Source organism: Phascolarctos cinereus, unplaced genomic scaffold (assembly GCF_003287225.1).
Source record: "Phascolarctos cinereus isolate Bilbo 61053 unplaced genomic scaffold, phaCin_HiC Scaffold_10;HRSCAF=463, whole genome shotgun sequence".
NCBI lineage: Eukaryota > Metazoa > Chordata > Mammalia > Diprotodontia > Phascolarctidae > Phascolarctos > Phascolarctos cinereus.
This window is the reverse complement of record NW_027555267.1, coordinates 152,521-218,040: the sequence shown is the minus strand read 5'-3', so window position 1 is coordinate 218,040 and position 65,520 is coordinate 152,521. Positions and strand designations below refer to the sequence as shown.

General features: G+C 39.5%; 1 long non-coding RNA gene across 1 annotated transcript; it reads right to left on the bottom strand.

The window, feature by feature from the left end:
- Window positions 1–22,449: 22,449 nt before the first annotated feature.
- On the bottom strand, window positions 22,450–38,007 carry LOC110203735 (uncharacterized). The gene is made up of 3 exons (XR_002323070.2): window positions 37,820–38,007; window positions 34,657–34,748; window positions 22,450–23,770 (listed from the first exon to the last, which is right to left on the bottom strand). It is a non-coding gene; the product is annotated as an uncharacterized LOC110203735 (long non-coding RNA).
- Between the last annotated feature and the right edge of the window lie 27,513 nt (window positions 38,008–65,520).

Genomic DNA, 65,520 nt, shown 5'->3' with positions numbered 1-65,520 from the left:
AAAATAAGTGAGTAGAACTAAGAGAACCTGGTATATAGTAACAGCAATATTATAGGATGATCAGCTGTGAATGACGTAGTTATTTTAAGCAATATAAAGATTCAACACAACTCTGAAGGACTTGTGATGAAAAATGCTATCCATCCCCAGAGAAAGAAGTGATGTTGTCTGAATACAGATGAAAGCAAAATTTTAACTTCATTTTTCGTGAGGGTTTTTCTTTTGGTTTATGTTTTCTTTTACAAATGACTAATAAAGAACTATGGTTTGCATGACTAAATATTTATACACTATATCAAATAGCTTGCCTGCTCAGTGGGTGGGGAGTTGAGAGGGAGGAAGGGAGAGGATTTGGAACTCAAAATTTTTAAAATGCACATTAAAAATTGTTTTTACATATAATTGGGGAAAAATAAAATACTAAATAAACAGTAAATAATAATAACAGCAATGACATAAGCAGACCAGTCCACAGACTCTTTATGTAATAAGAACTTATTACCCCATGGATGTGGAAAAGGGCAGAAGGGAGTTAGGAAGAGGACTGCACCTCCATGGAGGAGGGGTCAGGACATGGTTCAAGGACACATGGGGGCTGGAAACAGGGGCCAGCCACATAAGGGCCTGGCTGGAACTGAAAGGAAGAACATGCTGGCAAGACAGATACATGAGGGCCGCACATGGAAACATTCAGGAGAGGACAGGTCATATGTGGTGTGCACCAGGGACAGACACGCACTACCCTAACGTGGATGGACAAAATACCAAAACACAGAAATCAAACTCTTAAGAGGGTGGGCAGACTAAAATGAAGGTCTGCTTTCTCAGCACTGGAGGTTTAAAGCCAAGCCCTGATCAGGCAGTGGTGGTGGGCATCTCTCTGCAGGTCTGTTCTTCTCCTTTGACTTGGAGGATATTTTTTGGCTTTTCCTTTTTGGGGGATGGTGGTGGTAGGAGGCCACAGAGCACCAACTTGAGGGGCAGGAGCAGAAAGAGATCCCAGTACAGTACGATAAAGTTGACATAGGTGCTTTCTTGGAATTCAGCTTTCTTATAGAATTCCTTCCATAAAGTCCAATTTGCATAATGCAAATTTACATAAAGCACCATCTGTCTGTACTCCTTTCTATTCCCATTCAGTTTTCTCCAGAGGTCTTTCATATCTAGGTTTTCTAAAATTCTATTACTCTTCTTAACTTCTTTCTTATTCATTTTATGATTCGGTTTATCTAGCTCTCAGAGGAAAAAATTGAGGTGCCCCACTACTACAGTTTTCCTGTCTATTTCTTCCTGTAATTTGTTTAATTTTTCTGTTAAGAATTTGAATCCTATGCCATTTCCCAAATACATGTACTTTTGACATTACTTCATTTTCTGTCGTTCCTTTGAACAAGAGGTAGTTTCCCTGCTAATTCCTTTTAATAGGGATATTTTTGCTTTTGCTTTGTCTGAGATCATGATTGCTACCCCTCCATTTTTTTACTTCATCTGAAGTAAACAGTTTCTGCTCCAACCCCCTTTTTCACTCTGTAGTTCTCTTTGTTTCAATTATGTTTCTTGTAAAAACAAAAAACAAAAACAAAGGAACAAACATACATATACTTGGATACTGGTTTCTAATCCATTTTGTTACCTGATTCCATTTTATGAGTGAGTTCATCTAATTCACACAGTTAGGATTACTAACTATGCATTTCCCTCCTTCCTATCTTCTTCTGTTTCTCCTTCTCTCTCTCTTTTTATTCTGTCTCTCCTCTAATTTCTGTTTTGCATATGACAACTGTATTATTTTATCACTTGACCCTTTTATCACCACTTTTTCTTTCTCTTTTCCCACTCTCTTACTTACCTCTCAGGTAACATAGATATTTATGACCAATTGAGTAAGTATATATAGGGACAGACAAAAATATAGATATAGATATTTTCACCTATTAAACCAATTTAGATGTGACTGAAGTTTGAGCATTGGTTACTTCCCTTCTACCATTTTCCACTGCAGGGTAAAAGCTCTTTTTTGCACACCTATTTTATGTGAGATTATGTCCCTCATTCTTTCTCTCTTTTCTGCCTTCTCCCAGGGCATCCATATTTTTTGCCTATCCATTTATTTTCCATCATCCCAACCTAAGTGGCTCACTCTCAAACCTTCTATGTAGAATCCTTCTACCTGCTCTAATAATGGTAACATTCTTAGAAGATATGTGTATCCTCTTCCCTTATAGGAAAGTACACAATTTAACCTTAATGAGTTGCTTATGATTTAGCTGTCATATTTACCTTTTAATGCTTCTTTAAAGTCCTGTATTTCAAAGTCATATTTTCTTTTCATTTATGGTCTTTTCCTCTGAGTATTTTGATGGTAGATGTGTTTCCCCAGAAAGCAAGCCTGTAGTAAGTAGAATGTTCTCAGAGAGTGTGTCTTCAGCCCCAAATGTCTTCTCTGCTGAGTGTTCAGAGTCTAGATGTGCTTCCACAGAGAGCAAGCTGTAGTAACTGGAATGTTCTCAGAAAGACTGTGTCTTGCCACAAGTATCTTTTCCTCTGAGTCTTCTCAGAGCGTGTGTGTCTCCACATATAAGTATTTCATCCACTGAGTGTTCTGACACTAGATATGCTTCCCCAGAAAGTAAGCCTGTAGTAACTGGAATGTTCTCAGAAAGACTGTCTCCTGCCGCAAGTATCTTTTCCTCTGAGTCTTCTCAGAGCGTGTGTGTCTCCACATATAAGTATTTCATCCACTGAGTTCTGACTAGATGTGCTTCCCCAGAGAGTAAGCCTGTAGTAACTGGAATGTTCTCAGAAAGACTGTCTCCTGCCGCAAGTATCTTTTCCTCTGAGTCTTCTCAGAGCGTGTGTATCTCCACATAAGTATTTCATCCACTGAGTATTCTGAGGCTAGATGTGCTTCCCCAGAGAGTAAGCCTGTAGTAACTGGAATGTTCTCAGAGAGACTGTCTCCTGCTGAAGTATGTTTTCCTCTGTATAGTATTTTAGTTGTGTTGACTGCTTTTGCTCCCTAAAACAAAAAATACCACTTGTCACATGGCATGGCTCTCAGGGAGAAGGAGAGGAAGAGGGAGGGATACATGGGATACCATCATGTAAGATACTGAAAACATCAACAAAATATTTTTAAAATGAGGTCAAGTATCTAAAGCATATTCATGGAGAAGTGGGCAGGGGAAAGAAAGGGGTTTTGGACATGCAGAGAGATTCCTTCCATCTCTGCAGCCTCAGGATCAGGGCTTGGCTTGAGACCTCCAGCACTGAGAGAGGAGAAATTTGGCTGCTCCATTAATCCGCAGGTCTGGCATCCCCCTGTCAGTCTTCTGTCCACTTCCGCTCGGGGTACTGCGTGTCTTTCTTCAGTCCATGTGTCACCTCTCCTTTTCTGTGTGCGGCCATGTCCAGCGATTACATATCTGTCCTCCACTTGCTCTTCCTTTCAGTTCTGGACAGACCATCATATGGCTATCCCCAATACCCGCCTGATACTCTTCCTGCTCTTGCTTCTCTGTCCCCAGCCCCCATGAGTCCTTGAACTGTCTCCTGGTCCCCTCCCTTCACAGGCATGTGACCCCCTTCCTGCCTCCCTCCCTCCCTCATAATCACGTCTGTGGGCAAATTCACATTACTTCAAAATCCTTCTACTTACAAGCCTACCGAATGGTCCACTTACACACAACAAGAATGGCCTGTACTTGATGGAAAACACAAACAAACAAACAAACCAGATGTCATAAGAGGAAAGCAATTTGGGAGAAACTGGATAGGAGATCAGCACCTCATGCCAAGTATCAAATTAAATTATAAGGGAATACATGAGTTAGATATGATAGTTAAAATAAAACAGTAATAAGGGATGAAAATTATAAATAAGAGATGTAAATATGATCATTAATAATACTCTAGCTTAGACCTACAACTCACTAATTTATGCATTCTGTAGCTATACATTAAGCTCCTCCTTCGTGCTGGGCACAGAGAAAAACAGGTGGCCTAATTAAACAATCAAGCATCATTTCTGAAGTACCTCCTGCTTAAGAGGTACACTGCTAGGCTGTGGAGATGCAAACACTAGTGATGACACAGTCCAGACCAAGAATGTCTTTGACAACTACTTGTATCCACATAATGACCTTGACAACATCTTGTATCCAGAGCCCCTGAACTGACCACACACACTCCAGCCCCTAACTAATAATGGACTACAAAACCATGCAGTATCTACCACTGCTTACCCTGAAGTAACCTTAGAACAAATTAACATGCCACCTTTTCCATCAGCCAATTCTACACACCCTTACACTATAAAAGAAACACTGTCATCCCAGCTGGGGCTGCTCCTGACTTCCTTAAGAAGAAAAGCCCACTGTGGGCAGCAATCCCCAATACATGTCCTTGCTCACTTTGGAGACAGTCGGAGCAAAAACTTTTGAGACAACACTGTGACACAAGCCTTGCCTCCCAATAGTCCCTAACCACAGAAGCTTATCATCTAATGAGACGGAAAATAAATAAAAATATATGGAGAAGAAATGCAAATAAAGGCAAAGTATAGGGCAGTCTGGGAGCCAGGCCACTAGGAGCTGGAAACAAGAAAGGCTTCATGGAATATGCAATGTTTGAACTGTGTCTGGATGCAAAAGAGGGATTTTCTGAACCCTAAGGATAGAAGGCCAGCTTCAGGGTCAGAAGGGCTCAGAGTTCAAGTCCTGAATTGGTGCCATGCTAGCAGCATGACCACAGTCAAGTCACCTAACCTCTTAGTGACCCAGACAATACTGTAAGGTCAAAGACACATTCACATGGGCTCTCAGTCTTACTGAGTAGTTAAAAAGATAAAAGAGTGCTTGACTAGGCACACTCTGACTTGCCCTTGCCCAAGGTCACATAACTAGGAAATGCTTGAGGCTGGATTTGAACTGAGATCTTCCTAACTCCAGGCCTTGTGCTCTTACCAATGAACCACCTAGATGGAGGGATTCAGAGATCCTAGAAGACTGGGGCCAAGCCACTGTCCAGGAGGCTGCCTTGGAGGCCAGGGAAGGAAGGATAAGAAGAGTTCTCTTTCTCAGTGAACAGAAGTTCTACAAGTTCTCAGTCCCTTCTAAATTCACCACCCACCCTCGGGAAAAGCTCTAGTTGTGCTACCTGAATTAGGAACTCCCCTATTTGCTTTATGTACAGTGGGTTTAAGGGTCTGGGAGTGGGACCTATAACCACAAAGAGAATGTAAAATACCTTTAATGTTGGCAGCAAGGGAAGCTTCAACTATCCCATGGGAAAAGTTGCAAGCTGTCTGGACACCCCATTGCCTATACAGGCTTCTAGGTCACAATTCAAGGGCAGAGAGGAGAACTTTCTGGCAAGAGGGAACAGGTACCCTGAGGAGCAAGATTCATTACATTCCCAAAGGATAAGTGGTTTTTCTTAGGCAATGCCAAGAGCACAGACCAGGAAAGCAGTGGCCAAACCTCTCCCCAAATCACATCACTTTGGAACCATCAAAAACTGTCAAACTCCCAGAAGTAGCTCTAAAACAGATAAACCATTGGGTAACTTGATTAATGAAAAGAAAGAAGAAAACTGAATTACCGGTCTCAAAAATGATAGAGTAAATCCATAACCAGTGGTGATGAAATTAAAGCAATGTTATGAGTTATCTTGCCCAATCATATGCCAACAAAACTGACAATCTATGTGACATGAATGAATAATTACAAAAACATAAGCTGACCAGGGTAAAAGAAGAGGAAACACAATACATAAAAAACTATCTTAAAGGAGAAAAATTGAACAAGGCATACATGAGTTTCCTAGGGAAAAATTCCCAGGACCAGATCAATTGTGAAAGTGAATTCTACTAAGCATTTAAAAAAACATTTCCTCCGAATACTATATAAACTACTTGAAACAAGAGGTAAAGCATGAATCCTATCAAATGCCTTTTATGGCACAAACATGTTTGTGATACCTAAATAAGGGTGTAGGGATATATACAAACTAAAACCTTATTGGAGGAGCTGTGAAATGACACATCCATTTTCAAAAGTAATTTGGAATTCTGCAAAGAAAAATGTCCAAAGCCTGTAAAACAAAGACTCCATTACACCCCAATGAAGCCATTAATAAGAAAAATGTCCCCATACATTATAAAATACTTCTAATAACATTTTTTCTGATAGCTATGATTTGGAAACAAAGTAGATGCTAATCAACTGGGGAATGTCTAAACAAGATGTGGAACAAGACAAGAACATGAAAGGCATGGAATACTATTCCCATGCAAGAAGAAATGATGTGTGTGATGAGTACAGAGAAGTATGGAAAAACCTTTGTGAACTGATGCAAAGTGAATTAAGCAGAGTCAAAAAAAACCCCGGTATATATACTGGGTAACTACAACTGAAGTGGAAAGAATGACACAGCAAAAATTTAAAAGTACCTCTAACAAAATATCAAAGATGAAGTGGGAGTGAAAAGGAAACGTGAGAAGACACCATCACCCTACCCCATCCAATAAGTGAAAGGTCCACAGGTGTTACCCATTGCCCATCTTTTCTAAAAGGCATCAATCAGTTGCACTCACTTTTCTTTTCCTCCGTACAACAAGAAATATGATTTGTTACGTGGTATGGCTCTTGAGGATAGGGAGAGGGAGGAATACATGGGATATCCTGGTGACGTAAGAAACAGAAAACATAAAAAAAATTCAGAACGAGGTCAAATATCTTAAGGGAAATAATAAAGGAGGTGGAAGGAGGAAAGAAAGGGGTTTAGGTTAGTGATTATCGGGAGCAGATCCAAACAATATTACAAATCTGTCATTATGAAAACAACTATTGTTGTTGTTTCATCCTGTCTGACTTTTTCTAATCTCATTTAGACTTTCTTGGCAAAGATACTGAAGTGGTTTGCCATTTCTTCTGTGGCTCACTTGACTGATGAGAACCTGAGGGAAACAGGGTGAAGTAACATGTCCAGGGTCACATAGCTAGTAAGTGTCTGATACCATATTTCAACTCAAAGAGATGATTCCTCTGGACTCCAAGCCCAGCAGAATACCTAGCTGCCAAGAAAAAAATTTCAACTTTTTAAAAATTGAAAAGTTGATCGGTGGAAAAGATCAGGTATGCCATGCACAAAAGCCAACAAATAAAATAAAATGGTGTTTAATGTATTCAAAGGCAGTAACTGGGGGAGAGGGAAGACACTATTAAGTTAAAAAAAAAGATGTCATAAGGGAAAAGCAGTTTGTCAGAAATCTGATAGGTCATCAACACCTCTCACCACCTATCAAATTAAACTACAAAGGAATACACGAACTAGGTATAAAAAGGGAATCAATAGCAAATTAGAGGAGTGAGGAGGAAATTACTTTTCTCACTGATGGATAGGGCAAGAGTCTATGACAGAACAAAGAATACAGAGAATCATGGAAAATAAAGTGGATGATTCTGCTTCTATAAAGTTGAAATGCTTCTGCACACACAGATCAAATGTAGTTAAAAAGAGAAAGGTAACAGTTAAGTGAGGAAAAACATCCTTGCAGTAAAGATCTCTAAGGTCTGTTGCATATGCAAGATACAGAAGGAACTGATTTCAATTTCTAAGATTAAGAACCATTCTCTAACAGGTCCAAGGACAGGGATGTTTTCAAAGGAAGAAATCCAAGCTATCAATAGCCCTGGGACAAAATGCTCCAAATCCCTTATGATGAGAGAAGTGTACACTAAAACAACTCTCATCTTTCAGGCTGCAAATTGTAGAGATCTACAGGTTCGGGAACAGTCCCCTCTTTCTGTTCCACAACAAGGTAAATGGATGAAATGCCCCATTCACCAGGCCCTGATGGAAACCAGAACAAAAAACCAATATACCATTAAAGTAAACCACACCAAACAAAAGAGGTGACAAGGAGAAGGGGAGGGGAAGAGTTCCTAGACTGTATCCTCTCTCCCCAGCGTCAAGGCCAAGCCAAGGATAGGAAGAAGGGAGGAAGGGAAGAAGAAAGGATGGAAATATCCACCTGAGGAGGAGAGAGGGAATGTCCCCAAAAGCTTCTCCCTGCTGACCTCCACCCTACTTCATCTCACCACCCGCCAAGCCCCAGACTTCCAGACAAAGGCCTAGGCAGGCAGGAAGCCCCAGGCAGAAGCAGCCCTGGGGGAGCGGGCACAGGAGCACCCACTCACACAGGCACCCTCCTCCTGCAGTCCACACAGGCACACTCCTCATGCAGTCACACAAAGGCACACACAGATTATCCTACCTACATACACAACACAGGCATAAACAAAAATACTGATACACCCAGGTTCTTCCACTTACCTTTACACACATCCTCCCGAGCACTAATTGGGGAGGGTCGAAGGTCCGATTTATGAAAAGGAGGGAAGTGGGGAAGAGAAGGGAAGAGAAGGAGAAGAAAGGGAGAAGCTGAGGCAGGAGCAGGGGAGGGGGCACTTACCTGACTCACAGACACCGTAGGCATTAGTAGGACCCTCAGGATCCGTCAGTATGGAAGATGGGGCTAATGGAGGGGACAGGCGTGGAGGGGAAAGGGAAGGGAAGTGGATGAGGGGCAAGGAGACTTCTAGCTGCCCATCCTACTCACATCCTCCTCCAGAGACAAAGAAACTCACACTTAATAGAAGGCAGCAGCCTCCCCGCCCCATCTCGACCCAGTGATGTCACTGCAGGGCGGGGCTAGCCTCCTCCAGAGCAAAGAGGGAAGGGAGAAGGGAGGGGAGAGGTTTCTGATATCTGACCCAGAGCAGTGAAGGGCCCCTCCCAGACACTTCTCTCTGCCCCCATCATCCAAACTGGCTACGGGAGGGGGCCGCAGGCGCATCTTCCATCTGGAAGTGGCCCCGGAGCTGACCAGGGTCCCAGGCTCCAGAGGTCAGGCTGCTGGGGCTGTGATGGGGAGCAGCAGCTGAGATCAGCATGGAGTTCTTGAGAGTCGGCCCCTTTACAGAAACTGGGAAGGGGAGGACAAAGAGGGGATGGGAAGGTGGGGAGAGGGTTGCCCTGTGCTCCACAAAAGGGAAGAGCACAGTAGATGCAGCAGCATCTGCAAACCAGTAGTGAATGAGATTTGGATCCCTCACCACCCCCAGAGCAGAGAAAGAAAGGGCCGGTCTGGGGAAGGGGTGGGGCTCAGCCTCCTTTCTTTCGCCAAGAGGAGACAAAGATCTGGGCGGGGAGGGGTGGAAGGAGAGGGGAGAACCAAGGGAAGCATTGTGTTCATGGTGGGTACCCTGGTCTAAATCCTACATAATATAAGCCTTCCAGAGCCTGGACAAGAGGGAGCCACATCCTCCTTTCTGGCTCAGTGTCCTATACAAAGGTGAAACCAAAATGCTCCACATCCCTTATAATGAGAGAACTGCACATTAAAACAACTCTCTTCTTTCAGGCTGTAAATCATAGAGATCTGCAGGTTCAGGAACAGTCCCCTCTTTCTGTTCCACAACAAGGTACGTGGATGAAATGCCCTATTCACCAGGCCCTGGTGGAAGCAGAAAAAAAATCAATATACTATTAAAGTAAAGGACACCAGACATAAGAGGTGACCAGGAGAAGGGGAGGGGAAGAGTGTGCCCTCTCTCCCCAGCCTCAAGGTCAAGCCAAGGATAGAAAGAAAGGATGGAAACATCCACCGGAGGAGGGAAGGGAGGGAGTGTCCCCAAAGGCTTCTCCCTGCTGGCCTCCACCACGCCCCATTTCACCACCCCCCAAGCACCAGACCTCCAGACAAAGGCCTGGGCAGGCAGGAAGCCTCAGGTAGAAGCAGCCCAGGAGGAGCAGGTACACGTGAGTACACACACCCATACATACACACGTATACACACTCACACAGACATTCACCCACCCACACACACACACACACACACACACACACACACACACACCACACACACACAGATGATCCTACCTACAGACACAACACAGGCATAAACAAAGGTATTCATACTCCCAGGACCTTCCACCCACCCTTACAAACAACTTCCTGATCATTAAGCGAAGCAAAATGGGGAGGGGAAGGCCTTGGCTTCATGAAAAGTTTGTGGGGGAGGGAAGAAAAGAAAAGGAGAAGAAAGGGGGAGACTGAGGCAGGAACAGGGAGGGGGCACTCACCTCACTCACAGACATTTAGGTACTAGCAGGACCCTCCGGATCGATCAGTCTGGAAGATGGAGGTAACGGAGGGGAGGGGTGTGGAGGGGAAGGAAAGTGGGTGGGGGGCACTCGGACCTCCAGCTGCTCACCCCGCTCACATCCTCCTCCAGAGACAAAGACTTACCAGTAATAGAAGGTGAGAGGGGTGGGCACAGTGACGTCACTGTAGAGCGGGGCTAGTCTCCTCCCAGAGCAGAGGAGGAATGGCGGAGGGAGAGGAGAAGGCTCTGTGACATCAGGCTCAGAACAGTGGGGAGGACCCCCCAGTCATTCCTCTCTGCCCCCATCACCCAAACAAGATACGGAAAGGGGCCGCAGGTGCATCTTCCATGTGGAGGTGGCCCAAGGGCTGACCAGGGTCCCAGGTTCCTGAGGGCAGGCTGCTGGTGCTGGGTGGGGGCACAGCTGAGCTCAGCTTGGGGTTGTCTGCCCCTTTATGCAAACTGGGAGCGGGAGGACAAAGAGAGGATGGGGAGGCAGAGGGAGGGGTGTCCTGGGCTCCACAAAAGGGAGGAGCAGAGTAGCTGCAGCAGCATCTGCAAACCAGTAGTGAATGGAATTAGGATTCCTCCCAACCTCCCAAGCAGAGAAAGGAAGTGTGTGTGTGTGTGTGTGTGTGTGTGTGTGTGTGTGTATGGGGGGAGGTCTAAGGAAAGGGCGGGGCTCAGCCTCCTTTCTCCCTGGAAGAGGAGACAAAGATCTGGGCAGGGGAGGGTGAGGGAGAGTGGGGCACCAAGGGAGGCAGCGTGTCTGCCCCCGCTGTTCATGTGTGGGTGCCCTGGTCTAAATCCTATATAACATAAACCTTCCAGAGCCTGGACAAGAGGGAGCCACACCCTCCTTTCTGGCCCAGTCTCCTCCACCAAGGGACCTCATACATTTCTTTCTTTTTTTTTTTTTTTTCCAGGCAATTGGGGGTTAAGTGACTTGCCTAGGGTCACACAGCTAGTAAGTGTCAAGTGTTTGGTCTGAGGCCGGATTTGAACTCAGGTCCTCCTGACTTCAGGGCAGGTGCTCTATCCACTGTGCCACCTAGCTGCCCCTCATACATTTCTTTCTAAAACTCTTTCAGATTTGAGGTTTTATTCTCTCCAACACCAGCTGCCCTCCTGTTAGTGAATTGGCACAGTGGAGAGACACCTGGAATTAGAGGGACAAGACCTAGACTGAAGGTCTGCCTTACTCATTGTGTGGCCATGGACAAGCCACTTAAACTCTCTAAGCTTCACTTTTCATATCTGTAAAATGAGGGTGATAATAATATCTAGGCTAAGTAAGTTACAGGGTGGTCATAAGGTTTAAAGGAGATGTTTTGCAAATGGCTTTCCAAACCACGAAGCACCATAGAAGTGTTTCTTCTTCTTCTTCTTCTTTCTTCTTCTTCTTCTTCTTCTTCTTCTTCTTCTTCTTCTTCTTCTTCTTCTTCTTCTTCTTCTTCTTCTTCTCATTATTATTCATCTCTGTTAGTTTTTTGATGCAGTTTACATATCATGCCATTGATCCTTTTTTGTTCAGTATTCTTCAGATCAGTGCACAGAATTACTGTCTTTTGTAACTCAATAAAAGTATTGGGATGTTAATTCATCTACTCAAGGCTCCAGGAATACATCTTTAGGACAATTCTAGGAGGAGGCAGGATTGTGGGGGTCACATGTTCTTCGTGCTGTTCCCACATGGTTTTCAGTTCTTCACCTAGGTCTCTATATGTTGCAAGCTTTTCATCCATGCAGCTTAGACATTAGGAACACTTGCTATGCTATTAAAAACATCGTTCTTGATTTTTAGCACTAAATAAAGTGTTACATATTTGTGTTCCACAAGAAACCTGTTTGGTATGGACTTTGAGAACATCCTTCAATCCTCTCCTTCCTTTTAAATGAGGACGTGTTGATCTCTGTGCTTCTTCATTATGTAGATTTTTCTTAGCATCCTTGGAAAGTGTCTGTTTTTGTCCATTGTTGCAGAACCAAGAGAAGGCCTTTCTACACTAGGCCCTATCTAAGAGGGTGGCTGCTTTAAGAAGGCTTATCTTCTGGGAGTGGGACTGGGAAGCAGGAAATACTCTCCCTAATTTGGCAGCAGAGGGTTCTAAGGGATGGGTGGATGAGTCTGAGAGTTCCAGGCAAGGCTGTAGCCTGTAGAGGTGGTATTGGGATTACTGTGGTTATGTCCATATGAAACAAGTGCTGTATGGAGCTCTAGCCAAGGTAGGCTTCCCCATGGAAAAGCTCTCTAAGCACACTCAGGAGTCACCCAAGACTTTCGTTTCACCCAGATACACTTCCTTCAGGAACAGAGAGAAGGGATTCTCTCTAAAATACCAAGATTTGCTGAAGGTCTTTAGCTAGGAGCTCCCTCCTGTTTTTGTCGCACCATAAGCTAGCTACTGGGGACTTCCCCTCCATTAAGAAGGGGTTCAGTTGGTTTCCTTAAAGGGCATCAATGACACATTTTTTCATTTAGGGGTTAAGTTACTGCTATCACTGTGGATACCCAAAGGCCACAGTATACACCTAGTAAATATGCATAGTATAAGAGAGGTTGGAATAAGGTATTCTGGAAGGTAAAAGAGCTTGGATTTCAACCAAGAACCAACTACCTAGTAAAACTGAATTTAATCTTTCAGGGGGGCAAATAGACATTCAATGAACTAGGGGCATTGAAACATTTCTCTTGAAAAAAACAGAGCGGAAGAGAAAATTCAATTTCCAAATATAAAACTCAAGAGAGGCATAAAAAGGTAAAAAGGAAAGCAAGAATGTAAGTTATTCACCATGTTCTTTACATCCCTGTGGGGGGGATGATACTTGTAACTCTTAATAATTATATCTCTATTAGGGCAGTTAGAAGGAGCTTACAGTAATGGAGGGTGTGAGTATAAGTTGACTTTGATGGGTTGATAAGATGAGATGAGTACAGAGAACTATGGAAAGATCTTTGTGAAGTGATGCAAAGTGAATTGAACAGAGCCAAGAAAACAGAATGTATAGTAATTTGAGTTAGAAGGGTCAATGGATGGATCTTTTAGTTTTGGGAAAACCAGAGCTTTTTACAGACGCTTGAGAAGAGGCCAAAAAAGAGGGAGAGTGAAGAAGAATAGGGCTACCTCTTCTTATGTGATAGAGGGAAGGAGGAAGAGAGTGGTAATGATGCTAAGAAATTTGAAAAACGGAGGGGATGGAGTGAGTTCATATCATCTGGCTTCAATTTTCTCACTGAAAAAGACAGCTAGGTAATCTGTAAGTGAAGCATAAGAATGAGATTAGGGGAAAGAGGAGAGAAGAGGTTGACACAAATATAGAACTTTACATTATACCTCTTAAACTTCATCTTATATGATGTGGTAAATCACTGTAGCCTGTCAAGACCTTTTTGGTACCTGATTCTACTACCCAACATGTCCACTACCCTTTTATATTATCTTCAAATTTGAGAAGCATTTCATCTATCTCTTCTTCTGACTCACTAATAAAAATGTTAAACAATAAAAAAACCTTTTCAATTCAATGTAATCAGAATTATTCATTTTGCACTTCATAATGTTCTCTGTCTCTTGCTGAGTCATAAATTCTTCCCTTCTCCATAGATCTGATAGGTAAACTATTCCTTGCTCTCCAAGTTTTCTTATAGCATCAGTCTTTGTATCTAAATCATGTACCTATTTTGACTTTATTTGGTTTATAATGGTGTATGGTGTAAGATGTTGGTCTATGCCTTGTTTCTGTCATGCTATTTTCCAGTGTTCCAGCAGTTTTTGTTAAATAGTGAGTTCTTATCCTAGAAGCTGGGGTCTTAGGGTTTATCAAAGAGTAGATCACTACAGTCATTGACTACTGTGTCTTGTGTACTAAACTACTCCACTGATCCACCACTCCATTTGTTAGCCATTACTGAGGAGTTCTGTTGATTGTTGCTTTATAATATAGTGTAAGATCTGGTATGGCTAGGCCACCTTCTCTAGCATTTGTTTTCATTAGTTCCCTCCACATTTGGGACCTTTTATTCTTCTAGATAAATCTTGTTATTATTTTTTCTAGCTCTATAAAATAACTTTTTGGCAGTTTGATTGGTATGTCACTGAATAAATAAATTAATTTAGGTAGAATTGTCATTTTTATATATTAGCTTTACCTGCCCATGAGCAACTGATGTTTTTCCAATTTATTTAGATCTGCCTTTATTTATTTGAAAAGTGTTTTGTAATTGTGTTCATATAGTTCCTGAGTTTGTTTTGGCAGGTAGGCTCCCAGATATTTTGTAATGTCTACAGTAACATTAAGTAAGAAATTCTCTTTCTGTATCTTGCTGTTGGGCTTTGTTAGTAATATATAGAAATGCTGATGATGTATGTGGTTTAGTTTTATAGCCTGCAACTTTGCTAAATTTGTTATTTCAAATAGTTTTTTACGTGATTCTCTAGGATTCTCTAAGTATATCATCATATCATCTGCAAAGTGTGATAGCTTTGTTTCTTCTTTGCCCCTTCTAATTCCTTCAATTTCTTTCTCTTCTCTTATTGCTAATGCTAACATTTCTAGTACAATATTGAATAACAGTGGTGATAATGGACATCGTAGGTTCACCCCAGATCTTATTGGAAATGCTTCTAGCTTATCCCCATTACATAGAATGCTTGCTGATGGTTTTAGATAGGTGCTACCTTTCATTTTAAGGAAGACTCCACTTATTCCTATGCTCTCTGGTGTTTTTTAGTAAGAATGTGTGTTGTATTTTCTGAAATGCCTTTTCTGCATCTATTGAAATAATCATATGATTTCTGTTAGTTTTGTTGTTGATATGGTCAATTATGCTGATAGTTTTCCTAATATTGAACCAGCCCTGCATTCCTGGTATAAATCCTATGTGGTTATGGTGTATTATCTTTGAGATAAGTTGCTGTAATCTCCTTGCTAATATTTTATTTAAAATTTTTGCATCTATGTTTATTAGGGAAATTGGTCTATAATGTTCTTTCTCTGTTTTGGCTCTTCCCGGTTTAGGTATCAGCACCACATTTGTGTCACAAAAAGAATGTGGTAGGACTCTTTTCTTCACTGATTTTCCCAAATATTTTGTATAGGATTGAGATTGCTTTTTCTTTAAAACGTTTGACAGAATTCACTTGTAAATCCCTCTGGCCCTGGAGATTTTTTCTTAGGGAATTCATTGAGGGCTTGTTCAATTTCTTTTTCTGAGATGGGGTATTTAAGTATTTTATTTCCTCTTCCATTAGTCTGGGCAATGTCTATTTTTGTAAATATTCATCCATTTCACTAAGATTGTCAAATTTGTTGGCATACAGTTGGGCAAAATAGCTCCTAATTGTATTTTGATTTCCTCTTCATTGGTAGTGAATTCACCCTTTTCATTTTTGATGCTGGTAATCTGGTTTTCTTCATTCTTTTTTTTAAATCAAATTAACCAAAATTTTATCTAATTTATTGGTTGTTTTTCATAAAACCAGCTCTTAGTTTTATTTATTAGTTCAATAATTTTATTAATTTCTGTTTTTATTAATCTCTCCTTTGATTTTCAGAATTTCTAATTTAGTATTTAATTGAGTAATTTTAATTTGTCCTTCTAGTTTTTTTTTAGTTGCATGCCCAATTCATTGATCTCTTCTTTATTTTATTCATATAACCATTCAGAGCAATAAAACATCCCCTAAGAACCACTTTCACTGCATCTTATGATTTTTGGTATGTTGTTTCATTATTGTCATCCTCTTGGATAATAGTTGTTGATTGTTTCTACTGCCTGTTGTTTGACCCACTCATTCTTTAGGATTCGATTGTTTAGTTTCCAATTCATTTTTAGTCTATCTTTCCATGTCCTTTACTACATGTAATTTTTATTGCATCATGATCTGAAAAGGATGCATCTAATATTTGTGCCTTTCTGCTTTGGATTGTGAGGTTTTTATGCCCTAGAATATGGTCAGTTTTTGTGTAGGTGCCATATTAATTGAGAAAAAGGTATATTCTTTTCGATCCACATTCAATTTTCCATATCTAACTTTTCTAAAATTCTATTCATCTCCTTAACTTCTTTCTTGTATATTTTGTGGTTAGATTTATCCAGTTCTCAGAGGAGGAAGTTGAGGTCCCTCACTAGTATAGTTTTGTTATCTATTTCTTCCTGTAACTCCCTTAACTTCTCTTCTAAGACTTTGGATGCTATATCGCTTGGTGCATAGTTGTTTTGTAATGCTATTACTTCATTGGCTATAGTAACTTTTAGCAGGATGTATTTTCCTTCCTTATGTCTTTTAATTAGATCTATTTTTGGTTTTGCTTTTTTGAGATCAGGATTGCTACCCCTGCTTTTTACTTTAGCTGAAGCATAATATAATTCTGCTTCAGCCTTTTACCTTTACTCTGTGTGTATCTCTCTGCTTCAAAAGTGTTTCTTATAAGCAATATATTGTAGGAATGTGTTTTTAATCCACTCTACTATCCACTTCTGTTTTATGGGAGAGTTCTCCCATTCACATTCATAGTTATGATTACTATTTGTGTCTTTCTGTCCATCCTATTCCTGTCTCCCCATCCCATTTATGTTTTTCTCTCTCCCTTCTCCTTTTCCTTCCTCACTAGGGTTTTGCTTCTGACCACTGCCTCCCTCAGTCTGCCCTCCCTTCTAGTAGCCCCTTCCCTTTTCTTTCCCCTTTCTCCTCCTACTTCCTATAGGGCAAGTGAAATTTCTGTACCTAACTGATTAGGTTATTCCCTCTTTGAACCGAATCTGATAAGAGTAAGGTTCAAACAATACATCTCCCTACCTTTTTTCCTTCTATTGTAATAGGTTTTTGTGCCTTTTCATGTGTTGTAATTTACACTTGTCTGCCTCCCTTTCCTCTTCTCCCAGTACAATCATTTTTCACCACTTAATTAATTTTTTTATCATCACATCAAAATCAAGTTATACCCATGCCCTCTGTCCCTTTCAAGTGTCATAATAACAATACAGATCTCAAGAGCTACAAGTGTCATCTTCCCTTGTAGGGATATAAACTGTTTGCCCTTATTAATAGCATGTTGTTATTTTTTCTGTCCTGTTTACCTTTTCATAGCCTCTCTTGAGCCTTGTATTTGAAGATCAAATTTTCTGTTGAGCTCTGGTCTTTGCATCAGGAAAGTTTAGAAGTCCCCTATTTCATTGAATGTCCTCTCCTCCCCTGAAAGATTATGCTCAATTTCCCTGGGTAGTTGATCCTTGGATGTAATCCAAGGTCCTTTGCCTTATGGAATATCATATTCCATGCCCTCTGATCTTTTAACATAGAAGCTGCAAGGTCCTGCGTCCTGCATAATCCTGACTGTGCTTGCAGTATTTTCTTTGACCTGGTAATTTTGGATTATGGCTACAATATTTCTTGGCATTTTCATTTGGCATCTCTCTCTCTTTTTTTTTAATGTAATTTAATTTTAGCTTTCAGAAAGTATTTACTAAATTTATATATTAAGAACAGCATTCTCCTCCCAAACATCTGTGATACATTCTCATGAGTACACACAGAGTCCAGGAAAAAGTGGGCTCAAGCTTTTAAAGCACATAAGCAAAGGAGTAACATAGTTCTAGGTTGCTCAAAGTCCTCCTTTTCTCCAATTCATGTGGTGATCAATAAGCTACCCTTAGGCATAATGTAGTTTATTTTCTGGGTTCCTTGTAGAGCCATGAGTCCAGTATATCTTCCTGATTGTGCAGTTGGGGAGATGTGCTGATGCTAAGATGCTAATGAGAAGTACAAAACCTTCCAGATCCTTAGATGCTCACAAGGTCCTGTTTTGGCTAAAGTGAAGAGGGGAAGAAATCTTGAAAAATTTCTCTGAATCTGTCAGTCATGATTTCTTATGATACAATTTGTTTAGCCATTCCCCAGTTAGTGGTCAGTTTGTTTTAAATTCTCTGCTACAATAAAAAAGAGCCACTATATGTATATATATATATATATATATATATATATATATATATATATATATATATATATATATATATATATACATATATATACATATATATGTATATATATATACATACATATATATATATACATATATATATATATGTGTGTGTGTGTGTGTGTGTATATGTATACACACACACACACACACACACATACACACACATATATATTTCAAGAGAAATCAGTATGCTTTGATCTGCATTTGGACTCCATAGTTCTTTCTCTGGATATGGATAACATTTCCCATCATGAGTCTTTTGAAATTATCTTAGATCATTACATTGCTGAGAAGAGATAAGTCTACCAAAGCTGTTCATGACACAATATTGCTATTACTGTGTACAAAGTTCCCCTAGTTCTTCTCATTTCACTCAGCATCAGTTTACTGTAAGTCTTTCCAGGTTTTTCTGAAATCTACCTGCTCCTCATTTCTTATGGAACAATAGTATTCAATTAAAATTACATACCATAATTTATTCAGTCATTCCCCAATTGATGGGCATCCCCTCAATTTCGATATTCTTTGCCACGACAAAAAGAACTGCTATAAATATTTTTGTACATGTGGGTCCTTTTTCCTTTTTTATGATCTCTTTGGAATACAGTATTGCTAGATCAAAGAGTATACACAATTTTATAGCCCTTTGGGCATAGTTACAAATTGCTCTCCAGAATGGTTGGATTCATTCACAACTTCACCAACAATGCATTAGTGTTCCAATTTTCCCACAACTTCTCCAACATTTATCATTTTCCTGTTTTGTCATGTTAGCCAATCTGTTAGGTGTGATGTGGTACCACAGAGTCCTTTAGATTTACACCTCTTAATCAATAGTGATTTAGAGCATTTTTTCATATGATTACAGATAGCTTTAATTTCTTTTTTTATTCCCCCCATTTGTGCTTTTCTTTCTGCTTTCTCCTTTCCCCTTCTCACTAGTGTTTTACTTTTGACCACCGCCTCTTTCAGTCCCTCTTCCCTTTTATTAGCCCTTTCCCTTTTCTTTCCCTTTACACTTACTACTTCTACTCTTCCTTCTATCCTTCCTCCCTTTTCTTTCCCCTTTTCCCTCCTACTGTCTATAGGGCAAGTTAGATTTCTATATTTAACTGATCATGTTATTCCCTTCTTGAGCCAAATCTGATGAGAATAAGGTTCAAACAATGCTCATCTCCCTCTCTTCTTTTCCTCTAGTGTAATAGGCTTTTGTGCCTTTTCCTGTAATGTAATTTACCCTTGTCTGCCTCCTTCTTTCTTTTTCTCTAAGTACATTTTTCTTAGATCAGACTAATCCACTTACTTGGATCCATTTAACCCACTTGATTAGATTTTTTTTTATCATTACATCAAAGTCAACTTATACCCACCCACATTATGTATACCCATTTAATTTGGTTTAATAACAATACAGTTCTCAAGAGTTACAGGTGTCATATTCCTTTGTAGGGATATAAACAGTTTGCCCTTGTTTATTAATAATTAATAACATGTTGTGGTGGCGAAGCCAAGATGGCAGAGTAAAAGCAGTGATTTGCTTGAGCTGTCCCTCAAACCCCTGCAAATACCTGTAAAAATGACTCTAAACAAATTCTAAAACAGAAGAACCCACAAAAAGACAGAGTGAAACAAATTTCCAGCCCAAGACAACTTGGATGGTTGATCAGAAAGGTATATTGCACCAGGCAGGGAGAAGAATATAGTTCAGCATGGGCATGCAGGTAAAATAGGCCTCAGTGAACCTGGAGCAGCCCTCAGAAGATTGAATCACAGGAAGCTGTGGCAGTTACCAGATTTCTCAATTCATGAATGCCAAAGACAACTTAGAAGGTCATTAGTTGGGGGCAGGTAGGTCATGCAGTCGATAGAGCACTAGCCCTGAAGTCAGGAGGACCTGAGTTCAAATCTGGCCTTCAACCAAACATGTGGCACTTACTGTGTGACCCTACACAAGTCACTTAATCCCAATGCCTAAAACAATAAATAAATAAAAGAAGGTCAGAAAGAAAAGTCTATGACTGTGATGAGAGAAAAGCTCAGTCCCAGCCCTAGTCCAGGCATGCCCAGGGGTGTCAGCTGCTTCCAGAGCTTTCAGCTCACAGACTGAGGGAGAATTGAGTGGCTGATCAGAGAGGGATTGCGGGGATCTCTTTGCTGACTCACAGACACATAGACATTAGTAGGACCCTCAGGATCCGTCAGTCTAGAAGATGGGGGTAACTGAGGGGAGGGGCATGGAGGAGAAAAGGAAGGGAAGTGAGTGAGGGGCAAGCAGACCTCTAGCTGCCCATCCTACTTACAGCCTCCTCCATAGACAAAGAAACTCACCCTTAGTAGAAGATAGCAGGGGGGCCCCCCACCCACCCAGTGATGTCACTGCAGGGTGGGGCTAGCCTCTTCCAGAGCAAAGAGAGAAGGAAGGAGGGAGAGGAGGGGGTTTCTGATATTGGGTTCAGAGCATTGGGGGGTCCCCTCTGAAAGTCATTTCTCTCCACCCCCATCACCCAAACTGGCTATGGGAAGGGGCCACAGGTGCATCTTCCCTCTGAAAGTGGCCCTGGGGTTGACCAGGGTCCCAGGTTCCTGAGGGCAGTCTGCTGGGGCTGTGGTGGGGGCAGCAGCTGAGCTCAGCTTGGGGTTGTCCACCCCTTTACACAAACTGTGGGGAGGACAAAGAGAGGATGGGGGAGGTGGAGGGAAGGATGTCCTGGGCTCCACAAAAGGGAGGAGCACAGTAGCTACAGCAGCATCTGCAAGCAGTAAATGGGACTAGGATTCCTCACAACCCCCAGAGCAGGGAAAGAAAGTGGGCCCCTTTCCATTCCTCCTACCCCTCCACATTCCCCTCTATATTCTTTTCTGTCCCCTTAAGTCTTCTCCTGAACCTCCCCCTGACGAGTTCAGGATGCACCCCAAGAAGGTTGAGGTGCCACCTGAAATGATAAAGAATACACAGGTGGTCCTAGTGTCCTGAAAGACATTCACTCGAACAGTTCTTCAAATTAAACAATGGCATTTATTGAGGTGATGCACTCAAGCTGGTCTGCTCCCACGTGGGAGAGACAGAGCATAAGACCTACTTCCCATTGCAGGCAAAGGAAGTTGGCCGCATTACAGTTATGCTTTAAATACAATTTTATGGAATGAGTGGGAGTGGAACACTACTCCAGGATGTCACATAGTCCATACAGAGAAGCAAAGAGAAGCAGAAAGGGGAGGGGAAGAGTTGTCAGGTTAATTGATGGTGCTTTGTGAAAGCACACTGGTAAGTCCATGGTGGGGGTCTTCAATGCATAGTCTTCTTTGATCAGTTTTCTGGCCGGTCACATCCTGCATCTTATCTCATATCCTGAATCCTGTTTGCTTCATCTGCCTCACACATGCCTGTCTGCCTCACCTCATCACTGCTATCCCAAATTGGCTTGTTTTAGTGCCCATGGGGATTTGTGTGGGCATGGTTGGGTGGTTCGTGGGAGTATTAATAACTTTGTTTATGCATGTTTTGTGTGTGTAGGTAGGATCATGTGTATCTGAGAGTGTGTATGTGTGTATTTATGTGTATGTGTGTGTATTCATGTGCACCTGCTCCTCCAGGGCTTCTGCTGCCTGGGGTCATCTTACAGCCCAAGCTTCTGTCTGGAGATCTGGGGCTTGGGGGACAGGTGTTGTGGGGTGAGTGGGGTTCAGTGGAGGCCATTAGGGAGAAGTCTTTAGGGACACTCCCTCCTTCCCCCCCTCATGTGGACTTTGCCATCTTTCCTCTCTCCCTTCTTCCCATCGTCATCTTGGCCTCAGGGCTTGGGAGAGAGGAGACAGTCTAGGAAATTTTCCCCTCCCCTTCTCCATATCATCTCCTTCATTTGGAGTCTTTTAATTTAATGGTATATTTGTTTTTCATTCTGGTTTTAATCAGCACCTGGTGAAAGGGGCGTTTCCATGTACCTTGTTGGAAAACAGAAAGAGGGCACTGTCCCTAAACCTGCATATGTCTGTGATTTACAGACTGAAAGAAGAGAATTCTTTTTAACATTACTCCAATGAGGATGGACAAAATGCCAAAAAGCAGAGACCAAACTCTCTGGTAGGTAGGCAGACTGAAACCAAGGTCTCATTTTTCAGCACTGGAGGTGTCAAGCCAAGTCCTGATCCAGCAGTGTTGGTAGATGTCTGTCTAGCTCCCATCTTCTGGTTCAACCTGGAGGATTTTTTTTTTGGAGAGGGGAGGTTGGGGATAGGAACTGACAGAGTTCTACGCCAAGGGTCAGGAAGAGAAAGAGATCCCAGTACTGAGTAGTAAAGTTCACATGGGTGTTTTCTTGGGAATGCAGATTTCTTATAGAATTCCTTACATAAAGTCTAAGTTGCATAATATGAATTTACATCAAGGAACATTAGTCTGTACTCCTTTCTATACCCATTCAGTTTTCTCCAGAGGTCTTTCATATCTAACTTTTAAGATTCTATTCTGATTTCTAATCCATTTTACTACTTTCATTTTATGAGTTAATTCATTCCATTCACACAGTTATGATGACTAACTATTCATTTCCCTCCATCCTATCTCTGTCTGTTTCTCATTCTCTCTCTTTTTATCCTGTCCCTCCTCTAATGCCTAATTTGCATATGACCACTGCTTTCTTTTGTCTGCCTACCTTTTATGACTATTTTTTCTTTCACTTGTCCCTTTACCTTACTTACCTGTAGGGTAAGATAGATTTTTATGACTAATTGAGTAAATACATATTTTCCTTTTTGAACCAATTTAGATGGGAGGGAGGTTCAAACATTGGTTGACCATTCCCACATCCCCAATTTTCTACTCCAATGAAAAAACTTCCTTGCACACCTATTTTATGTGATAATATTTCCCCCATTCTTTAACTCCTTTCTACCTTCTCCTAGGACATCTGTATTTTTCCACTATCCATTTGTTTTACATCATCTCCACCTAATTGGCTCACTCCCCAAACCCACTTTCTAGGTAGAATCCTTCTACCTACTCGAATAATGATAAAATTATTAGAAGATATGCATATCATTTTCTCTTATGGAAAAGTACACAGCTGAATCTTATTGAATAGCTTATGATTTCTCTTTTATATTTGCCTTTTAATGCTTCTTTTGAGTCTTGTATTTGAAAGCCATATTTTCTCATTATTTCTGTTCTTTTCATCAGGAAGTCTTCAAAGGCATATATTTCATTAAATATCCATTTTTCTCTCAATGTGTTTCTGTAGAGAGCAAGCCTGTAGTAACTGGAATGTTCCAGAATGGGTGTCTCCTGCCACAAGTATCTTTTCCTCTGAGTCTTCAGAGAGTAGATGTGTTTCCCCAGAAAGCAAGATCAGAACATGTGTCTTCAGCCCCAAATGTCTCGTCTGCTGAGTGTTCAGAGAGTGAATATGCTTCCCCAGAGAGTAAGCCTGTAGTAACTGGAATGTTCCCAGAAAGACTATCTCCTTCCACAAGTATTTTTCCTCTAAGTGTTCTGAGATTAGATGCATTTCCACAGAGAGCGAGCCTTTGGTAAATGGAGTGTTCCCAGAGTCAGTGTCTCCCACCACAAATATCTTTTCCTCTGTGTACTGTATAGTTGTGTTGACTGCTTTTCCTTCCTAAAACAAAAAATACCATTTTTAGATTATATAAATCTCAGGGGGGAGGACAGGGAGAGGGAGGGATACATGGGATACCGTGATGTAAGAAACAGAAAACGTCACTGAAAAATTTTTAAATGAGGTCAAGAATGTAAAGAGTATTAATGGAGAGGTGTGAAGGGGTTTTGGGTGTGCAGAGTGATTCTTTCCAGCTCTGCAGCCTTATGATCCAGGCTTGGCTTGAGATCTCCAGTGTGGAGAGAGGAGACTTTTGGCTGCTCTGCTCATTTATCCTCTTGTCTGGCATTCACCTCTCTATCTTCTGTCCATCCATGTTCAGGTAACATGTGTTTTCCTCAGTCCATTTGTTACAATCTGTACTCTTCTGTCTGTGACCGTGTCTTGCCTCCACATGTCTGTCCCCCACATGTTCTTCTCAGTTCTGGCAAGGCCATAATGTGGCTGGCCCCAGAAACTGCCTGGTCCTCCTCCTCCTCTGTCTCTGCCCCTGGCCCCCGGGTGTCCCTGAACATCTCCTGGCCCCTACTCTTCACAGGCACGTGATATCCTTCCTGCCTCCCTCAGTCCTGTATAGTCAAGTCTTTGGGCAAATTTATGTTACTTTGAAATTGCTCTACTTAGAGCTTTGCCGAATAGTCCACTTACACAAAGCGAATACTGTGTGTAGTTGATAAAAAAAAAAAAAGATGGCATAAGTGGAGAGCAGTTCAACAGAAATTTGGTAGGAGATGAACACTTCACACCAGGTATCAAATTAAAATATAAGAGAATACATGAATTAGATGTGATAATGAAAATATTAAAGTGATTAATGATGAAAAGTATAAGTGAGAGACATGTATTTTATAATCATTAAAAATTACTCTAGCTTATACCTACAACTCATTAATTTGGTCATTCAATAGCTATAGAGTAAGCTCCTCCTATGTGCTGGGCACACAGAAACACAGATGGGCTAATTAAGCAATTAAAAAGCTTTTTTTTTGGTGAGACAATAGGGATTGAGTGACTTACTCAGGGTCACACAGCTAGAAAAGGTCAAGTGTCTGAGGCCAGATATGAATTCAGGTCCTTCTGACTCCAAGGCCAGAGCTTTATACACTGCACCACCTAACTGCCCTCAACAAGCATTTCTTTGTTGTTGTTGTTGGTGGTGGTGGTTTTTTTTTTTTTCAGTAAGCACTTTTTAAGGAACTCCTGTGTAACAGGCAGTGTGCTAGGTTCCGGTGATGAAAACACTATTAAGGGTAATGTCCCCTAACCACCAGAAACTCATGACATTCTAATGAATCAGAAAATACAGAAGAGTATATACAGAATAAACACAAATAAAGGCAAATTACAAAGCAGTCTGGGAGCGAGGCAACTAGCAGCTGGAATCAAGAAAGGATTCATGGAACAGGTAATGCTTGAAATGAGTCTTGAAGGAAGAGAGGGATTCTCTGAGGCCTAAGGATAGAGGTTCAGCTTCAGAGTCAGGAAGGCTCAGAGTTCAAGTACTACTTAAGATCCATGCTAGCAGCATGACCACAGTCAACCTGACCTCTTAGTGCCCCAGACAACTCTGTAAGATCATAGACACATTCAGATGTATTGTCAGTCTTACTGAGGAGGCAGAAAGATGCAACAGTGTTTAACTTGCAACACTCTGACTTGCTTTTGCCCAAACTCACATAGATACTAAGAGCCTGAGGTTGGATTTGAACTCAGATCTTCCTAACTTCAGGGCAGGAGCTCCAAACACTAAACCACTGGATGGAGGGATTTAGAGATCTCAGGAGACTGTTTCCAAGCCACTGCCCAGGAGGTTGCCTTGAGACCAGGGAAGGATAACAAAAGAGCCCATGCTCAGTACACTGAGGTTCTGCAAGTGCTCAGCCCCTTCTAAATTCACCATCCATGCTGAGGAAAAAACTCTACTGGTCTTATCTGAGTTAGGAACTCACCAAGTAATTTTAGGTATGGTGGGCACAAGGGTCTGGGAGCAGAATCTATCACCCCACAGATAATGTAAATGACCTTTAATGTAAACAGAAAGAGAAACTTCAACTATCCCATGGGGAAACTTGATCACTGATCATCCCTAGCTTTTGGTCTTCTTTGTTCTCTTTCTATATAATACCTCTTCTGGCCCAGTGGTGGTGTGTGGATCCAGCACTCTGCCCTGTTGCCGCCATAGGACTAGTCTTATGAGTAAATTCTCTTATACGATGAAAATAGCCCCAGTAACCTTAATAATTCAAAATATAAAATCCTCACTGGCAGGATCTGCTTCTTTCTTTCGAATCATATACATTCCCATTATGGTATACCATGATGAATGGCATCCCTTGGATGATCTGTATCCTTATCAGTTTGTTCCCTCTAAAATGGAGACAGGAGAGACTCAGAGAAACCCCCTCAACATCAGGTTTAATTAGACCAGCCTGGCACAGAAATGATGGGGAGAAGTTAAGGGACTTGCCCAAGGTCATGCAACTTGTAAATATCAGAGGCAGGATCTGAATGCAATTCTTCCTGACTCTAAGCACTGGAGACAGAGCTACAGTTCATCCTATGATATGGTAAGACCCCTTTTCAGGGCCCTGAGCAAATGAGGCTTTAGCTCCTACTTTCCCTGACCCCACCACATGTACACACACACACACACACACATTCCTGGATTAGCTTCAATGTTGCTTTCAACCAGATGTTACCTCTAATCACAAGCATAAAATTCATTCATTCAATAAGTGTTGAGCAAAAACCCTTCTGTTGTGGGTTTTTATGGGGTGGCGTAGGTGTGGAACGCCTTCCTGAAATACCTCATATTTGAAGTGGGGATTAATGAATCAGCAGGCTAGTGGCCAGGTCTGGGAGGCCTGGAGGTCCAGGCTCAATAGGCTAGTGGCCAGCCCCCTAGGTACCAGAACAACAAGCCAGGGGCCATGCACCTGAACTTAAGGGCAAGTAATTTGGGACAGTTCCCTTTATACCCCAAAAGCAGAGATCAACTTTAAAAGTAGAAATTAAGCTGGAAAGTCAGGGAAAAAAAGCCCTGACCCCCTGACCATAGAAAGCTGCTATGGCAACAAAGAAGATCAAAACACAGACTCTGAAGGGGAAAACAATGGCAAAGCATGTGAATGTGAAGCCTTAAAGAGAAATTTGTAATGGTTTCAGGCCTAAAAACACCTAGAAGATCTTAAAAAAGTACTTTTAAAATCATATTAGAGAGGCAGAAGAAAAATTGGGAGAAGTAATGGGAAGTATGCAAGACAATCATGAAAAGAAGGTCAAAAGCTTGGTAAAAAAAAGCACAAAAATGGACAAAGGTATATAAGAATCCACTGAAGAAAACAACTCCTTAAAAAAGGAGAATGGCCAAATGAAAAAGGAAATACAGGTGACAACCGGAATGTAAAACCATAGCTAAATAAGAGGTAGGTCATTTTCATTAAAAAAAAAAAAGATAACTAAAGAAAATAATTCCTTAAAAAAAGAGAATTGAGCAAGAGAAAGCTAATTTGATGATTCTGCAAAAACAAGACTAAATCAAATAAAATTTTAAAAATGAAAAAAATAATCACATAAAATGAAAATAAAATACCTCATTGGAAAAACCACCGGAAAAATAGATCCAGGAGAGATAATTTTAGGATTATTGGACGACCTGAAAGCCATGATAAAAAAAGTGACAAGCAGCATCTTTCAAGAAAGTTTGAAGGAAAACTGCCCTTATATCCTAGAATCGGAGGGTAAAACAGACATTGAAAGTACCCACTGACCATCTCTGGAAGGATCCCAAGATGAAAACTCCCAACAATATTAGAACCAAGTTCCTGAACTCTTATGTCAAGGAGAAAATACTGCAAGCAACCCAAAAGAAACAGTTTAGATATTGAAGAGCCACAGTCAGAAATACACAAGATTTTGCAGCTTCTACATTAAAGGATAAGAGGGCATGGAATATGAGCTTCTGAAAGGTGAAGGAGGATGAATGACAACCAAGAATCATCTACCCAGTAAAAGTGAACATAATGTTAAGGGGAGGAAATGGATGTTCAATGAAATAGGGGACATCCAAACATTCCTGTTGAAAAGACCAGAGCTTAACAGGAAATTCGATTTTCAAATATGAGGCTCAAGAAAGGCATAGAAAGGGAAACAGGAAAGCAAAGCTGTAAATTATTCAATATGATTAAAGTGTTTACATCCCCACAGGGGAAGATGACACTTGTAACTATTAAGAACTGTATCTCTATTAGGGCAGTTAGAAGGAGTATACATAGACAGAGTATGTGGGTATAAATTGACTTAGATGGATGATATGAAAAAAGGGTGAGAAAGAAGGTTGTACTGGAAGAAGAGGGAAGGGAGAGGAAGAATGGAGTAAATTATATCACATTTAAAGGTGCAAAAGATCTATTACAATGGAGGGAAAGAAGGGAGTGAGGTGAGGATTGCTTGAACTTTTCTCTCTACAGATTCAGCTCAAAGAGGAAATAACATACACATTCAGTTGGGTATAGAGGTCTATCTTACTCTATAGGGAAGTAGGAGAAGAAGGGTACAAGAAAATGTGAGGGGCTGATAGAAGGGAGGTCAGATTAAGGGAGGGAGTAGTCAGAAGAAAAACACTGTGAAGAGGGACAGGGGAAAGGAGAGAGAAAGAAAAGTATAAACGGGGAAAACAGGATGAAGGGAAATACAGTTAGGAATCATAACTGTAAATGTGAACGGGATGAACTCACCCATAAAATGGAAACAGACAGCAGAGTAGATTAAAAGTCATAATCCTGCAATGTGTTTTTTACAAGAAACACATTTGAAGCAGACATTCACACAGAGTAAAGGTAAAAAGCTGGAGCAGAATATATTATGCTTCAGCTGAAGTAAAAAAAAAGCAGGAGTAGCAATCAGGATCTCAGACAAAGCAAAAGTGAAAGTAGATCTAATTGAAAGAGACAAAGAAGTAAAATATATGTTGTTAAAAGATACCATACACAATTAAGTAATGTCAATAAACATATATGTACCAAATGGTAGAGCATCCATATTTCTAAAGGAGAAGTTAAATGTTTTACAGGAGAAAATAGACAGTAAAATTATGCTAGTGGGGGACCTCAACTTTCCCCTCTCAGAACTAGATGAATCTAACCACAAAATAAAGAAGAGAGAACTGAAGGAGGTCATTACAACTTTTGAAAAGTTAGATATGACAGACCTCTGGAGAAAACTGAATGTGGATAGAAAGTAATGTATCTTTTTCTTAGCAGTAAATGGTACCTATGCAAAAACATACTATGTATTAAGGCATAACAACCTCACAATCCAATGCAGAAAAGCAGAAATATTATATGCTTCATTTTCAGAGCATAATGTAATAAAAATTGCATCTATGAAAGGACAATGGAAAGAGAGATTGAAAAATAATTGGAAATGAAATAATCTCATTCTAAAGAATAAGTGTGTCTAAGAACAAGTCATAGAAACTATCAACAATTTCAGCAAAGGAAATGACAACAATGAGACAATGGACCAAAATCTGTGGCATGCAGGCAAAGCAGTACTTAGGGGAAATTTTATATCTCTAAAGGCTTACAGCAGTAAAATAGAAAAAGAATTGATCAATAAATTGTGCATGCAACTAAAAGAGAAAATGAACAAATTGAAAATCCTCAACAAATAGAAAATCCTGAAAAATTGACAGAGATATATAAAACTGAAAGTTAAGTAAACCATTGAACTAAAAAATCAAACCAACGGCTGGCTTTATGAAAAAGAAATAATAAAAGGGAAACCATTGGTTCGTTGGGTTTAAAAAATGAAAGACAAAAACCAAAGGACCAGTATAGAAAATGAAAATGGTGAATTCACCACAATGAAGAGGAAATTAAAACAATAATTAGGAAGTATTTTGCCCAATTGTGTGTCAATAGATTTGACAATCTACATGAAGTGGATGAATATTTACCAAAAATATATAAATTTTCTAGAATAACAGAAGAGGTAACAGAAGCTGTACCTCCACTTTAGAGGAAAGAAATTGAATAAGCCACCAGTGAACTCCCTAAGAAAACATCCCCAGGGTGAGATGGATTCACATGTGAATACTACCCATTATTTAATGAAAAATTAATTCCAATACTGTATAAACTATTTGGGGAAATAGGCAAAGGAAGAGTGCTGCCACATTCCTTTTATGGCACAAGTATGGTGTTGATAATCTGCACCAAGAACAGCCAAGACAGAGAAAGAAAACTATAGACCAATTTCCCAAGTGAGTATTCATACAAAAATTTTAAATAAAATACTGGCAAGGAGATTACAATAATATATCACTAGAAACATACACTTTGACCACATAGCATTTATCCTAGAAATGCAGGGCTGGTTCAATATTTGGAAAACTTTCAGCATAAGTGACCATATAAATAATAAAACCCACAGAAATTACGTGGTTGTCTGAAGAGATGCAGAAAAATTTTTTACAAAATACAGCACACATTCCTAGGAAAAATACTGGAGACCATAGAAATAAAAGCAGCTTTCCTTAAAATAATATCTGTAGCATCTCTCTAAAACCATCAGCAAGTGTTATCTGTAATGGGGATAAGTTAGAAGCTTTCCCAATAAGATCAGGGGTGAAACAAGGATGCCCATTATCACCACTATTATTCAATATTATACTGGAAGTATTAACTCTACTAATCAGAGAGGAAAAAGAAATTGAAGGAAATAGAATACTCAGGAAACAAATCAATCGCTGTTTCTAGATGATGCGATGATATACTTACAGAATTTTAAAGAATCAACTAAAAACTAGTTGAAATCATTAACAATTTTAACATAGTTGCAGGATACAAACTAAATCAACATAAAGCATCAGTATTTCTTTTTTGATTTTCATTAATTTTTTTCTTATTCATTTATTCATTTTTAGTTTTCAACATTCACTTCCACGAGATTTTGAGTTCCAAATTTTCTCCTCATCTCATCCCTCCCCAAACCCAAGATGGTGTGCATTCTGAATGCCCCTTCCCCTAATCTGCCCTTCTCTTATTCCCTCTTCCCCTTCTATTTTCCTGTACAGCAGGATAGACTTCTACACTCCATTGCCTGTACATCTTATAAGCATCAGCATTTCTATATATTACCAACAAAGCATAGCAGCAAGAGATAGAAAGAGAAAATTTATTTCAAATTACTTTAGATATTTAAAATACTTTGGCATCAACCTGCTAAGATAAGCCCAGGAACTTTATGAACACAATTACAAAACACTTTTCCCACAAATAATGTCAGACCTAAACAACTGCAAAATTATTGGTTACTCATGAGTGGGCTGAGCCAATAAAATAAGGAAGACAATTCTACCTAAATTAATTTACTTGTTCAGGGCATATCAATCTAACTACCAAAAACTATTCTGTAGAGCTAGAAAAAAATAATAACAAAATTCATCTGGAACTACAAAAGGCCAAGAAATCAAGGGAATTAATGAAAACAAATGTGTAGGAAAGTGGCCTAGCCCTGCCAGATCTCAGACTGTATTCAAAGCAGTAATCATCACAACTATCTGGTACTGGCTAAGAAATAATGTGGTGTGTCAATGGAATGGATTAGGTACACAGGAAACAGTAGTAAATGACCATAATAATGCAGTAGTTGATAAACCCAAAGATTCCTGCTTTTTACACAAGAACTCACTAGTTACTGAAACTGCTGGGAAAAATTGGAAAACAGTATGCCAGAAACTACATATAGATCGAGACTTTACACTGTATACCAATGTGCTGTGCCCAGAGTAATATAAATTTTGATCCCATAAGCCTCCCAAGATATCTTGGAGTTTGGGAGCTAGATTTTTTGGCCTCTTCCCTACTTATTTATTTTATCATTTAAAAAAACCTGGGACAATTAACACTTCTGTCCCATCTATTCTCATTTACAATTTTTTGAAATAGAGCTCTGGAAAACCAGGCTTTGATAAAACCCATTTGGATTAAAATAGACCTACTTTAGTATTCCTTGAACCCAAATCACTCTGGTTCTCACTGAGTGGCCCATAATAGGTCCTGGCCTAAGCCTCACTTGGTCATTGTTTGGGTTTTGATGGCTCAGAGTGAGTGTAAGTAGCAATTTTTTCTATTCTGGCCAAAAACCAGAAAAGTCTTCCCCTTCCAGACTGAATTTTTTTGAATAGGCAAACTAAAGCATCCCTTGCTTCATTTCTTGTCTAGTCTTAAATCACTGAATGGTGTTTCCTCAGAGAAACTGAGACCTGTGAAAGACCTTAGCTTAAAAAGTCTAAGTTCTCCCACTGCATCTGGGGGCCATGTCCAGTCATCCAAATCTATGTCTTATCACTGGACTCAGATGATCCTGGAGGAAAGAGTGAGACTTTGCATGGCCCTGCCTTATTTAAATCCAATTCACTTGCAAGTCAAGACATCACCCTTCTGACATCATTGGTCCTCTTCCAGAACAAAGGATGGACAACACAACAACAACAAGGTGAGATCAAAATGGGTAGATGATTTAGACATAAAGGGTGATACCATAAGCAGATTAGGAGAGGAAGAAATAGTTTTTACCTGCCAGAGCTATGGAGAAGGGAAGATTTTATTACCAGACAAGAGATAGAGAGCATTTTGAGATATAAAATGGACTATTTTAATTATATTAAATTTACAAAGTTTTGCACAAAGAAAACCAATGCAAAAAAGAAAAGATTAGAAGGAAAGCAGAAAGCTGGGAACAATTTTTACAACTGTCTTTGATAAAAGACCTCATTTCTCAAATATGTAGAGAATTACATTACACTTTTAAGGATACAAGTTATTTCCCAATTGATAAATGGTCAAAGGATATGAACAGGTCATTTTCAGGTGAAGAAACCAAAGCTATCTATAGTGATAGGGAAAAATGCTCTAAATCATATTGATTAGTGAAATACAAATTAAAACAACTCTGAGGCACCACCTCACACCTATCAGATTGACAAATATGAGAAAAAAGGAAAATAATAAATGTTAGAGGGGATGTTGGAAAATTGGGACACTAATGCACTGTTGGTGGATTCTGGAGAGGAATTTGAAGCTATGCTGAAAGGGGTATAAAACTGTCAATACCCTTTTATCCTTACTTATAGATCTAGTGAATAGACAGATTGATAAGAATTTATCATTTATTAAGAGATAATTTAGAGTAAGACATATATCACTGTAGGAATAAAATAATCATGAGATTAGAAGACTTTTTAAAGGCTAAGTTTCCCATCCTGGCAGCTGGAGAAAGGGGAGTTGACAACAGGTAAAATTCTTTAGACTTAGTGGATAAGCTCCCTTACTTTTCTTCAGCTAGAGCTCAAATGCGAGTTCAGTAGTATAATCTTGTAAGGTTTGGTTTCCCTTTCTGGCAAGTACAGGATTGGTGGGGTGGTGGTGGGATGACTGCTGCCTGCAAACCACAAGTTCCTCTTTCCCATTCTTAGTTCAAACTACAGGCCCCTTGAAAGGAAGCTTTCTGGTTACAAAATGCTTCAGCTGTGGGGCAAGGCCTTCTGGGGTAATCTTACTTGGACATGCTGCCAACAGTATGATTGTAGGTTAAGAAAGCTTGGGAGAAGCAAACCAGTCAGATGACCTGCCTTGTCCAACTGAAGTATGTTCAAAACAAGTTTTCTAAACTTGCTCTATTTTTTATTCCTCTTTTCTGTAATAAAAAAAAATAAGTTCTGAAATCATTCCTTTGTCACAAATTACTGAGGAATTCATTGATCTGACTTAAGGGGAAACTGCCAACCATTACTATGAAATCATTATTTATTTGCTTGGAAACTTTGTAGGTCAGAATTATTTTCTATTTCAGAAAATTAATTTTAATAGTCAGAAGCAACAAAAGCTTTAGGAGTTCTCAAGGAAGAGACAATTAGGGGACCTAGCAAATGGTTAGAAAGAGATGATGGAGACCACTGTGGTAGCACTAGACACAAGATTGGAAGCAGTTTGGACACTCCATTGACTATACAGACTTCTAGGTCATAGTTCAAAGGCAGAGAGGAACACTTTCTGGCAAGAGGGAGCAGGGACCCTGAGGAGCAGTATCTTTTTTTGGTCACAGTACAACAGGGAATACTGAATACTGAAATAGCTCTATCTTAAAGGGAAAAACAAAAAACAAAAAACAAAACCAAAAAAAAACCCAAGGCATTAATGAGTTCCCTAGGACAAAATTCCCAGGACCAGATTGATTTGAAAGTGAATTCTACTAAACATTTAAAAACATTTCATTCCAATACTATATAAACTATTTGAAACAACAAGTAAAGAAAGAGCCCTATCAAATTCCTTTTATGGCACAAATATGTTTTTCATACATAAAGAAGGGTGTGGGAACATACACACACCAATACATTCGTGGTGGACCTGTGAAATGACACATCCATTTTGGAAAGTCATTTGGAAATATGCAAAGAAAGTAAAAATAATGTCCAAAGCTGTGAAATGCTCCATTACACCTCGACAAAGCCATCAATATGAAAAAAGTCCCCGCACACTCAAAAATAGTTATAAAAGCACTTTTTTGTAACAGCTATGCATTGGCAACAAAGTAAATGCTCACCAACTGGGAAATGGCTAAACAAGGCTTGGAATATAAATGTCATGGAATACTGCTACCATGCTACAAGAAACAATGTGTGCAATGAGTGCAGAGAAGTATGTGAACTGATGCAAAGTGAATTAAGCTGAGCCAAGAAAACAGTACGTATACATAGAAACTATGACAATTTAAATAGAAAGAATAACACACACAAAAAAAATTAAAAGTGCCTGTAATAAAATGTGAAAGATCAAGTGGAACTGAAAAGGAAATATGAGAAGACACCAACATCCTACCCTGTTCATATGGTGGGAGGTCCACAGCTGTTACACATGGCACACCTTGTCCTGAATTCATTGATCAGTTGTGTTTGCTTTTCTTTTACTTCCTAAAACAAAAAATAAATTTGGTTGCATGACATGGCTGTTGAGGATGGGAAAAGGGAGGGATACATGAGATACCCTGGTGATATAAGAAACAGAAAACTGTTGCCAGCAATCAAGCAGGGCACCAGATGGGAGAGCACGAAATAAAAGAAAACGTGGCCCAGGCGGTACAGTGAAGACTGAGTGTTTATTCATCTGAGGGTCACAGCATATATAGAAAAAACCTAACATAACTTCAAAGAGTCATCCCCGTGAGACACTCCCCAAACATCTTCTGTGTACATGCCATTACAACATACGTTTCCTTGTTATCAGGGTTCACAGATCGGACAGAATACTCCAAGGCCTTCCCTGGCTCTCTGGTGCCACCTGCACAGAGGAGTGGTGTATAAATCTAAGAGTTCAAAGAGCAGGATTGTTCAAGAGAACCTCCCTTGCTCGGGAGATTGGGGAGCCAACTTCTTAATAATGTGAGCCCTAGGGGTCAAGACCAGGAGAGAGTCAAACTCTGTCCTGGATCTTAAAACCAGATCAGACTCCTTTAGGGCTGGTCCTCACAGAAAACATCAATAAAAAGTTTTAAGAAGAGGTTAAGTATGTCAAGGGAAATGATGGGGGAAGGGAAGAAAGAAAGAAAGGGGTTTGGCATCAGTAGCAGATTTCAAACAATACTACAGATCAGTGATTATGGAAATAATTGTTGCTGTTATTTAGTCCTGTCTGACTTTTCCTGACCCCATTTGTTGTTTTCCTGGCAAAGACATTCGAGTGATTTGCCATTTCCTTCTGCAGTTGATTTGATGGATGAAGAACTGAGGCAAACAGGGTTGAGTGACCTGCCCAGGGTCATACAGCTAGAAAGTATCTGAGGCCAGATTTGAAATCAAGGAGGTGAGTCGTCCTGACTTCAGGCCCCACAGAATATATAACTGTCCAGAAAACAATTTGAACTTGTTAAAAATTCAAAAATTGTTCAATGGTATAGATTAGGTATGCAATGTACAGAAAGAAATAAGAATAAAATACTGTTTAATAAATTCAAAGACAGAAATGGGAGGAGAGCTGCATGGAAGGACACAATTTTTTTTTTAGGCAATTGGGTTTAAGTGACTTTCCCCGGGTCACACAGCTAGTAAGTGTGAAGCATTTGGTCTGAGGCCAGATCTGAACTCAGGTCCTCCTGACTTCAGGGCCAGTACTCTAGCCACTGCGCCACCTAGCTGCCCCCACAATTTTTGATTAAAAAACCAAACAGATGGGATAAAGGAAAAGCAGTTTGGCAAAAATTTGACAGGACATCAAAATCTCACATCACCTATCAAATTAAACTACAAATGGATACATGTATTAGGTATAAAAGGGGAATCAATACCAAATTAAAGGAGCAAGGAGGAAATTACTTGTCACATCTATGGATATGGGGAAGAGGTTATAACAGAACAAGCCACAGACAAGAACACAGAAAAAGAAATGGATCATTCTGCTTTTATAAAGTTGAAATGTTTTTGCACAAATAGATTGAATGCAGTTTAAATGAGAAGGGTAACAGTTAAGTGAGGAAAAATATCTTTGCAGTAAAGTTCTCTAAGGACTGTTGCATATGCAAGATATAAAAGGAACTGATTGCAAATTCTAACATTAAGAGGCATTCTCCAGTAGGTCAAAGGACATGAACAGGAAGTTTTCAAAAGAACAAATCCAAGCTCTCAATAGCCCTTTTTGTCATAAATGTTCCAAATCCTTCATAATGAGAGAAGTTCACATTAAAAGAACTCTTTTTGAATAAATATTCATAAAGTGGAAAGATCTAGTTTGGGAGTCTGCCTACACAGTAGAAATAGAGACCTGGGTTTGAGTCTCATTTGGTAATCTAATCCCTTTCTATTTCCAAATAAGGTATCGTGCACAGTAAAGTACAAGATATTCAAATATAAGATATTATTTAAGAAAATTTTGGAGTCTTGAAGCTAGGTTTCCTTAAAACAGACTTCAGAAAATATTGGTAACTTCACAGTTAGCTAAATGACCTGATACCTTTTATTTGTTTTATTTCTCCACATTTTTGCTATTTCATTTTAAAATGACTCTCCCCTAAAACAATGTTCTGCATATGTTTGAATAATTTTAGTCCCTAAATGAATATGCTACTGATTTTCTGCAGCCCACTAGATGGCACCAAAGGAAATAAAATTACCTCGAGTTGAATTTAATGACCATTTTCTTTTAAATTTTGATTACGAAGCTACTGAATTTTGTACTATTATTTCTTTGAGTGTCTTTTTGATTTGGCAGTGTATGTTTCTTACAATATATGATGAACAAAACATTTCAGCAGTTATTGCTAATTATATGTCAAGATTGTGTGTGGATGTTACTAATAGTTTCAGAACAAAAAATAAATAGAAGAACTCTTTTCTTTCAGTCTGTAAATCATAGAGATATGCAGTTTCAGAAACAGTCCCTTCTTTCTGTTCCACAACAAGGTACATGGAAACACCACTTTCACCAGGTTCTGGTTGTGTCCAGAACTATAAAACAAATACACCTTGTAACTAAAGAACACCAAACAAAAGGGATGATATGGAGAAGGGGAGAGGAAGAGTTCTTAGACTCTCCTCTCTCCCCAGCCCCCAGGGTAAGATAAGAATGAGAGGAAGTGAGGAAGAAAGGACTGAAAGATCCACCAGAGGAGGGAGTGTACACAAAGGCTTCTTCTCCCTCCTGGCCTTCACTCCACCCCATTCCACCTCATGATCCCGCCTCCAGTCCTCCAGACAGAGGCAGGAGCAGCCCTGGAGGAGAAGGCACACACAGGTTCACCCCTGAACACATAAACCCATACATACACACAGACACACACCCAGATGATCTTACATACATACACAACACACAAACAAATTAAGGTATTGATACTCCCAGGACTTTCCACCCACCCTTACACACATCCTCTCTGGCACTAAGCGAAGCCAATTGATGAGAGGAGGGTGGGCTTCATGAAAAGGTTGGGGGAGAAAGGAAGAGAAGAAAAGGAGAAGGGAAGGGCTGAGGCAGGAATAGTGGAGGAGGCTCTTACCTTACTCACAGCCACTTAAGCACTGGCAGGACCCTCAGGATCCGTCAGTATGGAAGATGGAGGTAATGGAGGGAACGGGTGAGGAGGGAGAAAGAAAGAAGTAGGTGAGGGATATGGAGACTTGGACCTGCTCATCCCACTCCCATACTCCTCCAGAGACAAAAACATACACTCAATAGAGGGTGGGAGGGGCTGGTCACTGTGACGTCACTTCAGGGCGGAGCTAGTCTCCTCCCAGAGAATAGAGGGAAGGGAGGAGGGAGCGAAGGAGGCTCTGAGACATCAGGCCCGGATCAGTTGGGAGATTTCCCCGAATCGTTTCTCTCAGCCCTCATCGCCCAAACTGGCTAGGGGAGGGTGCTACAGTGCATCCTCCACCTGGAGGTGGGCTCGGAGCTGATTAGGGTGCCAGGTTCCTGAGGGCAGGCTGCTGGGGCTGGGGGTGGGGAGCAGCAGCTGAGCTCAGCTTGGGGCTTCGAAGGGTCGGCCCGTTTATGGAAACTGGGAGCGGGAGGACAAAGAGGGAAAGGGGGAGGTAGCGGGAGGGGTGTCCTGGGCTCCACAAAAGGGAAGAGAACAATAGCTGCAGCAGCATCTGCAAGCCACCAGCCCTTGAATGGGACTTGGATTCCTCACCACCCCGAGAGAAGAGGAAGAAAGAGGGGAAGGGGCAGATCTCAGCCTCCTTCCTCTAGGCAGGAGGAGGTCAGGCGGGTCAGGAAGGGTCAGGAGGTCACCAGGGAGGCACGTCTTCCCGCTGTTTTATGTGTGAGTATCCTCCTCTACAATCCTATGTAATATGAAACTTCCAGAGGGTGGACAAGAGGGAGCCACACACCCCTTTCTGGCTCAGTATCCTTTACCAAGAGACTTCATAAATTTCTTTCTAAAACTATTTCACATTTGGGGTTTTATTCTCTCCAACACCGGTTTCCCTGCCACTAGTGAATTGGAGGAGTGGATAGACAGCTAGAATCTCAGTCACAAGACCTAGCCTGAAATTCTGCCTTACTCATTGTGTGACCATAGGCAAGCCACTTAAATACTCTAAAAACCTCAATTTCCACACCTGTAAAATGGGGGTAATAATAATAACTAAACTAAGTAATTTACAGGGTGGTTGTAAGGTCCAATGGGATGTTTGCAAAGTGCTTTTCAAACCATGAAGCACTATAGAAGTGTTTATTATTCTCATTATTATTATTATTCATGTCTCTTACTCTTTCTGATGGATTTTACATATCATGCTATTGACTCTTTAGTTTAATGTTATTCAGATTATTGCACAGAGTAACTGTGGTTTTTTTTTTGTAATTCTATAAAATGATTGAGATGTTAACTCATCTACTGCAGGCTCCATGAATATATCTTTAGGACAATTCTAAGAGGAGACAGGACTGTGGGGATGACATATTCCTCATGCTGTTCCCACACATTTTTCAGTTCTTTCCCTGGGTCTCTATATACTGAAAGCTTTCCATCCATGCAGCTTAGAGATTAGTAGCACAGTCCAGGAGAGCAATGATCTTATCTCTCCCCAAATCACATTACCTGGCAACCACTGAAAACTTCCAAACTTCCAGAACTAGCGTTGAAAATAGCAGTGTGAAAAAGAGTGAAGTGTCAGACATTTCATTTCCCCACTGCTCCCACTTCGGAAATAAAGACCAACTTTAATATAAATATAAAGTCAAGGAATAAGCTGGGAAAATGAATAAAAAATAGTCTGACCATGAAAAGCTGCAGTAGAGACAAGGAAGGTCAAGATACAAACAGGGGTAGCAATCATGATCTCAGACAAAGTAAAAGCAAAAAAAAGACCCAATTCAAAAAGTAGGGAAACTCCATCTTGCTAAAGAGTATCACAATAAAATAATGTAATAGCAGCATTAAACAAATATACACCAAATAGCAGAGCATCCAACTTCTTAAAGGAAAAATTAAATGACTTAGAGAAGGAAAGTCAAACTATACTAATGGGTGATCCTAACTTTCCACTTTCAGAGTTAGGCAAATCTATGCATAAAATAAATAATGAAGAAGTTAAGAAGATGAAAAATGTCTTAGAAAAGGCAGATATAATAGACTTTTTGGAGAAAACTCAATGGGAATAGAAATGAATATAACTTTTCCTCATCTGTACATGGGACCTTCACAAAAACTCAACATGTATTAGGACATAAAAACCTCAAAACCAAATGGAGAAAAACAGAAGTCTTAAATGCACCCTTGTAGACCACAGTAATGAAAAGGATTCAATAAAGCATTTGGAAACAGATTCAAAAATTAATTGAAAACTAAATAATCTAATCCTAAAGAATGAATGGGTCAAAAGACAAATCATACAAAACAATCCAGAATTTCATTAAAGGGAATGCCAATAATGAGCGAAGATATGAAAAATGGTGGGATGCAACCAAAACAGTACTTGGGGAAATTGTCTTTCTCTAAATGCTTACATCAATAAAACAGAGAAAGAGCAGATCAAGGAACCAAGCATGAAATTTAAAAAAAAACAAACAGGAAGAATTTTAAAATTTCCAATTAAATATCAAAATGTAAGTGCTGAAAATCAAAAGTGAGATGAATATCAATGAAAGAAAAAAATCAATGAATAGAACCAAGAATCAGTTGTATAACAAAAAAAAAAACTTTAACCACTGGTTATCTGATTTAAAAAAAGAAAACCAAATTACCAGTCTCAAAATTGAAAACAGTGAATGCATAATTAATGAAGATGAAATGGAAGTAGTTATTAGGTTGTATTTTGCAAAATCATATGCCAAGTAAACTGAAAATCTAAGTGAAATGAGTGAATATTTCCAAAAATACAAATCACACATGTTAATTGAAAAGGAAATAAAATACTTAAATAGCCCCATCTTAAAAAAAAAAATTGGACAAGGCATGAATGAGTTCCGTTAAACAAAATCCCAAGGACTAGATGGATTTATAATTAAATTCCACCAAACACTTAAGGAATAATTCATCCCCATACTATATAATCTATTTGAAAAAAAAAAGATAAAGAGAAGGCCTACCAAAGGCCTTTTATAACAAAAATATGGTTTTGATACCTAAACAAGCCAATGCAAAAGGAGAGAAAGGAAAGTGTAAGCCAATTTCCTTAATGAATAGCAATGAAACATTTGAAATCAAATCCTATGAAGGAGATTACAGCAGTATATCACAAAGGTCATATACTATGACCAGTGGGATTTATACTAAGAATTCAGAGCTGTTTCAAAGCTAGGAAAACTATCAGTAGAATTGACCATATTAATAACAAAACCAACAAAAATTATACAATTATATAAAAAGATGCAGAATTTTTTTTTATAGAATACATCTATTTATAATAAAAACACTAGAATGCATAGGAATCAACAGAACCCTTCTTAAAATGCCAAGTACTATCTTTTCAAAACCAAGAGCAAGTGTTATCTGTAATGAGAATAAAATTGAAGCCTTTTGAATAAGATAAGGAGTGAAGTAAGGCTGTCCATTGTCACCACAATTATTCAACATCATACTAGAAATCTTAGCTGTAGGCAGGGGGCAAGAAAAAGAAAGTCAAAGAATAAAAACAGATGATGAGGACAAAAAAAATTACTCCTCTTTGCAGGTGATATATAGTATATTTTGAGCACTCCAGAAAATCAAATAAAAAAAAACTAATGGAAATAATAACCATAGCAAATTTGTGGGATACAAAATAAACCTTCATAAGTCATCATCATTTCTATGTACTACCAACAAGATGTAGCAGGAAGAGATAGAAAGAGAAATTCCATTTAAAATAAAGGTAAACAATATAAAATACTTGGGTGGCTCCCTGCCAAGACCTAACCATGGACTTCATGAAAACAATGACAAAACACTCTTCATAAAATAAAGAGAGAACTGAACAACAGGAGAAATACGATTTGCTCCTTAGTGGGCTGAGCCAATAAAAATGACAATTTTACCCAAGTTGATTTACTTATTCAAGCCAAAACAAACTATCCAAGACTTATTTCATAGAACTAGAAAAAATAATAACCAAATTCATCTGTGAAGAACATAAGGTAAAGAATTTGAAGGGAATCAATGAAAAAAATGGTAAGGAATGTACTTAAGTAATACTAGATTTTAAATGATCATGAAAATAATCTGATACTGGGTAATATACAGAGGAGTGGATTAATGAAATAGATTAGGTACACAATGCATGGTAGGAAATGACCACACTAATGTAGTGTTTAGTAAACCAAACTCACCACTTCACAAAAATTGCTGGGAAAACTGGAAAGCAATTTGGCAGAAGTAAGCATAGATCAACATGTCACATTGTATACCAAGATAAGGTCAAAATGGGTACATGATCTTGACATAAGCAGTGATATCATTAGTAAATCAGGAGAGCAAATAAAAATGTACCTGTTACATCCACAGACATGTGAAGATTTTATGACCAAAAAAGATAGAGAGGACCATGCAAAGTGAAATAGATAATTCTAATTACATGAAATTAAAAATGCACCAAAAAATTAATGCGGCCAAAATTACAAGGAAAATAGGTAGGCAGGGGGCAAATTTGACAGTGTGTTTCTCAAATGAAGATGTTATTTCTCAATTATATAAGCAGCTAAGCTAGATGATAGGAATAAGAGTCATTCCTCAATTGATAGTCAAAGAATATGAACAGGACGTTTTCAGGGGAAGATATCAAAGCTATCAATAATAACATGAAAGAATGTTCTAAATCACTACTAATTAGAGAAAGTCAAATGAAACCAACTCTGAGATACCACCTCACACCTATCAGATTGGCTAATGTGACAGAAAAGGAAAATGACAGTGGAAGGAAAAAAAAACTTGGAAACTAATGCACTCTTCATGGAGTTGCGAACTACTCCAACCATTTTGGAGTACAATTGGGAAGTGTGTCTGAAGGATTACAAAACAATGAATACCTTTTGACCCAACAGTGTCACTCATTATTAGGTCTGTTTCTCTAGGTGATTAGGGAAAAAAGAAAGAACTTTAAGCTTTAAAACATTTCTAGAAGTTCTCCTTTTGGTGGCAAAGAACTGGAAACCAAGGAGATTCCCATCAATTGGTGAATGGCTAAATAAGTTGTGGTATATAATTGTGATGTAATATCATTGTGTTATAAGAAATGATGATTTGGTTGATTTTAGAAAACCATGGAAAGACTTCTACAAAATAATGAAGAGTGAAATAAGCAGAACCAAGAAAATGGTGTATATAGTAACAGTAATATTGTTTTAAGAACAACTTTGAATGACTAAGTCATTTTGAGTATTAAAAATACTCAAATCAACTACAAAGGACCAACTTACAAAATAAGGTGCTGTCTATGCCCAGAGAAAGAATTGATAAATAGATGTAAGTGTAGTATACAGGGTTGTGGTAAGGACATGTTCTCCAAAATGGCCACTTACCTGGCAGGCATGCTAACAGCCACCAGTGAAGACCATAAACTTCTGGAAAATATGAACAACCTGACTAGCTTGAAGTATCTAGATATGAAAGATATTGCAGTGAATGTAAGTAGAAACCTAAAGGACTTAAAGCAGAAATCTGCAGTGCTTCAGCCAGTGAGAAATAAGAGTTAAGTTTCCACATAAGTAGATAAGAAGTCACCACAGACAGGATAACTTCTCCGTGGGGGGGGGAGAGGGAGTGACAACACAGTTCTAGGCACATAATGTATGTTAAGGGGGGGCATATAAGAAAGATTGTATCCCAGAAGGATTAGGACCAATCCTGATCCAGAAGGGAGGAGTTAGGCAATTACTAACTATAAAGCTTTCTCTTGCTTTTGTACTCAGCACACTGTCCTCTTCAAAGGAGGTGTGCCTGCTCTTCAGGAGAATGGAAAGGACCCACTTCAACCTCTTTAATAAAAAGTCTTTGAGACACCAGTCTTCAGAACTGAGTCTGGGGTCTTCTTTATAACAAGCCTTATCTGGATTAGATTACTTTAATTGAGGAGAAAGTAGCAGCTCTCCAACAGAAGCTTACAAGTTGGATGCATATTCAAAGAAACTAGAAGCAAAGTACGAGAAGTTAGGCAGTGAAAGAATTCTTTAGCACAAAGACTTTAACTACAAGAATGTTTCATAAGAGCTGAAATAAGCGGGATGGAACTTATCACTATGCTTCAAGTCCTAAAAGGATGTGTAACTTTGGCTACCTCTTGATGCTTCCTAAACCTGTAGCCCTTGGAACCTCATCTTATTGTGTGCTTCATTGTGTGCCCTGGATCAAGGCTCAGAAATCAGGATCAATCCCATCTAGAGCAGACACAGAGGAGAGGCTCTCATCTGCCTGTCTCCTCCTTTCTTCCCCCTCCCTTAGGGCTCCACCTTGGACTCTCTGTTCTGTATGTGCCCTCCAACCCCTTCATAACCTGTTCTTGAACTTAAATAATTAGTGTCAATTTATGAAAAAAAAATATAGTATTCATTATGTAGTTTTTGAAAACAGTAAATAGCGTGAAATAGAAATTCATGGTTTTGTATTTGTGCGGGACAGCAACCCTAACCCAAATTAAACTCAGAGATTTCTCAAGGTGGAAAGCAAAGGTTACCTTTATTACAATTATCCGAGATGGCTCTCTGTTCCTTAGAGGCATGTGGGACAGAGAGGCCCGTATGCAACAGGAGACGCCTTATAAACCCTAAGGCAAAGAAGTCCCCACCCACCACTATCCCTCATTCCCCTTAACTGAGGGGTGGGCTTACACTCCAAGCATGAAGTTCAAAGAGAAGGAAACAGGGTATAGCCAATCCAAGCACACGTACTCCCCTTCAGTAAACCTAATGCTGACATATCAAGAGGGGGGAGGGGTTTAGGGCCAAATTCCCAAGAGCTAGGTAATTCCTAGGAAACTGAAATCCTCCCCAACCCCCCTTTCTCCCCTATCCCAGAGAAGAGAAAAGAGGCAGGAAGCCAAGGGCAAACGGCTCAGGTTGGGGGGGCGGTGCTTATTCTTTCTGTTACGTGCTTAAAAACAGGGTCTGAGTGGGGGAGGATTTTGAGAGCAATAATCAAGAATTATTGACCTTTTGAGGAGGCTTCACTTCTGAGAATTCATCTCTCACATATTGAATCCTTTTTTAATGCTGTGTATGTGGAAATTTTCTTTTGTCTTTTTGTATTTAAGTTATAAATGAAAGATTTAAAAAGTAATTACATGAAAAAATGCTCTAAATCACTATTGATGAGAGAAATGCAAATGAAAACAACTCTAAAGTACCACCTCATACCCATCAAATTGCCTAATATGACAGAAAAAGAAAAATGCCAAATGCTAGAGGTGATATGAAATAATGGGAATCTAATGCACAATTTTTTGAAGTTGTGAACTAGTCAAATCTTTCTGGAGAAGCATTTACAACCATACACTATAAGCTACAAAACTGCATACCCTTTGACCCAACAATACTGTTAGTAGGTCTGTATCCCAAAGAGATTTTTAAAAGGGGAGAAAGGAACATATTTATAGAGAAATATCTACAGCAGCTGTTTTTTGTGGTGGCCAAGAATTGGAAATTGGGGAATGGCTGAACAAGTTGTGATATATGAATGTAATGGAATATTATTGTTCCATAAGAAAAGATGAGCATGTGGACTTTAGAAAAAACTGGAAAGACTTTCATGAACTGATGCTGAGTGAAGAGAGCAGAACCAAGAGAACGTTGTACACAATAAGAGCAACATTGTGTTATGAATCACTTTGATAGACTTAGCTCTTCTCAACAATGTGAGGATCTAAGACACTCCCAAAAGACTCATGATGGAAAATACTATCCACATCCAGAGGAAGAACTATGGAGTCTGAATGTAGAACAAAGCATACTGTTTTCTCTCTTTTTTGTTTGTTTGTTTTGTTTCATTTCTTCTTTCTTGTGGTTCTTCCCACTGGTTCTAATTCTTCCTTACAACATGGCTAATCTGAAATTATGTTTAATATGAATGTATATGTAGAGCCTATATCAAATTGCACACTGTCTTGGGGAGCAGATTGGCAATGGAGGGGGAAAAAATTTAAAACTCAAAATCTTATGGAAATGAATCCTGAAAACTAAATATAAATAAATAAATTTTTAAAAATAATAAAAAATAAAAGAAATGATGGGAGTGGTGAGTTCAGGACAGAATGGAAAACTGTTTGTGAACTGATGCAAAGTGAAGTAGGCAGAGCCAATAAAACAGTAACTACACAGCAACTACAACAATTTAAATGGAGAGAATGACACACCAAAAAATAAAAAAATACATGTGATGGGGTATGGGCCCAAAGTGAGACCTTTGTCCCAATTTGGGCCCCATTTGTCTATGGGCCCTAGAAAATCTTTGGATTGTCCTTGAATTCTCCCATTTGATCAAGGAGATCTCTGGCGTTCCCCTGAGGCTATGATTCTGTCATTTTGGCTACACCCAATTCTCCAATTCTGTTATCCTTGACCTTGCCTGGCCCTCCATTGTCTTGCCTCCCTATAGCCCTAGGCCACTTCCCACCCTTGTTCCTATTTAGGCTCCATTTCCCTGGAATCCTATTACCTCATGGACTACTTGGCCACTCCTAGATTCCTCCCAAAGTCTTTCTGTATATAAGGTCCATCTTGTCTCCATTAAGGTGCTCAGATTTTCACAATCTAGCCAATATCCCTCTAATGTTTAGACTCCTTCACTGTCTGGCTAATATGGCAAATCTTCAATGTTTTTGTGAAAGAAGGCTTGGGTCTAATTCTTTCAGACAGGACCCGTGAGCTGTGATTTTGGGGTAACAGGACCCCTGAACCCCTAAACTGCATCAATGGCATCAGGAAAGTGATGCCATGACTTGCAAGTGAACTGGATTTAAATGAGGGTGGACTGTGCAAAGTCATCAGCCTCACTTCCTCTTCTGAAGTTAACTGGGTACAGTGGCTAGATATAGATCAGGACAACTGAGGTGGCCCCAATGCAGCATGAGGCCCTGATCTCTTTAAGTGAAGGTCTTTCCCAGGTCTCAGTTTGACTGAGGCAACACCTATTCAATGATTAAGGCTAGGTAAATAATGAGAGAACCATCTCATGGGTAATAATGGACGGAGGAAGGAAGAAAGAAAGGGTTAGTGATTATCAGTAGTGGATCTTAAACTACACTACAAATCACACTCACAGAAACATATCATTCTACCTACACACAGAATACTCACATAAACAAAGGTATAAATACTCCCAAGATGCTCCACCCATGCCCACACACATCTCCTTGGGCACTAAAAGAAACCAATTTGGGGTGTGGAGTTTCAGAAGAAGACTAAAAAGGGGACAGAAGACAACATAGGGGGTGGAGCGATGTGGAGGGGCAGGAGGAGTAGCAGGAGGGGCAGTGATAAGAGAGTTGTAGGAGGGGTTACCTCATACACACCCACACAGGAAAGTACAGGTCGTCACCTCACACTTGAACTATTACAGTGGCTGCTGGTTGGTCTGTGTATTTTCCTCTATCCTATTCTTCCTCCAGTTTGTCCTCCCTCTCCTTTCACCCTTTCCCTTTTCACCAGTGTTTTGTTTCTCTCTACCACTTTTTATATGCCTTCCCTTATGTTAATCCCCTCCATCATTTACTTAATCTCCTCCCCTCATAGTTCTATGTTGGGTAAGATACGTTTTTATATTCAACTGATTGTCTATATAATTACCTCTTTGAGTAAATATTGATGATAATAAGGTCCAAGCAGTGCCCATCGCCTACCCTCCCATCTTCCCCTCTATTGTAATAGATCTTTCTCTTCTTTTCATTTGAGATAATTTACCCCATTCTACTTCTCCTTTTCTTCTGCACCCTTTGTACTCCTCTTTCTCATCTGTTAATTTTTATGTCTGACCCTCATAATCACCTTATGCAGATATCCTTTATGTATATTCCATTTTATCTATACTATTGGTGGTGCAATTTTTAAGAGTTACAAGCTTCAACTTCCCATGTAAGGAGGTAAACAGTTTAGCTCTGTTGAATTCCTTATATTTTTCTTTTCTCTTTTTAGCTGTTTATGCTTCTCCTGGACTGGGATATTAGAGGTCAAATTTTCAAACTAGTTCTGGTCTTCTCCTTATGAAGGCTTGAAATCCTTCTATTTCATTGAATGACCATTTTCCCACAGGCTATTATGCTTAATTTTGCTGGGTAGATGATTCTTGTTGGCAGTCCTAACTCCTTTTTCTTCTGGGATATCATGTTCCACGATGTCTGATCATTTCATATGGCAGCTTCTAAGTCCTATGGAATCCTGATGGTGGCTTCTGTATATTTTAATTGTTTCTTTCAGGCCACTTGCAGTATTTTTTCCTTGACCTGAAAGGTCTGAAATTTGACTCTGATGTTCTTTAAAGTTTTCATTTTGAGATCTCTTTGCTGAGGGGATGAAAGGATTCTTTCAATGCTTATTTGACTTCTGGTTCCAGGACATCAGTACAGTTTTCCGTGCTATTTTTTTCAAAGATGCTGTTCAGGTTCTCTTTTTGATTATGGCTTTCATGTAGTCCAATGATTCTAACGTTGTCTCTCCCAGATCTATTTTCCAGGTCAATTGGTTTTCCAAACAGGTGTTTAACATTTTCTTCTATTGTTTTCATTCCTTTGAATGTGTTTGATTGATTCTTGATGTCTCAAGCAGTCATAAGCTTCCACTTCCCCAATTCTAACTTTTTAAAAAACTAGTTTATTAATTTTTAGCTTTCAACATTCACTTCCACAAGATTTTGAGTTCCAAATTTTCTCCCCACCTCCTCCCTCCCACTACCCCCAGATGGCAAGCATTCTGAATACCCCTTCCCCTAATCTGCCCTCCCATCAGTCTCTCCCCTCCTTCTCTTATCCCCTTCCCCTTCAGTGTTCCTGTAGGGCAGGATAGATTTCTATACCCCTTATCCTGTACATCTTATTTCAAAGTTGCATATAAAACAATTATTTTTAACTTTTGCTTTAAAATTTTGGGTTCTAAATTGTCTCCTTTCCTCCATCCCCACTCAACCTCACTGAGAAGGCAAGCAACTCTATACAGCTTATACATGTGTAGTCTTCCAAAACACTTGCACAGTAGTCATATTGTGAAAAACTAAGTATATTTCCTTTCATCCTATCCTGCTCCCCATTTATTTAATTCTCCCTTTTGATCCTGCCCCTCCTTAGAAGTGTTTGCTTCTGATTACAACCTCCCCAAATCTGCACTCCCCTCTATCATCCTCCTGCTGTCTTGTCCCCTTCCCCTCTACTTTCCTGTAAGGTAAGATAGATTTCCACACCCGACTGAGTGTGTATGTTATCCTCTCCTTAAGCCAAATCATATGAGAATAAGATTCCCTCTCGCCTTCCTCCATTTCCCCTCCACGGTAAAAGCCTTTCCTTGCTTGTTATATGTGAGATAATTAATCCCATTGTACCTCTCCCTTTCTTCTTCTCTCCATATAATCCTCTCTCACCCCTTAATTTTATTCTCCAGATAGCACCCCTTCACCTTCAACTCATCCTCTGCCCTTTATCTACCTACCTATCTATCTATCTATCTATCTATCTATCTATCTACATATATACATGCATATAATTTTTCCTTCTAACTACTCTAATACTGAGAGAAGATTCATGAATTACAAATATCTTTCTATGTAGAATGTAAACAGTTCAAACTTAAAAAGTCTCTTTTGATTTCTCTTTCCTGTTTACCTCTTCATGTTTCTCTTGAGTCTTGTATTTCAAAGTCATCTATTTCACTGAATGTACATTTTTTACCTCAAAGGCTTATGCTCAGTTTTGCTGTGTAGATGATTCTTGGTTGTAATGCTATTTCCTTTGCCCTCTGGAATATTATATTCCAAGCCCTGCAGTCCCTTAATGTAGAAGCTGCTAAATCTTGTGTTACCCTGATTGTGTTTCCACAATACTTGAATTGTTTTTTTTCTGGCTGCTTGCAGTATTTTCTCCTTGACCTGGGAACTCTGGAATTTGGCTATAATATGCCTAGGAGTTTTCCTTTGGGGATCTCTTTCAGGAAGTGGTCGGTGGATTCTTTCCATTTCTATTTTGCCCACTGGTTCTAAAATATCAGGGCAATCTTACTTAAAAATTTCTTGAAAGATGATATCTAGGCTCTTTTTTTTTTATCATGGCTTTTGGATAGTCTGATAATTTTTAAGTTCTCTCTCCTGAATCTATTTTCCAGGTTACTTGTTTTTCCAACGAGATATTTCACATTGTTTTCTATTTTTTCATTCTTTTGAATTTCTTTTACAGTGTCTTGATTTCTCATAAAGTCACTAGCTTCCAATTGCTAAATTCTAATTTTTAAGGAAGTATTTTCTTCAGTAAGCTTTTGGACTTCCTTTTCCATTTGGCCAATTTTGCTTTTTAGGGCATTTTTCTCCTCATTGGCTTTTTGGACCTCTTTTGCCATTTGGGTTAGGCTATTTTTTAAGGTGTTATTTTCTTCAGTATGTTTTTGGGTCTCCTTTAGCAAGCTGTTGATTCGTTTTTCATGATTTTCTTGCATCACTCTCAGTTTTTCCTCTACTTCTCTTACTTGATTCACAAAATCCTTTTTGAGCTCTTCCATGGCCTGGGACTAATTCATATTTTTCTTGGAGGCTTTGGATGTAGGAACTTTGACTTTGTTGTCTTCTTCTGGTTGTATGTTTTGATCTTCTTGGTCACCAAACTAAGATTCTATGGTCTGACTCTTTTTGCACTGCTTACTCACGATTCCAGCCAATTGCTTGAGTTATAAACTCTTTGTTAAGGTAGGGGTCTGCTTCCAGTATGGAAAATATCTCAGGCTTTGGGGGTTTTGTGCAGCTGTTTTCAGCGATACTTCTAGGGACCTTAGAATTTTCAGTTCTTCCAAGGTGTTATGATCAAGGGCAAGGTGGTTACTCCTTTCCTGGCCTGTGCTCTGCTCTATGAGTGACCACAAGCACTCTTTTCGATCTTGTAACTGTAAGGAAGATTCTCTCTTCACAGCTGCTACAAGCTCCACCAAGCCAGTATTCCTCCTCACCCCAGGACCACCACCCAGAACTGTGACCCAGATCCAAGCATGGGCAAAACAAGAGAATCCTGCACCAACAATCCTACACCATCAGAGAGATCCTTGCAATCCCCCTCTGATCAGCCACTTGATTCCCCCCAGTCTGTGGACCAGAAGCTCTGAAAGCAGCTGCCTCCCTGGGGGCCAAGCTTGGGGACTGGGGCTGAGACCCCACACTTCTCTCTCACTGCAGGCACAGACTTTTCCTACTGACTTTCTAAGTTGTCTTTGGTGTTCATGGGTTGAGAAGTGTGGAAACCACCACAGCTGCCCATGATTCAGTCCTCTGAGGCCTGCTCCAGGTTTGCTGAAGCCTGCCTTGCCTGCGCACCCATGACGAACTGGGTCCCACTCCCAGCCCACAGTATAGACCTTTCCAATCAATCAACCAGGTTGTCTTGGACTGGAAGTTTGTTTCACTCTGGCTTTTTGTGGGTTCTGCTGCTTTAGAATTTGTTTAGAGCCATGTTTTTCAGGTATCCGGAGGATTTGAGGGGAGAGGTCAAGCAAGTCACTGCTTTTACTCTGCCATCTCGGCTCAGCTCCCCCCCCCATTCAAACTTTTAAGGAGTTGTTTTCCTCAGTTGGCTTTTATACTTTTCTAATCAACCAATTCTCTGTTTTAAGAACTGTTTTCTTTTTTCCAAGTGTTGACTCTTTTCTCATAATTCTCTTGCATCACTCTCATTTCATTTGCCAAAAATATTGCCAGCAGCCTGAAAAGAAAGGATTCAAGTACCAAATAGCTCTAGTCAGTAATACAGGGGATTTTCAGCCAATCCCTAAAGGAACTGAGATCTTGAAATATGATATTCCATAACACAAAGAAAATACCTCACTCAGCCAAATAGTATAAAGTCACAGGGATATACTTGGACTTTTATTGAAATGAAGGACTTTGAAATATTCCTGATGAAAAGCTTAGAGCTGTATAGAAGCTTCAAAGTGTAAGCATAACACACAACAAAAGGCAACCCAAATTCCTAGGTGAAAGCTTATCTAAATCCACTTCTGGGGCTACAGTCCTATCAATTCCCCACTTCCAAGCATCATCATGCCAAGATAAAGATGGAAGGTGGACCCCAACTGAGGGAAAATGGTAGATTCTGCTGATTCCCTGGGGTTTCTCCTTGGTGGATGGGAGATCTGAACCTAAGGATAGACCATGGAGTGATAGATAAGACTATTAGAGAGGGGAAAAATGATGTCTTGACTTTTACACACACAGAAAATCAATAATTTATTAAGTGTCTGCTGTGCATATGTCAGACACTGCGATCAAGAACAAATCCTGGGGCAGGGAGGTGGCACAGTGGATAGAGTACTGGTCCTGGAGTCAGGAAGGCTTGAGTTCAAATTCAGCCGTAGACCAGACACTTGACACTTAAGGAGCTGTGTGCCCCTGAAAAAATCACTTAACCCAATTGCCTCACCCCTAAAAAAATCCTTTGTACTTTGCATTTTTCAGCAGGTAAAATTAAAAGTTATGCTACATTTGTTATGTTTATTAGCCTAATTGTTCATATTCAAGCTTTACCCTTTATTTGTGGATAATTAAAAGCCAAATTCTGACATCACATGGGGAAACCATGATTTGGTAGCAAAAGCAGCTCTGGGAGACAAAATTATATTCTGGAAAGAATTTTGGCTGCTATGGAGTTAGGGGACCTGGGTTCCAATACTGCCTCTGATGCTTAGTACCTGTGTGACTCTGGGCAACACCTTAACCTTGTTGGGCCTCAGGTTCTTCTCACCTGGCTAGGAGGAGATCAGTGAGGTCACCAGAGTGCCTGGGGATGATGTTTGTTCCCTTCTCTGATGCATGTGTCATAGCAACAGCTGTTTGACTTTTGTGACTTCTTATGCATACTATTTTGCATTCAGCATCCATATTTCTTTTGCTCTGGCTCTTCCTGTCTCTGTCTCTGAATCTCTATTTCTGTCTTTATTTTGTTCTCTGTCAATATATGCAATATATATGCCTGTGTGTACACATGTGACTATCTCTTGATATTTTGTACCCCTGATGATTTAGATCTGTACTCAGCTGATAGTCCAGGACAAAGCTGGGAACAAACCCGCCCCTCCTGGCCTAGGGAGCATAATGGAGGCCTCATAAGGAGATAGCCTGAATGCCAAGAACTCAGGATTCCAGGTATCCTTGGCAAAGAACAGTCACCAAGGCAACCAGTGATTGAAACTAGCTGCTCCTGCCTTTCTGGACACTAAATTTTGCCTCTAGAATGATTGTATTCCACCAGAGGTGGGCTGCTAACTTCATCTGGGTTTCTACTGGAAAAAGTGTGAGACCCCTGTCTTACTCCTTGCTCTTTGAATGAGCCAGGAGCAAAGAATCTGGGGCCCAGGGCTTCTGCCTTTTGGCACAGGGGGCTTCAAAACCTGCTTATGCTTTTACATTTACAGTGATTAAATGATTTACCTCATCAATAACTTGCGGTGATTGAGCCAAACCAGCTATCATTAGTCACTCATATAATGGAAGGGTATTTAGCTCTGCTGGGCTTACTTTGGTTCATTTGTGCTACATGGCAAGGGAAAAAAATTCTTTTGCTTTTTTGTTCAGTTATTACTAAAAAATCACTGGGAGGAGGGCCTCACTGCAGTATTAAGTAGACTACATTTGCACCCTACGCAACCCAGATTCTGTCAGACTTCAGATGTTGCAGGGAAGAATTTGGTCTTAGTTAGCTGTGACAGATGAAAGATCCTAGGCAACTATATCAACAGACAAACTCAGTTCCATTCTCAATCCTCCCTCCCCTCTCCACCAAAGAGGGTTAGAAGTGTCATATCTGGGTATGAGAGCAGCCTGTCCACGAGGATTCATCCTGAGACCCAGTCCTAAAAGGGATGCCTGAGGTGAGTCTGGAACCCCAGAGAGGTCAAGGGATTTGTCATGGTCACCCAAGTTACTAAAACCTTGGAAAGTCAGAGGCAAGATTCCAAACCAGCCCCTCTGACTCCAACCTCAGTGTTCTCTCTGTTACATGGCAGCTCTTTGTCCAGATGTAGAGGATCTATCTATGTGGGAAACCTTGGCCAGGAGTTACACTGGGGAGGGTGAAGTTGGGGTGCTGGAGGTAACGCTTTTCTCTCTATGAGATCACATCTAAACATTGTTCCCTCCAGGACCAAGTTTCAGAGGTTAATCAGGTCTGGCAGAGAGGCTGCAGGCAGAGTGGTTCAGATGAGGATTGAGGGTAGCAGGACTGGTCCCAGGTACTTGTAAGCTCAACCCTTGCTTAATGAATGAGGCAGTGACCTCCAGAGAGATCTGTAGGGGAGAAGAATGAAGGAGAATTGAAAACTCATAAATATAAAATAAAGGAAGTCCTTGGAGATCATATCACCCCTTAGAGAAAAGGAGGATCTTGTCAAGGGCATTCACAGAATATTTGGCATAATGATATCATCCCATCAGTGAAGTTACAAAAGCATTGGTGTACCCTTGGAAAAGGAAAACTGATCTTTTAATTTTAGTTATAATGAGATTATGCAGTAGAATTTATTGCATTGAATACTGTATAAGAGGAATGGGAAAGTTTACTGAAAAACCTAGGGGGTAAGGGGCCTGAAAACATAAGGAACCCCTGCTCTGAAATAACCATCTGAACCACTGCCCAAAAGAGGAAGGGCATAGAGCTCAGTCCTGATTCCAAACACTTTCTGCTACACTCAGCCCAGGCCAGATTCCTGCTTCCTTCTCCCTTTGTACAGCCAAACACAAGCTGGTAGACACACACTTCAGAGTTCAGTTCTCCTAGCACACTAAGTCATGAATGCATGCAGCAGGACATAACCAAGGGAAGCCACACAATTTTTCCTGAGGGTAAAATCAGATGACAGTCCCTAGAAAGGTCAAAATCCCTGTAGAGGATCTAGTTTGGCCATTTCTTCCCCTCTATCTTCTATTTTTTTCACTACATTACTTAAAAAATGAAATTATTATTTATTAACATTTTTCTTTTATATTTTGAGTTCCATGTTCTCTCCTTCCTTCTAACCACTCTACTATCCATTGAGAAAAAAACAATATATCATTTATAAAAGTGAAATCATGCAAATCCCATTTCCATATTAGCCATATCAAAAAAGCAAGAAAAATAAAGTGAAAAATTACACTTCAATTTGCATGCAGAGTTCAATAGTTCTCTCTCTGGAGGAGGAGAACATTTTTTCATCATGAGTCCTTTGAAATTGTCTTAATGTTTGTTTTGATCAGAGCAGCTAAGTTTTTTAAAGTTGATCATCATTACAGCATTGCTGTTACTGTGCACAATGATCTCTTGTTTCTGGTCATCTCACTTTGCATGAGTTCATGTAGATCTTTCCAGGTTTTTCTGAACCATCCCCCTGGCTATTTCTTGCAGAACAATAGTACTCCATCATAATCATATGCCACAACTTATTCAGCCATTCCTTAATTAAGGAGCATCTTCTCAATTTCCAGTTCTTTGCCACCACAAAAAAAAGCTGCTGTAAATAGTTTTGTACATATAGGTCTTTTTCCTTTTCCTTTGATGTCTTTGGATACAGATCTGGTAGTGTTACTGCTGGCTCAAAGGGTATATACAGTTTTATAGCCCTTTGAGTATAGTTCCAAATTGTTCTCCAGAATGGTGGGACTGACTAGCAGACAACTTCACCAACAATTCGTTAGTGTGCTTATTTTCTTTCATCCCCTCCAGCGTTTGTCATTTCTGATAGATGTGATACCTCACAATTGTTTTCATTTCCAATCTCTAATAATTAATGATTTAGAACATTGTTTCATACAACTATAGATACCTTTCATTTCTTCTTCTGAAAACTCCTTGTTCATATCCTTAGACTATTGATCAGTTGAAGAATGGCTCTTATTCTTCTAAATTTGACTCAGTTCCCAATATATTTGTGGTAAGAGGTCTTTATCAGAGAAATTTGCTTTAAAAATTTTGATATTACTTCATTATCTGTTGTACCTTTGGGTAAAAGTAAAGTTTCCCTGATTATCTCTTTTAATTAGGTCTATTTTTGCTTCGTCTGGGATCATGATTTGTACCTCTGCCTTTTTCACTTCAGCTGAAGCATAATAGATTCTGCTCCAGTCTCTTATTTTAACTCTGTGCGTGTGTGTATGTGTCTTTCTGTGTCAGCTGTGTTTTGTGTAAAAAACATATTGTTGTGTTCTGGTTTCTAATCTATCCTGCTACCCACTTCTGTTTTATGGGTGAGCTCATCCCTTTCAAATTTGTAGTTATAATTACTAACTGCATATTTCCCTCCATCCCATTTTCTTCTTTTCTTCTTCTCTCTCTTTTTAACCTGTTCCTCCTCAAATGTCTATTTTGCTTCTAACCACTGCCTCCATTAATCTGTCCTTCCTCTTGTCATCTCCCACTCCATTTCTCTTATCCCCTCATCCTATTATTTTCCTACTGAGTAAAGTTGATTTCTATACACAGCTGAATATGTGTATATATTCTTCCCTCTTTGAACCAATTCTGATAAGAGTGAGGTCCAAGCATTGCCCAACAACTTCTCCAAATTTTCCCCTTCATGGTAAAATCTCTTGCTTGCATATCTTTTTCATGTGACAAAAGTTTCCCTATTCTATCTCTCCCTTCCTTCTTTTCCCACTGCCTCCCTTTTATTCACTCCTTCATTTTTTTCCTTAAGATCATCCCAACCTGATCAATTCATACCCATGATCTCAGTCTGTAGACTCCTTCTCACTGTCCTTATTGTAAAAATCTTATGACTCACATGTACCATCTTCAAATATGGAAAAGTAAACAATTTAGCCTTATTGAGTCCCTTGTGATTTCTCTTTCCCATTTATATTTTTATGCTTCTCTATAGTCTTTTGTTTAGGAATTCTTAAAATTTCTCTATTTCATCAAATGTCCATTTCTCCCTCTAAATTATTATACTCACTTTTGCTAGGTAGTTTATTCTTCATTGTAATCCTAGCTCTTTACCTTCCCAAACATCATATTCCGAGCTCCTTTAACATGGAAACCACTAATTCTTGTGTGATCTTAACTATGGTTCCATGATATTTGGAACGTTTCTTTGTGGCTGCTTGTAATATTTTCTCCTTCACTTGAGATCTCTGGAATTTGGCTATAATATCCTAGGAGTTTTCACTTTGGGATTTCTTTCACGAGGTGATGAGTGGATTCTTTCAATTTCTATTTTACCCTCTGGTTCTAGAATATTGGAGCATTTTCCTTGTTAATTTCTTGAAAGATGATATCTATGCTCCTTTTGCTCAGGGCATCCAGGTACTCCCAATAATTTTTAAGTTATCTCTCCAGGATATATTTCCCAGGTCAGTTGTTTTTCGAATAAGATATTTCACATTGTATTCTATTTTTTTGTTCTTTTGATTTTAGGATTTTTTTTAAATTTCTCATACAGTCATTAGCTTCTATTTGCTGCATTTTAACTTTTTAAGGAATTATTATTTATTTTTACAGAGGAAACCAATTTATTGAAGTACAGTTATCAAAACATAATTTTTCATGGACCTGAGATTAAGAACCCTTATAGTGGGAGGGAACAGAGAGAGTACCATATGTATGACTGATTAAGAAATGAGAAAAAATATGAACAAAATGCCCAGTTATGCCTGATATTTTATTGGAAAGAAAACAGATTTTTTCATCCTGGTCAGTTTGTTTTACTACATTTGATATAAGAAAAATATCTTATTTTGCTACCTCCTTTTTAAAACTGAGAGCTAATAGTATGGGTAAATTATATGGTAATTATAATATATCTTATTCACATGTAACACCAATTCCTTGAATTGGTTACATTTCTGAGACTGAGGTGACTCAATATCCCATTTTACCTAATCACTTTATTTCATGACCAGACAAGGTTATAGGTTTTTCTTTTACCTTGGGAAATGAGTATAATCTGCATTCTAACACTTCCTGGAGGTAACATCTTATTGTCTCCATTAAATAAATTACTAACTAGCTTTTTCCCCTCCTTACTTGATAGTACTTGAGTGGAGATAGCAAAATGCCTGCTTACTTTTTATAATTGGATACACACATACACATATCCAATCATCATAACAGGGAAGATATCATGCTGACTGGATACTAAATAATTTATAAGAAAAGTGATTTTGAAAAATAAATTCACCATAAGGCACTGGTGGGACCAGAGCTGTTATTAAGCATAGTACTTTTCAGAAATTCAAACTCTCAACAGCATTCCAAAAGAATGTAGTTATTAATATTTTATACTGCTACAAACTCCCATAATCTCTGTTGGTTTTTTAAAAGGTGCATGTGCATAAATGAAAATACCCTTTCATATGGTTTTGCACTTGCAGTAAGGTAGATGAAGGGTATGCCTGTTAGTATAAAAATATTTGCAAACTCAATGTAAGCTTACAATAGTGTATGAAGAAGTTTTGTAAAAATAATAAGGCATGAGTTTAAAAAAGTCAATATTTGAACAAATACACTGTATTTTTAACACCCTATGGCTGGGATTCTGATTCAGCATTACATGCTGTTATGATATTTTCAATTACTTTACTTCTCCATTTAGAGGATTCACAGATTTAGTCTTGCTGCATGTATAAGACTGATGATTACGCTCCAAATATAATTATTTCTTTAATATCATACATCTATTGTCTCTACACATACGTGTGTGTATATATATATGTATATATACACACACACACACACACACACACACACAGATACATGAAAGATTTAGTCTTTTATTTTTGAAAGAGAAAGAAAAAGATGAAGGCAGATTTCATAACATGCTAAGGAAAAAATACTCCGCTGTCCAGCTATGAAATAAAATTTGATGTGTATCTTAAAGTAGCGGTTAAAAATTGTAAATATTGTGAAAAAATTCACTGAAAGTATCTCATGGAAAATAAAAACTTAAGCTTGTTGAATAGAAAAAAAATATCTCAGACTAGTTATGCATGTCACAAAGCAGCCAGCTGAGCATCTACTTGGCTCCTGTGACTGCCGGATTAACAAAGAACTCACTAGCACCAAAATTTCTAAAACCTTCATTGACATAGTTAAGTGGTTCAATGCCTAGTGAAGTTTAAATCTACTTGGAAAGCTTTTCTTTTATTTTTTCTTTTTCTTTTTTTTTTTAGGCAATTGGGGTTAAGTTACTTGCCCAGGGTCACACAGCTAGTAAGTATAAAGTGTTTGGTCTGAGACCGGTTTTGAACTCAGATCTTCTGACTTCAGGGCTGGTCATCTATCCACTGTGCCACCTATCTGCCCCAATTGGGTAGTTTTTTTTAGAACAGTACATGTCTATTTTTTTTTGTCTTTTGGAAAATGAGCTGGAATGATTAACTTCCACCACAGGAGAAAGATAGTCATAAAACCAACTCTCATCTACACATGGGGATGGGGATAGCAAGGATAATTGGGGATATTTGGGAAATAATCTTTATGTAAAATATCACTTTAGCTTCTTTCTCCCTAAATTATTTGCAAGGAGTAAAACTAATAGCTCTAAATGTCATAAACTGTGTCATATTTTTGGGTAGTAGTGTTTATGATTAGTGGTAAATAAGTGGGCAAAGTCATTATTGGGAAGCAAGGGGTCTGGATTACCTGAAAATTAACCCTGAGTAAAGAAGAGTTGACTTTATTTTCAAAGAATTCCATTTATAATTTTAATCAGAAAATGGTTGACGTAATTTGTAACAGAGCAGATTTCTGTAGCTCTCATTTGCTTAAATATCCTTGAACATAGAATATTGCTTCCATATGTCAAACCACATGTGGGTCAACTATGCTTTTCTCTTGTACATAAATAATGACAATGTAAAGAACAGCAACTATTCCAAGGGCTTGCAGGCCAAAAACCAGAGCATAAATCAAAAGAAAATGACTATGACTGACTCAGCAATCCTTTTTCTGAAATACATCTTTGGGAAGCCCATGTTGACTAGGGTTTTCTTCAGTTCACCAAAAAGGCTTCCCATCTTTTTGTAGCCATCTATAAAAGGTTCCACACTATGACTTTGTGATTATTCTATGTTCTCCTCTGGCTGCTCTTGGCTACCTCCTCTAAGCCCACAATGTAAGTGACATTCTTCACTCTTGATCTTCTCATAAACCATCAAACCAACATGTTGCCAAGACCTCTCAATTTGACTATTGTAAGAACTCTCATATATTCCCTTTATCTCCTCAGACAGTGGCACCTCATAGAACAGGCCCTTATCATTTCACATAATGGACTATTGAAAAATCTTTCTGACTGTGGGTCTCTACCCCCAGTATATCCTCGTTCCAGTCTGTCCTACTGTCAAAATCATCTTCTTCCTAAAGCAATGTCTAACCATGTGCCCTCCCTCCAATCCATGATTTACAACTCAATCAAATCCAGTGGCTCCCTATCAACTCAGGATCCAATATAAAATCCTCCCTGACATTTAAAGTCTTTCACAAATGACCCACCCTCACCTTTCCAGTTTCCTTACACCTTAAATACTCTCCCTGTACCCTCTCCCACTATGATGTATTCTTCAGTCCAGCAACACTGGTATCCTTGTTGTTCCTAGCACAAGATTCTCCATCTCCCAAATCTGGGCATTTTCTTTCAGTGGCTGTCCCCCACACCTGAAACATTCCCCTTCTCTTCTCTGCCACCTGACCTCTCTGGCTTTCTTCAAGTCTCTGCTAAAATCCCACCATCTTTCCCACAAATTTCTAGCACCTCTTGGTGATTATTTCCAGTATTTTCTGTATATAGCTTGTTTCTTCATGGGGGTTTTATTGTTGACTCCCCCAATTAGTCTGTGAACTCCTCAAGAGAGCAGGGACTGTGCAACACTTCTTCATATTTCAGCATAGCACAGAACTTGGCAAGTAGTAAGCAGCTTAATTAATGCCTATTGATGGAATGGAACCTGATTGGCCCCTCTTCCCCTAAGGGCATAAAGAGTCCCACCAATGGGCAGTCAGGACCTCTTAACTTTGGTGGATTTCTGAAAACCACTCCTCATACTCTTCCCTGGCACCCTGCTCTGATAAACAGATATGTTTACATGGAGATGAGAGGGACTGTGTCCAGAGAAGCTATATCAATGTTTCACTGCTGCATATCTATTCTTTGTTAGCTCAAACTAAAGCTGCTACTCTTAACTGACCAGTGACTTCCCAGTACCTCATTTCATCCCAGCACTGACCCTGAATTAAGAAATCACTAGGGCTAAAGCTTCCTCTAACAGCCTGGCTCAAGAGAGATACTCAGAGACTTCTGGATAGACAGACATTGTCCAAAGGAAGCCTCCTCCTAACTGTAGGGCCTGCAGGGACACACATTTTCTTGTTTGTTAGAGTCAGAGAGAAGAAAAACCACCACAACAATTCCTAGTCTCAAAAAATTTAAGTAAGAACAGAGTTGAGGACCAACAAAATCTGAGTTAGGCAGTTCCTTGTTTATTAGATTTTGAGTCAAATCGCTTTAGAACATAAATCACTTGTTGAGCACCTACTAACGTACAACATAATGTTAGGCTGTGCAGAGGAGTACTGTGGGGACAAGAATGAGGAAGGGTGGAGATTAGGGGGAAAAGCACCCTTGAGGCTAGTTCCAAAACTAGATGAGCTGTTTCCATTCTTCTCCTTCCTATTTACTTTCATTCTCTTTGAATACTGAAGGACACTTCCAACAAATTAGACACCCCTAAGGAAAAATAATATTGAATACATGAACATAGATTAGTGGGGTTCAGAAAGTGGAAGTGTAGGGTGGTGATGGGGGTATGTACTACAGCATTTAGTGCAGTCCTTTGCACATAGTAAGTACATAATAAATGCTTTTTCATTCATTCATTCATTCATTCATTCATTTATGTCTGGCAGTACAGAGCTCTCCTTGAATACATGTTGGATTTCGGGCTATTAAGTAATCAATAGCTCCACCAATTTTCCTCTAGGAAAAATCTCAAGACAGTGTTAACTACCTAATGAAAATGCAAATCGGATGAGAACTTCAGAAGATGGAATTGCTATGACAATCCTCTCCATGACAATTTTGCAGATTATAAGAATAGTACCTGGTAATTGTCATTCAGGCTGTACTCTGATTGCATCCATTGGTCTCTGATTTATACAGTGGTGGCAATTGCCTCTAGAGGTAATTGAGGGAGAGATGGAGCAGACAACATGTGCCAGACAAGTCAATAAATCGTCACCACCTTGTGGAGTTGGAGCGGGACACTGCCCCGTTGCCTCCCTGACCAGACCTCTGACTGTTCTTCAGTCTCCCTGGTCCAGTAGGTATATTTGAGCTCACCTGGTTAGTGAGTGAATATTCTTTGTTTTCTTATTCCTCCTTTTCTTTTCTTGATTATTACTTACTGTATTGAATGTTATTCTCATCTTTGTATGTATTTTGCCTTAATCATTATTAATCATTGTAAAATAAATGTGATAATTTGTTAAGTTTACGCTGAGTATGTGTCATTATATCTTGAAATCCCAACGTAAAGTGAAAGTACTGTGCAGTCCGTAATCCTTTTGATTACAGTAAGCAATCCAGACTAGCTGAAGAAGCAATGCAATCTGAGGCACAGACAGGAGGCTTCAAATTACATTAGGATTCTTCTAATCAGTCAAAGGTGGGTGTTTCTGACATCAAGTCTAAATCTCTCTTTTTGTGAGATCCACCCGTTGCTCTGTCAAATCCATTTCAAAAAAGCCCACTCTATATACACCTGAATAAACTGAAGATGATTGTTCTGGAGAACACTCACAGCAAACATTCCTCATCACCTCATGCCTGGATTACTTCAGTAGTTGATGGTTTGCCTTCCTTCCATAAGTCTCTGCACACTGCAGTCTATCCTCCACTCTGCTGCCAAAGTGACCATCCTAACACACAAATCTGACCAGGTCACTCACCCAACTTAAGATATTCTAGTAACTTCCTATCACCTCAAGGATCAAATATAAAATCCTCTACTTGGCATCTAAGGCTCGTCATGACCTGCCTCCATCTGTGCATTCTTCCTACACCCTGCACTCCCTTGAGATAGTCTGTGATCCAGTGACACTATCCCCCTTGCTTATCTTTGCAAAAGACACTCCATCTCCCCACTGACCATTTTATCGGGCTGTCTCTCTTGCCACAATGCTCTCCCTCCTCATCTCTGCCTAGTGGTTTCCCTGACTTCTTTTGGTCTCACTTAGAATCCAACCTTCTATAAGAAGCCTTTCATGGGCCTCCTTAGCTCTAGGGCCTTTGTTTATTTCCTTATTTCCAGTTTAACCCGTATATGGTTTGTTTGTACTCCAGTTGTTTGTATAGTGCCTTTCCTAGTTGACTATGAGGTGCTTGAGAAAAGGGATTGTCTTTGGCTTTTCTTTTCCTTTCTATGAGCCTGACACTTAGTAAGTACTTTGTAAATGTTCATTGGCTAAATAATTGAGACTCCATAGTTTCTTCATGCTCAGATGGCATGAATTTTAGCCTCTTTACCATCCTCTCCATCCTATGTGGATACTCTCCAGCTTACTAACATCTTTTCATTGCACAACTCCTATATTAGGTGATTCACCCATCTCACACAGGTACTACCAGGTAGATGCTACTACACCCAGGATAGTTACGTTGGTGGAAGAACCCTGTGTCCTGTGTTTCCCCTTAACAATCAGCCAGTAGACTTCCTTTTTTTAGGAAAGGCATTTCAATGACAAGGCAAGAACAGTAGTTGCAAAGCATTTAACCCAAAGCCTTGGATATGTACTTGAAGACCTGAAGCCTCAAGCACTTTATATGTGAAATGTTTCTTCTAGATCTGAAAGACTTTCTCTTTTGCCTTTCAGTATTTCTGGTTTTGCCCCTGGTACCCTTCAGTGTACGCTGGCTGAAGGCTAAACTGGGCACACTATCAAAATAAAATGAAGTCTAATCTTCCAGACTTGAAACTCTATTCTTCAAACAATCAACCATTATTAAGCACCTACTATGTGCCAGGTGCTGTGCTTACTTCTTTCACAAATATTATTTCACTTATTCCTCACAACAGCCCTGTGAGGTAGGTGATATTCTTCTCCTCATTTCACAACTAGGGTACACAGCTGAAGTCACTTGTTCAGCACCACAGAGCTAGTAAGTCCCTGAGGCCATATTTGAACACAGGTCTTCCTGACTTCAGGACTAGCACTCCAGAGGAATATCAAACTCTCTTGTCTCTGTGCTGTTACTTTCTATGTCTTCTGGTAGGCCTGTTAATGTTTCCTTTATGAATTTGGTAAAGTTTTTTATTAGTGATATTAGTTGACTGTTTATGGTTCCCTTCAGTCTAACATAGTTTTCTTATTTATCTTCTGATTTTTTAATATCCGCTTTTGCTTTGTCAGATACCATGACTGTACTGTGTACTCTTTTGGAATCACTTAATTGATCATATACTGGGTTTTTTTTCCCCTTCAATCTCCTCTGTTTTATTTTGCGTATATTTTGGTATTTCAAATATGTTTCTTGTAAATGGCATACTGTAGATTTTTTTCTTATGCAATCTGTTACTTTCTCATTTTAGTTGTTTCCATTTTCCTCTGTTTTCCTCTAATATTAAATGGTAATCTCCTCCATTAAACCATGAGCTCTCCAGTAGATTGTAAGATCCCCCTTTACACAATATGCACCCTCATTACACTGCAAGTTTCCCTTTTAGACTGAAAGCTCCTCGAGGGCAAGGGCTTTCATTTACCTCTTTCTGTATCTCTTGCAGTGAGCACAGGGTCTACTACACAGATGGCTTTTTGATGGATAATATTAGGAGTCTTTAAAGTATTGATTTTTCCCTCTTTGGCTACAAACTCAGGACTGTGTTCTTTCAGTTACTTTAGCATATTCTTTTTCACATGGCCTGTTCCGAAAGGCCCTTTTCTCCTTACCCTGATCACCTCCTCCTTTGATCTCTTTCTCTTTGAGGTTTTGCTTAGTAGTTTCTTTTTTTGCTTCTTTTTTTACTGGTTATTACTTCTTCCCACACTTCCCCCTTCTTAGTCCAGGAGATTCCACCTCAAACTACCAAAAAAGAGTTCCCTTCTTCTCTCTTCCCCTTTTAAATCCTTTTCTCCTCCTCCTCACCCATTCCCCTGAAGACTCTTCACTTCCTGAGACCACAAGGGTTAATTTGCCTTCTTTGTTAGTCCTCAATTTGACACACACATGTCACACACTCCACTTTATCCCTTTTAATTCACCATCCCATTTGTAGTCCCAGAAACATCACTGATTCACTGATAGGCAAGGTATGACCAACATCTGTACATTATTTGTAGAACTTGTTGGTTCTCAATTGCATTTTACATTTCAAACATCATGGGTTTGAAAATTGTACTCTTTTTGTGTTTTCTTTTCTAGAGGTGACCTAAGCATTTTTTTTAATTGGTATTTTACTTTCTTTGTAAAGTCTGGACAGTTCTCTTGTATAGCTTCCTGCACTCTAGTCCTAAGGTTTTTGGTGCTATTCTGTCCCTCTGGGAGTCCTCCTATCCTTAGGTTGTCTCTATGCATCCTGTCTTCAAGATGTGTTTCTTGTTTACTGAGCATGTTTTCTTTAAATGTTATTGGTTTTGGCTTCTC